This window comes from Bubalus bubalis, chromosome 5 (genome assembly GCF_019923935.1).
Source record: "Bubalus bubalis isolate 160015118507 breed Murrah chromosome 5, NDDB_SH_1, whole genome shotgun sequence".
Taxonomy (NCBI): Eukaryota; Metazoa; Chordata; class Mammalia; order Artiodactyla; family Bovidae; genus Bubalus; species Bubalus bubalis.
In genome coordinates, this window is record NC_059161.1 from 39355022 (window position 1) to 39415369 (window position 60348).

The 60348-nt window shown below is 50.4% G+C and overlaps 2 protein-coding genes across 9 annotated transcripts in view; both read left to right on the forward strand.

Annotated features, from left to right (window-relative positions):
* Positions 1-11593: 11593 nt before the first annotated feature.
* On the forward strand, positions 11594-22248 carry LOC102400961 (migration and invasion inhibitory protein). 7 transcript variants are annotated; one of them, XM_006076778.3, is made up of 11 exons: positions 11594-11748; positions 13800-13983; positions 14192-14306; positions 14427-14527; positions 14966-15047; positions 18274-18382; positions 18470-18522; positions 19223-19352; positions 19504-19600; positions 20698-20832; positions 21130-22248. In XM_006076778.3, exons 2-11 carry the CDS (start codon positions 13870-13872, stop codon positions 21217-21219), a joined length of 1026 nt encoding a protein of 341 aa, XP_006076840.1. In that variant the 5' UTR covers positions 11594-11748; positions 13800-13869; the 3' UTR covers positions 21220-22248. The 7 variants fall into 7 exon arrangements, with proteins under 7 accessions (XP_006076840.1, XP_006076841.1, XP_006076842.1 ...); XM_006076779.3 differs by having other exon boundaries at positions 14451-14527; XM_006076780.3 differs by having other exon boundaries at positions 14454-14527.
* A 24491-nt stretch (positions 22249-46739) lies between these two features.
* Positions 46740-60348, forward strand: part of TNFRSF8 (TNF receptor superfamily member 8) — a 73954-nt gene continuing 60345 nt past the window's right edge. Inside the window, exon 1 of one of the 2 annotated variants that reach the window (XM_025285908.2) lies at positions 46740-47185. In XM_025285908.2, the coding sequence (XP_025141693.1) occupies positions 47123-47185 (63 nt within the window). In that variant the 5' untranslated portion in view covers positions 46740-47122. The remainder of the gene's footprint in view (positions 47186-60348) is intronic. The other variant, XM_006076783.3, reaches the window with a different exon arrangement.

Genomic DNA, 60348 nt, shown 5'->3' on the forward strand with positions numbered 1-60348 from the left:
TAAACCATTCATTTTTCACTTAAAAAGTAATGACTCAGACTGGTCCACCCTAGTTTGTCTTCTGAGAATTTGGTTGTGACCTTTTCTTTCTTTTTTTTTTTCTTTCTTTTTTTTGGAAGGGCTCTCAGCAGTGGCTTGGGCATGACTAGTCAGTTTTGCTGACCCTGCACACCTGTCCCCTGGGCTTTGCTCCACCCACTGCCTGCACAGCTCATCCATGTCAAAGGCCTCCACATGGCAGTGGATGGCATCCTCATCCTTCCAGATTCCCGGGTCACCAACTTGGGGCATGACCCCAGATCACTGGTCACACATGCTGCCTCCAACCTGTCAGTTTCTGTCTTAAAAATAAACCTCGCCCCTGACTCTCTTGTCTGCTCCATCACGGCTCTGAGCCACATTACTGCCTCATTCCCCTGGCTTTCTCACATTTGCTTCAAAGCAGCAGGCCGGTTGACCTTGATGGAGGCTGGAAATAGAACTTAGCTCATGTTTCTTCTTTGCTCAAAATACAACTCTGGCTCCCTGTCCCATCCAGAATCGAGGCCCCAGTCCTTGCGGTGGTCTTTCAGGACCCTAGCTCCGACTGCCCCCTCCCTTCTCTGCTCCCTCTGCTTTGGCTACACTGGTGCTTGCTCTTCCTTGAAACCGCCGTGCACATTCCTCCATAAGGCCTTCACCAGGGCTGACCTTCATCCAGACCCCCACCCCCCAGTTAAGATCCCTGTCCCCCAGGCTCTTCTCTGGCACTTCTGAGTACCCTCCCCCCAGTCATCATCTGAGTAATACTGTTTGTGTCTGCACCTGCTAGAGCAGAAGCCCTAAAACATAAGCAAACTACGAGATTTTTATCTATTGTGTTTATTGATAAGTGCCCAGCATCTAGACCAGTACCTGGCACAGAATTGGAACTCAGTAAATACTTGCTGAATTAGCAAATCCTGTCCTGATAACACAGTCTCACACATTTCTCAACCCTCAGCACTGGGGGACAGAACTAGCATGCTACTGAAAACTTCCTATAGGTAGGCATGACCGCTAGGGGCTTTCATGTGTGTTGTGTGTTTAGCGATGAGCATTTTCAACTCCAGTGTGGAAACTGAGTCTCAGAGAGATAGGGACTAGCTCAGGCCTCAGCAGCTAGAGGGTGATAGAAACTGGGTTGGAGCCCAAGTCCTGATTCCTCAAAGCCTAATGGCTTTTGAACATTTTTTTTACCCTGACGCACTATTAGAAATTCATTGCAACTGAGTACACACATGTGCAAGTGAAACCAAAAGACTTAAAGTCAGTCGTTCCCGCCCCCCAACACTTTTTTTTTTTTTTTTTTTTGCAATACACAGGTATTTTCTCACGGAGAAGTGCTAACCCACTAAATTGCTTACCAGCCGCTCTTGGGTCAAGACCGGTTGTTTGAAAAAAAGGTGTTCGCCCACTTCGCCTCAGTCAGCACCTCCCAGTTCTTTATTCCCAAAGGCCAGACTCATTCCTGTGGTTTCTCAGACTACCTCATCTGACCACTGAGAGTTCTGGGGAATCAAAAGCCTGAGATTTTTGGCCCTTCAGTAACAATGTCCCCGTTTAATCACAGTATATGTAGCCAGGAATGTACCTCTCTGTTCCAAGCACTGAGCCCTGCTCACAGATGTCAGCCAAGTTCATTCTGACCTCCAGGACAGGGTTTCCTGTCTCTGAGTCAGACTCAAGCTTGAGATAGGAACAGCCAACTTTTATGGAGGGCCTGGCATCTCAGACATATTTATGCATAGCATCCAATCCTCTCAAAAAACCTAGTGATCAATTTTCCCCTTTGTACAAATGAAGTTTATTCAGCAAAATATTTGAGTGCCTGCTGTGTGCTGAGCATGGTTCTGGGCACTGGAGACACAGCAGTGAATTTTGTTGTTGTTTAGTTGTGAAATCAGTCCGACTCTTTTGTGGCCCCATGGACTGTAGACCGCCAGGCTCCTCTGTCCACTGATTTCCCAGGCAAGAATACTGGAGTAGATTGGCATTTCCTTCTCCAAGTGAACAGGTGGATGAAAAAGCCCTGCCTTGGTGGAGTTCATATGCCAGTAGGGGAAGGCAGAAAGCAGGCAAAACTGTTGTGTAAAAGACATAGTATATCAGAAGATAAGAGTTACAGGGGAAAGGAAGCAGGGAAGGTCCAGGAGGGTATAACAGGAGTGTGGCTGGGGTAGGCCTCTCTGAGAAGATGATATTTGAAGAAAGACCTGAATGAATTTGGTGGGGAATGAAGCCCTGGGGATACCTGGGACAGGGCGTTCCAGGCAGATGGAGCCACATGTGTAAAGGCCTTGGGGTGCAAGTATGCCCAGTATCTTCAAGGAACAAAAAGAGACTAGTGTGACTGGAGCAGAGTGAGGAAGGTGGAGAGTAGTCGGAGTTAAGTTGGGAAAAGGACCCGGGGGAGCTTGGGGACTTGCCAGACATTGTGAAGACCTTGGCTTACCTGTGAGCAAGGAAGTTGCCGTGGAGTGTTCTGAGCCAAGGTTCTGGGCAGCTGTGGGGAGAGCAGATGGCAGAGAGTGAGGATGGAAGCAGGGGGACTGGTCAGGAGGAAACTGCAGTGTTCCAGGGAAGAGAGGACACTTGTCTTGGACCCGACCATTGTGATGGAGGCTGTGGAAAGTGGTTGTTTCTGGAGACCTTTTTAAAAAATCTTCTTTTAATTTTTTTTTCTTTCTTTCTTTTTGGCTGTACTGGGTCTTCACTGCTCTTTCTCTCCTTGTGATGGGCAGGAGCTATTCTCCGTTGCAGTGTGAGGGTTTCTCATTGCAGTGGCTTCTCTTGCTGCAGAGCACAAGCTTTAGGTGCGAGGGCTTCAGCTGTGGCTCCCGGACTCTAGAACACAGGCTCAGTAATTGTGGTGCATGGGCTTAGTTGCTCCACTGCATGTGGAATCTTCCCTGACCAGGGATCAGATCTGTGTTCCCTGTGCTGGCAGGTGGATTCTTAACCACAGCAGCCCAAGGGAAGTTCTGGAGACCTTTTGAAGACAGAAATGATGAGCTGTGCTGGATGAGTCATGGCTGACTCAAGTTTTGTCCTAGGTACATGGTAGGATGGGGAAGCTTCAGTGGAGCAGGCTTGGGGGAGAAAATCAGGAGTTTCATTTTGTTGAACTTTGGGTCCCTCTCCCATAGTTGCATATGTGAACTCAGAGTTCAAGGCAAGTCTGGCCAGGAGATGCACAGTGGGGAGTCGGCGTGTGATGGTGCCTTGGCTAGGGTCCCCAGGATGCAGAGCCTAATGCAGAGGACCTGTGTACCCTCATCCTAATGTACAGAATGACCCCAGAGAGATGTGGGTTGTGGGGGAGTTGGAAGGAGGGAGAGCCAGCAGAAGTGTGCGTGGTGTGTGTGTGTGTGTGTGTGTGTGTGTGTGTGTGAAGCACTCAGTTGTGTCCAACTCTTTGTGATCCTATGGACTGTAGCCCACCAGGCTCCTCTGTTCATGGAATTCTTCAGGCAAAAACACTGGAGTGGGTAATCATTCCCTTCTCCAGGATATCGAGTCCAGGTCTCGATACCTGGATCGAAACCTGGGCTCCTGCACTGTAGGCAGATTCTTTACAATCTGAGCCACCAGGGAAGCCCTTGGCCACCACCAAATGTGACCCTGAGGAACCATGTGATGAGTCTCAGCACCATTTCTTGGTGGGGAGAAAGGGGCAGAATTTATCTGCCATCTCCCTCTTCCAATTGGTTGAAGATTTGCCCCAGGGGAGACTGACTCTGTGCATTTCTGGGTTGCATATGAAATCACCTGGGCACCAAGCTGGGCCCACAGGAGTGGTGAAGGTGAGAGTGGCAGGGCTCAGGCAGGGAGTATGGTCTAGCAAGTTGTGTTTGCTTCAGATCACTCAGCCCAGGTAGAGTCAGAATAAAAGACAAGCAAGGCCAAAGAGGTCTGAATGGGTCACCCCTCCAACCACTCAGATCTGCTCTTGCCATCCTACCCTTCCCTGAGAGGGGTGGTTTAAGTCCCACCGGACAGAGCCACTTCAAGATGATACAGCCAGTCCCTCATCTGCCCCCATTCCATCATCCTTTACCTTGGCCAAAGCTGCAGCTGGTCTGGTTATCTCCTGGTGGGGTCATCCAGACCTTCATCCCCAAGGGGTCTGAACCTTTGACTCTTTTGCCCTGAGAGGGCTGTGGATGCCACAATTGCAACTTACTGTCATCAGTAAGTGTGGAGACACCGAGACACCCAAGGAGATTCTGAACAAACCCTCTGCCTCATTTGGTACATGCGGTCCTGACTCCTCATCCCGTGCCACCCTGCGTGGCTTCAGTCATCTCTTTGTGACCCCATGGACTGTAGCCCGCTAGGCTCCTCTGTCCACAGGATTCTCCAGGCAAGAACACTGGAGTGGGTTGCCATGCCCTCCTCCAGGGAATCCCCACCCAGGGATCAAACCTGCGTCTTTTATGTCTCCTGCATAGGCAGGTGGGTTCTTTACCACTAGCGCCACCTGGGAGACCTCTGACTCCTCATGGTGATCGAAATCTATCACCCCTGGCAGTATAGAAACTCTCTTTGCCTGCTGGTCCACCAGCAGGGAGGCCTGAAGACCAGGTGATGGTCATGTCTTCAAGTTCATTGGAACCCCAGGTACTCAACTGTATCCCCTGGTGGAAGTTTCCCAGCCCTGGGCACTGGGACCTTCAACCTGTCAGAGTCAATGTTTGCAGGGATAGGAAACACAAATTTTACCAGGGAGTCACTATGAGTAGTAGTAAGTTTGCTTCCCGTCCCCATGTGATCTAGCTTCAGGGGACACAGCTACATATGTCAACATCCTGGAAAACAGAGCTGCAGGGTATGGTCCTTGAATGATATCTCATGCCACTTGGGTGTAGGGGTACCTGGTAAGACCAGTGGATCCTTTTGTCAGATTCCCATTGTCCTACCAGTTTTGCCAAGAAATGGGTCCCTTGGTGAGACAATGTGGTGTGGGGGACCATGTCACTGTATCAGGCAGCCTGAAGCCCTCAGATGTTGGTGCTGGTGATGGTCCCAAAGGCAGGTCAAGCAAGCCCATATCTGGAACAGCATCAATTTCAGTTAAGTACAGATCACTTCCTTCAGAGTCAAAGGTTTCTGATGTACTTGATCTGCCACCAGAGCAGTGGCTGACTGGTCTCTTGGAGATGCAGTATTGAAGGCTCAGCTTTGGTTCTGCAGACCAGGTGTCCAGCAGCAGCAGGACCCAGCCTTTAGGAAAAGGAGCCCAGGTGACTTCACACCTTCATGTTGCCTGCTCTGTCCCTGGGCCTTTGCATCCTCATTGGGGAGGCTGAGCAGAGAGGCTGGCTGACATTTACCAGCCACCTAGTCCCTTCCAGCTGGTTGTGGACCATCTCGCCAGCAGTGGACATTCTCTGACGGACCTGAAATGTGAGACACAAAGATTTAATCCTTTGTGCCCCCACATACTGGCTATCATTGACACATCTTCCATTAAAATTTTTTTTTAAATTTACTTATTCAGCTGTGCCAGATCTTAGTTGCAGCGTGTGAGATTGTCGATCTTCTTTGCAGCATAACATGTGTGCATGCTCAGTTGTGTCTGACTCTTAGCGACCCCACTGACTGTAGCCTGCCAGGCTCCTCTGTCCATAGGATTCCCCAGGCAAGATTACTTGAGTGGGTTGCCATGCCCTCCTCCAGGGGATCATCCTGACCCAGGCATTGAATCAGTGTCTCCTGCATTGGCAGGTGGGTTCTTTATTGCTGAGCCCCTGGAGAAGTACTTCCATTGTACAGATACCACATTTAGTTTGTCCATTTGTGAGTCGATGGACATTTGGATTATTTCCCCCTTTTTTGTGACTGTGATGAATAATGCTGCCAGGAACATTCTTACACAAGGCTTTGCATGGACATATGTTTTAATTTCTCTTGGATAGACACTTAGCACAGGAATTGCTGGGTCTTACAGTCAATTTATATTTAACTTTTTAAGATACTGCCAAACTGTTTTCTAAAGTGGTTGTACCATTTTACAGTCCCACTAGCAGAGCCTGTAGGGTCTATTCTCCATCTTTGCTAACATTGGCATAAAGAGTCTTTGATTTAACATGCCATCATTTTAGACACAGAAAGAGTTATGCAGTGATGTCACATTGTGGTTTATTTTATTGGGTTGGTCAAAAAGTTTGTTTGAGTTTTTCCATAAGATATAACAGAAAAACTTGAATGAACTTTTGGGCCAACCCAATACATCTGTCTGATGAATGGAGCCTAGAACAATAGAAGACTCTAGAAAGCCAGACTGGGATGAAAGCTGGTGCTACAGGTATTCATGGTGGGTAAGGATGCTGTGTGGAGTCTTTGACTAGCCTCAGTAGCAGAGTTCTGGGACGTGGAGCATATTTTATGTGCTTAGTTGCCATCTGTATGCATTTCTTCTTTAGTGAAATGTCTATTCAGTTCTTTTACTCATTTTAAAAATTGGGTTGTTTTTTGGCCCTGAAATGGAAGCAAACTAAGAATCCATCAACAGATGAATGGACAAAGAAGTCCATTTCATACATATATGGAAAAGTGAGTCACTCAGTTGTGTCTGACTCTTTGCAACCACCAGGCTCCTATATATATAGCAATACTACTCGAGATATTGCCATTTGCAGCAATATGGATGGACCTAAAGAATATCACACTAAGTGAAGTGATATCATTTATATGTGCAATCTCAAAAACAATACAAATGGACTTCCCTGGTGGCCCAGTGGCTAAGACTCCATGCTACCAATGCATGGGGCCTGGGTTTGATCCCTGGTCAGGGAACTAGATCCCACATGCCACACTAAGACCCAGTGCAGCCAAATAAATAAACAAGTTAATAAATATTTAAAAATGAAAACTAATACAAATGAATTTATTTATAAGACAGAAACAGATTCATAGACAGAAAACAAACTTACGGTTACCAAAGGGAAGTGTTGGGATGGGGGAGGGATAAATTAGGAGTATGGGATTGATAGATACACATGACTATATATCAAGTAGATAAACAACAAGGATTTACTGTATAGCACAGGGAACTGTATTCAATATCTTATATTAATATATAATGGAAAAGAATCTGAAAAATTATACATGTATAACTGAATCACTGTACAAAAGTAACACAGTATGGTAAATAAAATATACTTCAAATGACTGGGTTGTTTTCCTATGAGTTGTAAGAGTTTTAAAAAATATTTATTTATTTGGTGGTATCAGGTCTTAGTTGCAACATGCTGGATCTTTTGTGGTGGCACACACACTCTCTTGCGGTGGTGTACAGGTTCAGCAATTGTGCTCTGAGGGCTTAATTGCACCATGGCATGTAGGGTCTTGTTTGCCAAACCAGGGATCTAACTCTCCTCCCCAGCAACTCTCCTGCATTCCAAGGTGGATTCTTAACCATTGGACCACCAGGGAAATCCTGAGAGTTCTTTATATAATCTGGATACAAATCTTTATTAGACATGTCATCTGCAAATATTTTCTCCAGTCTTATGGCTTGCATTTCCATCTTCTTAACAATGTCTTTCAAAGTACAGAAGTTATTAATTTTGACAAAGTCCAATTTATCCATTCTTTCTTTTAGGGGTTATACTTTTGGTGTCATATCTAAGAAATTTCTGCTTAATCCAGTATCACAAAGATTTTCTCTGAGGGTTTCTTCTAGAAGTTTTACAGGTTTTACCAATAGATCTATGATTCATTTGAGTTGTTAATTTTTACATATGGTACAAATATGGTACAAAGAGGGTTTTCAGAAATTTGTTTTGTTTTGTGGTGTGTGTGTCTTGGGTGTCTGAGTATCCAGTTGTTCTTGTACCATTTGCTGTAACACCTGTCATTTCTCCACTGAATTGCCTTTGCATCATTATCAAAAATTAATTCATCATTTATGTATGGGACAATTTCTTGACTTTCTATTCTGTTCCATTGATCTATTTGTCTACTTTGATGGCCGATACTGCTCTTTCTTGTTTTCTGTAACTTTTATCATAAGTCTTGAAGCAGGTAGTGTAAGTCATCTGACTTTCTTCTCTGGATATGTTGGTCCTTCACATTTCTGCATGAACTTTAGAAATTATCAATTTCAACAAAGAAATTTATCGGGATTTTGATTGGGATTGCATGAATCTTTTAAGCCATGAACACAGTTTCTCTAATTGTTTAGTCTTTAGTTTTTCTCAACACTGTTTTATAACTTTTAAAGTATATGTGTACTTTTGGGGTCATATTTATTCTTAAATATTTTATTTTTGTAGATGCTATTTTAAATGATATTTTAAAAATTTTAAATTTCTGATTTCTTATAGAAATAGAACTGATTTGTGTATATTCATCTTATATTTTTGACACTTTGCAAAGCTAAGAATTCTAGTAGGTTTTTTTGTAGACACCAGGAGATTTTCTATTATCATGCTGTCTGTGAATAAAGAGTTTTTCTTTTTCCTTCCCATTCTAGATGTCTTTTATTTATTTTTCTTATTGGACTGGCTAGAACTCTAGTGTAATATTGAATTGAAGTGGTGATAACTCTAAACTCCAATGTTTTGGTAATGTTTGGCCTGATTGTATGTCAGGCACATGATTTGCATTTAGTAACATATATAACACACTTTCTGTATCCTTTCATCCACTACTGGACACTTAGATTGTTTTCATATCTTGGCTACTGTAAAGAATGCTTCGATGAATATGGAGGTGCATAAATCAGTGTTCTTGTTTTCCTCAGATGAATACCCAGAAGTGGAATTGCTGGAAAATTGGTAATTTTATTTTTTTTAATAAAAAAAATTTTTTTGGCCACATGCCATGTGGGATCCTAGTTCCCTGACCAAGGATCGAACCTGTGGCCCCTCCATTTGAAGGGTGGTGTTCTAACCACTGGAATGCCAGGGAAGTTTCTATTTTTAATTTACTATTTTCCACAGTGGTTGCATTGATTTTCCACCAACAGTGCATAAGGGTTCCCTTGTCTCCACATCCTTGCAAACACTTATTATTTCTTGTCTTGTTTATAATAGCCAATCTAACACATGTGAGGCAATAACTCACTGTGCTTTTGATTTGCATTTTCCTGATGATTATTGATATTGAGCATCCTCACATGTACCTGTTGGGCATCTGTATGTCTTTGGGAAAATGTCTATTCAGATCCTCTGCCCTTTTTTAAATTATTTGGAAGATTTTTTAAAAAAAAGTCAGACATGAATGTTAGATTTTGTCAAATGCTGGAACACTGCTTTAAGTTACAATATCATAGCACTCTACTTCCAACTACTAAGAAAAAGGGACAGCACTTGGTGGATTTTTCTGAATCTAATGAGATGGCTCTTCTTTCTTTCCTTTCCTTTCCAATGTTAATTGGGAAATTACACCGATTGCTTTTTTTTTTAACTTTTTATTTTGTATTAGGATATAGCCGATTAACAATGTTTTGATAGTTTTAAGTGAATAGCAAAGGGACTCAGCCATACATATATGTGTATCCATTCTCCCCCAAACTCTCCACTCATCCAGGCTGCCACATAACATTGAGCAGAGTTCCTGTGCTATATGAAGTGAGGTGAAGGTGGTAGTCGCTCAGTTGTGTCTGACTCTTTGTGATCCCATGGACCATAGCCCACCAGGGTCCTCTGCTATATGGTAGGTCCTTATTGGTTATCCATTTTGAATATAGCACACTGATTGTTTTTAAAAGTTCTGGACAAGTCACTTCATCTTTCATGGCCTTGTTTTTGTTTTTCTTTTTTTCTTTTTGCCTGTAAAATGGGACAATAATACTCATCTTAAAGCACATTTATGAGGTTGGTTGGAACGTATTGGTATATGGAAAATACCTGTCATAAAGTAGACACGCCATATAAACTTGCCCATATTTTACAGACTAGATCATAGCTATCTGTGTTCATATCTTACCCACGGGCTATCTCTCCCTCCTCCAGGCAGAGACATCTCATAATTCTTTCCTACTTCCAGATGAGCTATTTCAAATCCTAAAAGATGATGCTGTGAAAGTGCCACACTCAATATGCCAGCAAATTTGGATAACTCAGCATTGACCACAGGACTGGAGAAGGTCAGTTTTCATTCCAATCCCAAAGAAAGGCAATGCCAAAGAATGTTCAAACTACTGCACAATTGCACTCATTTCACATGCTAGCAAAGTAATGCTCAAAATTCTCCAAGCGAGGCTTCAACAGTATGTGACCTGAGAACTTCCAGCTGTTCAAGCTGGATTTAGAAAAGGCAGAGAAACCCGAGATCAAATTGCCAAATCTGTTGTATCCTAGAAAAAGCAACAGAATTCCAGAAGAATATCTACTTCTGCTTCATTGATTACTGTAACGCCTTTGACGGTGTGGATCACAACAAACTGTGGAAAATTCTTCAAGAGATGGGAATACCAGACCACATTACCTGCCTCCTGAGAAATCTGTATGCAGGTCAAGAAGCAACAGTTAGAACTGGACATGGAACAACAGACTGGTTCCAAATTGGGAAAGGAGTACCAAAAGGGTGTATATTGTCACCCTGCTTATTTAACTTATATGCAGAGTACATCATGCAAAATGCTGAACTGAATGAAACACAAGCTGGAATCAAGATTGCAAGGAGAAATATAAAAAACCTCAGATATGCAGATGATACCACCCTTATGGTAGAAAGCAAACAGGAACTAAAGAGCCTCTTGATGAAAGTGAAAGAGGAGAGTGAAAAAGCTGGCTTAAAACTCAACGTTCAGAAAGCTAAGACCATGGCATCCAGTCCCATCACTTCATGGCACATAGATGGGGAAACAATGGAAACAGTGAGAGACTTTATTTTCTTGGGTTCCAAAATCACTTCAGATGGTGACTGCAGCCATGAAATTAAAAGATGCTTGCTCTTTGGAAGAAAAGCTATGACCAACCTAGACAGCATATTAAAAAGTAGAGACATTACTATACCAACAAAGGTCCGTCTAGTCAAAGCTATGGTTTTTCCAGTAGTCACGTATGGATGTGAGAGTTGGACTGTGAAGAAAGCTGAGCACCGAAGAATTGATGCTTTTAAACTGTGGTGTTGGAGAAGACTCTTGAGAGTCCCTTGGACTGCAAGGAGATCCAACCAGTCCATCCTAAAGGAGATCAGTCCTGGGTGTTCGTTGGAAGGACTGATGCTGAGGCTGAAACTCCAATACTTTGGCCACCTCATGTGAAGAGTTGACTCATTGGAAAAGACTCTGATGCTGGGAGGGATTGGGGGCAGGAGGAAGAGGGGACGACAGAGGATGAGATGGCTGGATGGCATCACCGACTCGATGGACGTGAGTTTGAGTGAACTCCGGGAGATGGTGATGGACAGGGAGGCCTGGCGTGCTGCAATTCATGGGGTCACAAAGAGTCGGACACGACTGAGCGACTGAGCTGAACTGAACTGAACTGTCCGGACCAATCGGAGCCCGTCTTCTGGGGGCCCGCCCCATTCCGACAATCGTACCAGGTCTCGGAATTGACCAATCAGCGTTGAGCCCCGCCCCAATGTTGAAACTGCAGCTTCTGATGCGAAGTAACGGCTCCCAGGAGCGTCTCGGCTCCGCTCCACGTCTGGCCAATCAGGGCGCCCGGATCAGGCTCCGCCCCCAGTTGGTGAAGCGTTGGGTGGGCCTGGCGGAACTCTCGGCAGCGCTGGCTGCGGCAGGCAGCTTGATTCCCCGACTTCCCAGCGGTGAGTGCGGAAGTGGCAGGCCCCGGGGTTGGAGAGGAGTGGTTCGACGGATTGCTCCACGTGCACTTCCACGGAACGTCCTGGTCCCGTGATGGGAAAGAAGAGGGAGGCCGAATCTCCCATTCCTGGGAGGGGACCTCCCGCCCCTGCGTTCCGCTGCACTGCCGCTGCCCCAATGTGTGTCTCTTCAGAATGTTGCCTTCCCGTCGCCTTGGCGCAGCTATAGCTTTCCAGAGAGCCTCCAGAGCCGGAGGTTTTCTCTCTTTAACGCCGTGCGAAAATGGAGGCCCAAAGTCGTTCAGTTCGATGAGGGCGGGGACCGGAATCAGGCTGTCTTCCCCACTTGTCTGCACCACCCACCACTGTACTCGCATCTCCATTGTCCTCCCTTCCCTGAGTGGGTGTATGTGGGGGGCGGGTCTCTCTGCTTTAGCACTTGCAGCCGGGCCTTGAGGAGGGGGCCCGGATATGGGTGGTCCACAGGTGAGGAGTGTGGGTGGAAGGGCTGGGGTCAGGGCAGGATTTCTGAGAGCAGGGTGTCTGACTGGACCCAGTGTTAGAAAGGGATCGTGTGTACTGGGGGAGACTGAATTTCTAGTTGGAGGAATCGGCTTGGAGCTCAAGAGAGAAGATGAAGCCTCTTCTCCTAATTGGCTGAAGTCTCTTCCAGAGGCATCAGTGTGTCCTTGAGCCCAGATCCCTGGGAGGCCAAAGGCTGGAGAATGAGGAGGTGGCTTCCTAGGCCCCCCCTCCACACTTTGGGGAAAAGTTGTCATAACCATGGACCCTGGAGCCAGATTTGGGTTCAAATCCTGGCTATGCCACTACAAGCAGTGTGACTTGGGGCTAGTATTTTAATTTCTCTGAACTTCTTCATTTGTTAAAAAAGAAGAAGGGAGGGCAGGAGAGAAGGACGAGTCCCTTCAGAAATCTGATTTGTGTTGAATTTGAAAGTTATAATGTTTTACATTTGTAGACTTGCCCTAATTGTCCACTACAAATTAAGGTGGTGGTGTTCAGTCGTTCATTTGTGTCCGACTCTTTGTGACCCCATGGACAGCAGCACGGCAGGTTTTCCTGTCCTTCACCATCTCCCAGAGTTTGCTCAAACTCATGTCCATTGAGTTGGTAATGCCATCCATCCATCTCATCCTTCTCCTGCCTTCAATCTTTCCAAGCATGAGGCTCTTTTCCAGTGAGTCGGCTCTTCGCATCAGGTGGCCAAAATATTGGAGCTTCAGCATCAGTCCTTCCAATGAATATTCAGGGTTGCTGCTGCTGCTGCTGCTAAGTCGCTTCAGTCGTGTCCGACTCAGTGCGACCCCATAGACGGCAGCCCACCAGGCTCCCCCATCCCTGGGATTCTCCAGGCAAGAACACTGGAGTGGGTTGCCATTTCCTTCTCCAATGCATGAAAGTGAAAGTGAAGTCGCTCAGTCGTGTCCGACTCTTAGTGACCCCATGGACTGCAGCCTACCAGGCTCCTCCGTCCATGGGATTTTCCAGGCAAGAGTACTGGAGTGGGGTGCCATCGCCTTCTCCGATATTCAGGGTTGATGTCTACAAATTAAACTAGTCATAATTTCATAGTTAAGTTAAGGTTGTTAGAGGAGAGAGATTAATCTCTTTTGACATGTCAGGAAACATGCTCTGGCTAGTTTAACAATAATAAGCATTTATTGAGCGTTCATTGTGTGTGCCAGGTATTGGACTAAGATTTTCTTTTAATTAAAAAATATTTTGGCGGGTCTGAGTGTGGCATCTTAGTTTTCTGACCAGGGATTGAACCTGTCCATGCCCCTTGCATTGGAAGTGTGGAGTCTTAACCACTGGACCATCAGATATAATATGCATTACCTCCTTTAATCCTTACAACAGATTTATGAGGTTCATGCTGTTATCGTCTGTTTGGCAGATGAGGAAACTGAGGCATAGAGAGGTTAATTAACTTGCCCGAGGTTTCCCAGTTAAGGAATATCAGAGTGGGGATTTGACTCTGGCTCCGAAGGGCAGCCTCCTCAGTGCTGTCATGCTCTCTGTCTTGGCTTCAGGTAGGAGAACCCAGCCCTGAGGGCAGTCTGTGGTCCGGGAGTCGGTGACATCTGTCGTGGAAAGCCCAGGATGGTGGAGACCAGGGACCTAGTGCAGCTGCGGCAGCTCAACCTGGAGCTCCTGCGGCAACTGTGGGTCGGGCAGGATGCCGTGCGGCGGTCCGTGGCCAAGACAGCCTCAGAAGTGAGCACCTTGGCCAAGTCCCAGGGGTGAGAGAGGGGCTGCCTAACCCTCAGGCCAGAATCCAGGCCTTCCAGGTCCTCTTATGCAGTGCACCCATTTTACTGATGATGAGAAAACTGAGTGCCAGCGTGGGAAGGTACAGCCTGGGACACTGCAGAGGCTGAGCCTGTGTGTTCAGCCTCTTGGTGACCAAGCCTCTCTGTTCCAGTCAAGCCTGGACTCGAGCAGCAGCTATGACTCAGAGATGCCATCGTCCCAAGAGATGTCCTCAGTTGCCTCGAGAGCCTCCTGCCCACAAGATGCCCACCCTGATGACCCCTGTGGTAGGTACTGGCCTGGCGAGGCCAGCTCTGGGATGAACTCTCTCCCAATTGCCAAATGCCTACACCGGGAGTCCCTGGGCCCACCGAGGCCCCACTCAGCTCCCTTACTGGCCATCTCAGACTCAAGTGACCCAGAGCTTTCAGCAGAGCTGGACAGTCCAGGAACCCAGGAGGCCCAGGCCCTGAGGTCCATCTTGGCTCGACAGGGCAAGTTGTCCAAGGTAATGTGGGAGAGTGGGGCAGCCATTGATGGGGCTTCCTTGAACCTCAGTTTCCCCTTTGACAGATGCACTCACAGGCAGCCTCCCTTCCAGGGTGAGAGGCTCCTGGGAGGTGCTGTGAGTCATGTCCTGCTCAGCCTGAGTGCTTGATAAGTTGTGGCCATTACTTTTTCAGAGAGCACTTTGGGAAGAAGGTGACCAGCCCCATTGTGCAGATAGGAAGACCGAGGTTCAGAGGACAGACTTGTTCATAGTCACACATGGTGGGGGGAGTGGGGGGTCAAACTCTTATCCTCTAGCCCCCAAGCCCTCAGATGAGCCCTGGGGCCTATGTCAGGGTGTAAGTTAAGACATAGCCCCTTTCCTCCCCTCAAGGTGGGGCCTTCTTTGGGCTGGGCCTGCTGGCACAACCTTGCCCCTCTTTGCCTCCCTCCTCAGCCAAGAGTGACCAACAAGGAGTCTCCAGTGCCTGAGAAGAGCTGGCGCCTGAGACCCTACCTGGGCTATGACTGGATTGCAGGTGTGGCCCTCCCCAGGGCCTGGAGATTGGGGGTGGGGGCCCTAGCTTGCTCATGCACCTGCCTGAGCCCCCACCAGGTGGGAGCATCTTCAGTACCACGTCTCCTGCCTCAGCCCTTGGCACAGTGAAAAGCACAGAGATGGTGTTCACCGAGTGTTTGTTGCATGAATGAGAGCTGCCTTATTTTTTTTGGCATTTATTGTGTGCCAGGCCCTGGGAAACTGTATGGGTATCATCTCTTTACGTTTCCCCCCACTCCCCCAGCAACCTCAGTTGCTTCCTGGCTGAACGCCCTCTGGCCTCTTTCCAACCCCATTATCATCCATTTTTGACTCAACAGCCAGAATGAATTTTGAAACCTAGGAATCAGATCATGTCATTCAGAATACTTAGCACTTAGTGTGTGCGCTAAGTCACTTCAGTTGTGCCTCACTTTTCGCGACCCCATGTAGCCCGCCAGGCTCCTCTGTGCATGGGATTCGCCAGACAAGAATACTGGAATGGGTTGCCATGCCCTCCTCCAGGGGATCTTCCCAACCCAGTGATCAAATCCAGGTGTCTTACATCTCCTGCATTGGGCAGGCGGATTCTTTACCACTAGCACCACCTAGGAAGCTAGCACTTAGAGTAAATCTAAAACCGTTATCTAGACTTCTGAGGTATGATCTGGCCTCTGCTGGCCCAGTGACATAACCTCTAACCATCTATCGTCTGACTCTTTGCTCCAGCCTCGTGGGCCTCCTTGCTGGTCCTTGAACCAGCTGTGTGCTCATGGCCTCCTGCCTTTGCACTTGCTGTTGGCTTTGCTTTGGTGGTGTTGGGCAGCACATGGGATCTTAGTTCCCCGACCAGGGATTGAACCCATGCTCCCTGCATTGGAAGCATGGAGCCTTAACCACTGGACTGCTATGCAAATCCCTCTTCCCTTTGCTTTGAATGCACTTCCCCAGATTCACACCTGCTGGTTCCTTTTCATCACTGAGCACTCAGCTCAAATGGTAGGCGCCTTGCACGAGCACAAGGTTGGAGGACCACTGCCCCTGCATCCTTGCCTGTAAGCATCAGCTACTTTTGTATTCTTCATTCATTCATTCTCAGAAATCATCTTGTTTGCTTGTTTCTGGTCTGGCTTATGAGCTCTGTTGGAGCAGGGGCCTGGCTGTCTTTTTGTTGCTGTGTTCCTTGAGCCTAGAACAGGGCCAGCACACCAACACTGGTTGAAGGAGTGAGTGGACAGCCTTCAGAGCTTGGGCTGTTGGATCCTCACTTTCATGAAGGAGGAAACTGATGCTCAGAGAGGTTGAGTTCCTGCCACAAGGCAGGGGCTCTGTGGGGCTGCTGGGCCCCTGCGGAGGGGACATAGTCCGTGTCTGCCAGCTCACTGCCTTGCTTCCTGTCTCTGAGAAAGCAGAGGCGCCTGCCCCGTTCCTGCCCTGAGTCCGTGTGCACCTCTCTCCTTTCTGAGCTCCTGTCTCCAGCCTGTCTGCATTTGTGAGCTTGGCCCCATTCCTTCTTGATTCCCAAAGCTCTTGCTTCCTGTAATTCTCTCCTGTCCTCCCTCCACCATCATTCTGCTCCATCAGCACATGAACTGGGAAGTATTAATGAGAACTGATTTCACGAAGCGCTTGTCCTGTGCTGGGCCCTGCCCCAAGAGCTTTCCTACCATTAACTTCTTGACTCTTCACAATCATCTGATGAGGTGGATACTATTACTGTCCCCATTGACAGATGAGAAGGCTGAGGGCCAAGAGACTGAAAAGCTTAGCAAAGTCTCACATCTGGTTGGGGTAAATCTGGGAGTATTAATGAGAACTGATTAAGTCTGTGACTTCCCCTCCTGTTTCTAGTTAATACCCATGTTCTCTGCTTTTCGTTATCATGAAACTCTAAAGGCCATCTTGATTCACCATCTCCAGTTTCTCTCCCTGACTTTTTCTTAAAATCAGGCTTTAGTCCCTGACACCACCCCAGGTTAGCTGTGACCACTGTGTTACCAGCTCCCAGCTGAGTTCTCAGTCCACACACTTTTTGGCCCCTGAGTAGCATGGACACAGCGGCCACTCCCTCTTCCCTTCCCAAAGCTCTTTCTTCCCTTGGCTTACAAACCTGGGCACCCCCCTGGCTCTTCCCCACTTCCCTGGTAGCTCCATCCAGTTTCCTCTGCCGGATCTGCTTCCTTGTTCCAACCTCCAAACCCCCTAGGCCCCGTCAGTGTTAAGACTCTCCTCGCCCTCTTCTCACCCACTTAACCCATGCTGCTCCTCCGAATTCCAGACTTGTGTATCTGACTTTCTTCTCTGCCTGGCTCACTAGGTGTCCTAGACTAATCTCAGGTCCAAAATCAAGGTCCTGACTTCCACGGCTCTTGGTCCACCCTCCCGCAGCCTTTCCTATCTCTATTGGCGGCAGCTCTGTTCATGGTGCTAATGGCCATAATCTGGAGATCGGCCTTGATTTTTACTCTCCTTTTCATACATACATCCTGGTAGCCCTGCCTTCAACATATTTCTAGAATTCACCGTCTTGTCTCCACCAGGATGCCTGCAGTAGTCCCCTAACTGGTATGCCTGCTGCTTCTCACCTTGCTGCAGCCAGAAGAGGAGTACTCTAAAAGCACATGGCTGATGTGATCATATCACTCCTTGTCCCCAAACCCATCTGCGGTTTCCCAGTCACATCTCCTCTACTCTCACCGCTCTGCCCATTTCACCTCCTGAGTGTAACTCCAGTGTACCAGCACACACCTGCCCCAGGGCCTTTTCATTTGCTCTTCTGTCTGCCTGGGATGTCCCCATGGCTCCCTCCCTCCCTCATTAGGTCTCTACTCAGGTGTCACATCCTCAGGGAAGCTCCCTCTGGCCCCTCTGCCCTCCAAGCTCAGTTTCCTGACTCTCTTTTCTCTCTTACTTCCTGATAGGTGTCACCTTTCCACTTTGTATCTCAGGTTTCTTTAGCGACTGGCTTGTGGCCACATTAGAATGTAAGCCTCAAAAGGGTAGGGGCTTTGTCTAGGTTGCTCTTCTTTCCCCAGCACGTGAAACAGTGTCTGGCTCGTAGCAAGCGCTCTATAAATACTTTTTGCATAGATGATTGGGTATGCATGTGTCATGTGAGTTGAGGGACCCTTCCAGGTCTGTACACGACTCAGTGGCCTGGATCGCCAGTGCCGAGCACTCCCTGAGTCTTGGCCACACAGTAGCTCCTTTGTGCGTTGTCCCCCCAGGGTCCCTGGACAACACCTTTCCCGTCACCAGCAAGCCTGAGGCCTTCTTCTCGAAGCTGCAGAAGTTCCGGGAAGCCAACAAGGAGGAGTGTATTTGCAGTGGCCCTGAGTGAGCAGGGGCAGGCACAGGGTGGGCAGGGAGGCTCAGGCCTGCTTGCCCTCTTGCTCTGGCCTGCTCACCCTCTCGCCCTCACAGACCCCAGTTCCTAGGCCTGCAGGAGAGTGATGCTGTGGAGGGGGACCACGAATGTGAGTGTAAACACTTGGTTACCCCAGAGCCCAGCCAAGGCCTGGGGGCCTGGGGAGGCAGCTGAGTGTTGAGGACTCAGGGAGGGAGCCTGGTGTCCCGACAGGGGATGGTGAGCCCTGGGTAGGGGGTGGGGGTGAGCTGAGGCCTGGCCTCATGGGGAGTAGGGCCAGCCCTGTGCACTCACTGCCAGCCTCCCCCCTGCCTTGCTTCCAACATGCCCCCCACCCCCTTCCTCTCCTCTCTGCATGTGGGTCATCTGAGGTGGGGAGTCCGACTCAGTCACGTGAGCATCTGAGTCTATGTTGTGGGTTTGTACGTGCAACGTACAGTGTTTGTATCCATGTATGTATATGTGTGTGTGAGGCGTGTTCATGTGGACATATATGTGTGTGCGTAATTACAAGTATAAACACACCGTACATGTTCACAAATGTGACTCCGTGAAGCAGTGCTCTGCGTGTGCACAGATAACATTTGAATGTATGAAGATGCCAGCACGTGTGCACGTGTGTCATGCTTGAGTAGAAAGTGGTGCTCAGTGTCGTGTGTGAGCACGTGTATGTGCGCACGCTCCGTGTGCACGTGGGTGGGCCTGTGAATGTGGCCACTGTGCAGGGGTTGGTGGGCCTGTTGGTTGGGGTCCAGGGGGTCTAGGTTCCCCAGCTGAGGAGGGACTTCTGCTCCTCTCTGGTCTCACAGGCGTGTACTGTTACCGTGTCAACCGGCGCTTGTTTCTGGTGCCTGCAGATCCTGGCACCCCTTGCCGCCTGTGCAGGAAGCCACGGGACCAGCGGGGTGCGGGGACCCTGGCAGAGCCAGCACAGGTCAGGTGAGCGGCCCGAGTGGGCAGGACACCCAGGGAAGTCACAGGGGCAGCGGCAGAGGGGAGCAGCCTGGGGCCCGTGGTCTTGAGGGGGCAGGTCGGGCTATCGAAGCCTGGAGAGACCTGCAGGAGTGCCCCCACTGTCGCCACCCCCCAGGGTGAGCATCCCACTATCCGTCCTGGATCCCCCGCACCGGCACCGCATCCACCGGCGGAAGAGCTTCGACGCCTCCGACACGCTGGCGCTGCCCCGGGTGAGGATGGGGGTAGGGCTGCCCCCTGTCTGGCCCAGTCCTCAGATGTGTCCTGAGGCCCAGAGAGGGCCAGGTACTGTCCCAGAGCCACACAGCGACGCTGGGCTTAAGGACCTCAGTCTGTGGAGTTGAGACTGGGCCACTCACGTCACCTGTGCTGTACCTGTTCCCTGATGAAGGCCAGGCTCCCCACCCACCCGCTGTCTGCCCATGAGCTGGCATAATGCAGAAGGGTCTGATTTCTCATGCTTTTGTGTGCTGTGTGCACAGCCCTCAGGAGGTTTATCTTGTGGGGTCAAGCAACCGAGAGAGCAGCGGTGGCGGTGCAGCCGCTAAGTCGAGCCCGACACTTGTGACCCCGTGCACCACAGCCCGCCGGGCTCCTCTGTCCATGGGATTCTCCAGGCAAGAAGACTGGAGTGGGTTGCCATGTCCTTCTCCAGAGAGTGCAGGTCCTGCTGTTATTCCAGTTTACAGATGAGGAGACTGAGGCAGAGGGGAGGTGCCTTTTCCATGGTCAGCCAGGTGGAACTTGGGGTCTTATACTTCCATGATGCCTCCCCCATAGAGCCACCCTTTGTGTCCCCTGGGTAGGACAGGGGTCAGTGGGGATCCCACTCACTCCCAGTTGAGGCCAGGGATGCTGGAATGGAAGCGAGGAGGAGTACTGAGGAAAGTCAGTTTGCTCATCTGTAAAATGGGTCCAGTGTACTGTCCTCAGGCTTATGGGGTGGGTGGGGGCCAGGTTAGTGAGTCAGTACTTGTTAGGGGCCTGGAGCAGAGCCTGGCACACAGGATGTGCTCCGTCAGCATCCACGGCCTTCCCTCCACCCATCTGTGGTCTGGGTCTGCAGGATAGAAAAGGGAGGCCCGGGGGAACAGTGGTGGACACAGGCCTCTGCCCTGGGGGAGCCTCAGTCATGAGGGACACTGTGATTATTTGCGGGGGGGGGGTCCCTCCACCCTCATGGGGGACACAGCCCTGTCCTAGAGGAGGCTGCCAGTCCCAGAGGAGAGGTGCAGCCCTTCCCTGGGCTTGCCTGGTCAGTGGGGAGCGCCGCCCCCAGCCAGGCACCTTAATCCCTTGCTCTCCACAGCACTGCTTGCTGGGCTGGGACATTATCCCTCCAAAGTCTGAGAAAAGCTCAGCCCCCAAAACCCTGGACCTCTGGTCCAGTGTCTCCTCTGAGGCCCACCATCAGAAGCTGTCAGCCACCGGCTCTCCTCACCTGGTAAGTCCAAGGTGCCCTGGGAGGGGCAGACACCTTGGAGCAGTCTGGGGACTGCAGAGTCTCTGGGGGAAGGATTGGGGGTGGGGGAGGGCAGAACCTGGATACCTCTCTCTGTGGGCTCCCGTCTCCCTGGCCCTGACTCCCAGCACCTCTCCAGTCTCCACTGCTCCCCACTGGCTACCCCACCATGCCCTGGAAGCTGACCCCAACTCTGAGATCCAGAAGGGGATGAGGCTGCATATGGGGGGAACCCATCCCAAAGAGGCCCCCTCTGACACTTTTCTCTTCATTCCCTAGGCTGTGCCAACGCGGGTCCCACCCCCGACCCCAATCTGGTCAGAACCCTCCTCCATGCCTCGGCCCCGCTCCCCTAAGCCGAAGCCCTGAGGAGTGGCCACTTGGAGGTGAAGGTGCTCCTGCTGTCGTTTCAGCTTCTCCCCTCTGGCAGGGGTGCCCACGAGAGGAGAGCCTTGCCCAGTCTTGGCTGGAGGTGGACTCAGGCCCCACCTTCCTTCCTAGGCTGGGGGCCCTGGCCTGTCTCCTTCCTGGGGACACAGAAGGGGACTCTGGGGTTGGGGTGAGGGGATTCTGTGACACGTTTGTGAGTAAAGCTCAGTGCTCCCTGCAGCCCTAGATTCCCACATGTGCTGGGTCTGTCCTGCCGATGCCCTTAGAACCTCGGAGGTGCCCTGGCCTCAGCCTGGCCCTCCTCATCTGGGGAAGGACGCCTCTGACAGCGTGTGCCGGGTGGGGTGGATCCAGCACTGAGTGTGGCTGTTTTGGGGGTGAGGGTCCCCAAAGCAGGCTGGGGTCAAGGTCAGCATTAAAAGGCCCCCTCAGCAAGGGGCTTGGGGTCTCAGGCCGGCCCCTGTAGATGAGGCTGAAGCTGTGACAGTGGGGAGTGAATGAGTCCTTCCCCTCTTGACCCCTGACACCGGGGTTCAGTGATAAAGGAATGCTCTTAAAGTTCCTGGGTCCCCTGGCTCCTTTATTTCCATCTCAAGCCCAACCCTAGAAACCATGGATGATTCAGAGCCCCAGCAGGGACACCTGGGAAACAAAAGGCCAGGAGGGTTCAAGTCAGAGGCAAGTGCTCACCTCTGCCCTCCTGAATTAGTAAGGAGCACCTGTCTTTCCCCCTATATGTTGAATAATATGAACTTTCTAATTTGTAGGATAAAAATGGAATAGCTGGGGAACCTAAGGCCAGGGAAGGCATGTGTTTTTTCTGAGGTTTCTAGCTTAGAGGGGTGGAACTAGAGCTGTGGCCTGTGGCTCCCACCTGGAGCTTGTGAAGCTGAGAAAACCTTTCCCCGCCAGTCACAGCACATGTATTAGGATAAGTGAGGTTATGCCGCAGCAACAAATGAACTCCCGGATTACGGTGGTCTGACATAAAGACTTATTTCTTGCTGACTTGCTCACACTGCCTGTTCATCATGGGTCACGGTGGGGCCTCTATTTTGACATTGTCTTTTGGGGACCCAGGCCAGTGGTGGCTCCACCAGTGGCTTCAGCCCAGGAATGACACAGGTCACTTCCGCTTGTGGTACATTGGACAGAACCAGTCACGTGGAGTCGAGACGTGAAGGGGCGCATGGTATACTGGGTGAGTGTTACTGTCCTCCACGTCCTGACTTCACCAGCTCTATCCCTGCAAGATGGACACACAGACCTCCCAGGCCATTGGCAACAATAACAGGCAATACAAACTCTCGCCTGAGTCTTCCCTCACTCCGTCTGGAGTTCTAACCTACAGTGCTTCCATAGACAGGCAGGTAAGGTGACTGGGAGTGGTAGGCACAGGGCTACCTGGCCAGCACATATCCTTTCCAGAGACTCTCAAGTCCAAATGTGTCTGTGATCATGCATACGTGTCTGTGGGCACTTTGAGCAGCAGGTCATGGTTTGCCACTTGATTCCAGTATCTGAAGAAACGAAGTCTCTTCCACATGTAATTTTTTAAAATTAATTTTTTAAAAATTTATTTTCAGTTGTATAAAATGTAACATAACAGGAACTTCCCTGGTGGTCTGTGTGTGTGTGCTAAGTTGCTTCAGTTGTGTCTGACTTTGCAACCCCATGGACTGTAGCCCGCCAGGCTGCTCTGTCCATGGGATTCTCCAGGCAAGAATACTGGAGTGGGTTGCCATGCCCTCCTCCAGGGGATCCTCCAGACCTGGGGGTCAAACCCACATCCCTTAAGGTCTCTTGCATTGGCAGACAGGTTCTTTACCACTAGCGCCACCTGGGAAGCCCCTCTGGTGGTCTAGTGGATAAGAATCTGCCTGCAAATACAGGGGTCATTGTTCAATCCCTGCTCCTGGAAGATTCCACATGCCCTGGAGCAACTAAATCCATGCACCACAACTACTGAGCCTATACTCTAGAGCCTGGCGCACCATAGAGCCCACGCCCTGCAACAGGAGAAGCCGCTGCGAGGAGGAGCCTGAGCACCGCAGCGAAGAGTAGCCCCCGCTCGCCACATCTAGGGAAAGCCTGCGTGCAGCAGCAAAAATCTACTGCAGCCCAAAAAACCAAAAACACAAGTTTACCACTTTTATACATGCAATTCAGTGGCCCTAAAGTCCATTTATACTTTTTGCAACTTTCACCACCAACCATCCCCAGAATTATTTTTTTCTTGCGAAACTGGAAAGGGAAAGTAAAAGTGTTAGTGGCTCAGTTGTGTCTGACTCTTTGCGACCCCATGGACTGTGGCCTGCCAGGCTCCTCTGTCCATGGAATTCTCCAGGCAAGAATACTGGAGTGGGGTGACATTCCCTTCTCCAGGGGATTTTCCTGACCCAGGCATCGAACCCAGGTCTCCTGCACTGCAGGCAGATTTCTCTACCATCTGAGCAGAGCTCCAATTAAACACTCATTCTCCATCCCGCCTCCCAGCTTCTGGCAACCATCATTCTTTTGCATCTCTATGAATTTGACTAGGTTACCTCATCTGAGTGCAATCGTGCGGTATTTGTCTTTTTGTTCCTTTTTTTGGCTGCTTTTAGCGTAATGTCCTCGAGGTTTATGTTGTAAAGTGTCAGAATTTCCTGCCTTTTTTAAGACTGCAAAGTATTTAGTTGTATGGATGGATCATATCTTGTTTATGCATCCATCTACTGATGTACCTTTGAGTCACTTCCACCGTTTGTTATTGTATATAATGCTGTTGTGAACATGAGTGTACAAATGTCTCTTTGAAGCCCTGCTTTCAATTCTTTAGGGTATAAACCTAGGAGAGGAATTGCTGGATTGTAGGGTCATTCTATGTTTAATCTTTTGAGGACCTGTGATACTGTTTTCAGAGGAGCCGCTGCACCATTTTCTGTTTTCGCTGGCGGTGCATAAGGGTTCCAGTTTCTCCACATCCTTACTAACAGTTATTTTCTGCCTTTTTTTTTTCTTATAATAGCCATCCCAGTGGGTGTGATGTATCTTGTTTATTGTAGTTTTGATTGCATTTCCCTGGTGATGGTCAGTGATGGTGGGCTTAGAGGCCATTTGTCTATCTTATTTGGAGAAATGTCTATTCAAGTCCTTTGCCCAGTTTTGAGTTGGATTGGTTGTTTTTGGTTCTTGTTTTCACACATGTGATTTTAATTCAAGAAAGCCTGTGGGATTTCCGTGGTGGTGGAGAATCTGCTTTGGTCAGAGAACTAAGATCCCACATGCCGAGGACTAACCAAGCCCGACAGCTGCACCTACTGAACCAGAAGGGTGCAATGAAAAGATTCTGCATGATGCAATAAAGATCCTGGGTGCCACGACTAAGACCCAATGCAGCCAAGTAAATAAGCAAATCATAATTTTAAAAAATTAAGCACCAGCTTGGACATTATGCCACCTGGTGAAACCCAGAGTTAGATATTAGAGTGAGGCAAGTAAGGTACTCATCTGGTGCAGAAGTTAAGAAATTCAGTAATCAAAATAATCATTTGAAAAGAATAGAGAGCCTGTGGGAGTCAGCAGTTTTGTTAGAAATTCTTTGGCCAGAGGCAGAAGAGAATCTGGAAACCTGTCAAACAAAATGACAACATAGACAGCTGAGATCACCTTCTAAGTTTAGCCAACCCAGAAGAGCAACAGCTTGAATGAGATAGAAATATTTCTCTCCCATAAAAGTCCAGACTGCAGTGGTAGGCCGTTAAGTCAGCACCAGTGGTTTCTCTGGAAGGACCATTCCTTTGAACATTTAGAAGGTTTCTGGCTTCTGTCTTGCCCACACAGCCGCTCCAGATCCACTCTGAATGAGCAGGCTGGGGAACAGGCTTTTTCAAACCTGAGGGACCCCAAGGATGAAGATCACAGGGAGAGAGGCCCTGCACAGAGCATCATGTCTCCAGCTCTGCCTCACTCACCTGCACCCCATCATGGTCACTTCTGCCCTCCCACGAACAGGCAAGCCATTCCTGATTCTCCCAGGCTGTCCCTCCCTCCCTAGGGGATGTCCAGATCTCTTCTTGCCCCGCTTCCTCCACCCCTTCCAGGTGTGCATCTCAGCTGGAGAGTCTCTTCTTTCACGAGGGCCTTCCCTGAATCCCTGGACCCCTCAGATGCATCTGCCCCATCACACACTGCACTTCCCTGAACTCCTCCATCCCAGCCCGTGTGTGTTTTCCTTTAAAAAAATTTTTTTTGGCCATTCCGTGCTGTACAGTATGCAGGATTTTAGTTCCCCGACTAGGGGTCGAACTCATGCCCCCTGCCATGGAAGCATGAACCCCTGGACTGCCAAGGAAGTCCCCTTTATATGTTATTAAATTACTACCCATGAGGTTCATTGCTTTAGTGTCTCCCTCTCCCCTGCTAGAATTTAAGCAGAGGTGGTATTTTTCTCTTAGTTGGAACTTTTTTTTTTTCCTCCTGTTTTCTCAAAAATAGTGACTACACTGTATTTCAGGATTTGGCTTTTCCCTCTAGCCTGAGCTCCCACGTGCATCATGAAGGTGATGGGAGAGGAGAGGAGTTGTGTACTCAGTTGTGTCTGATTCTTTGTGACCCCATGGACTGTAGCTGCCAGGATCTTCTGTCCATGGGATTTCCCAGGCAGGAATACTGCAGTGGGTTGCCATTTCCTTCTCCAAGGGATCTTCCAGGACACCCAGGGATCAAACCCAGGTGTCCTGGATTGGCAGGCGGATTCTTTACCACTGAGCCACATGGAAAGTCCCTAAAAGCAATGGGAAGGATGCTTTCATTTCTCCAAACCAAAGGACTCTTGTGGTTGGACACCTTACATGCTTAATAATAGTGTCATTGTTTGTTGGCATAAATCCCAAAAGAAAAAAGCAAGATCATCTTTTTTGTTGTTGTTTAGTTGCTCAGTAGTGTCCAACTCTCTGTGACCCCATGGACTGCAGCACTCCAGGCTTCCCTGTCCTTCACTGTCTCTTGGACTTTGCTCAGACCATTGAGTCGATAATGCTGTTGTGAAGGTTCTAGGCCCCACATCGGATTTCAAAGTCACACTCCCTGTTGAGTCCCAGTCCCTTCGATGGGTCTCCAGGTTGGGAAGTCTGAAGATCACTGGCATCTTCCAAAATTGATGTCAGTCATTTAGAAATAGAAACAAGGGAGTCTGGCTGTGTCACAGCAGAAACACAGACTCTCACTGGCCATTGGTTCATTCGTTCTCTCATTAATTCACTCACCACACATACATCAAGCTCCTGTGCTAGGCGCTATGCCAGGCTCTGAGGACATAGTGGTGAACCAGACAACAGGTCACTTCCCACGGAGCCCCCCTCCCTGTGCTGGGACTGCAAAGAGCCCGCACATGGAAGAAGTGCTGGGAAGAAAGCTGGAGCCAGGCCTGACCTCTGCTTCCTTCTTCTCTGGCCCACATCCCTCCCATGTGAGGCTCCAGCCCTGCTGAAGCTTTTTTTCTGGCTCTTAAACCTGTTGGCTTCTCCTGGGCCTTCATCCACCCTGTTCTGTTCCCTCTGCTCAGAGTTCTCTCTATCCCCCAAACTCCTACTCAGGCCTCAGCTTCCAGGTCCACTCCTCAGAGCCCTTCCCTGAGCCCACGGGATTGGCCGAGGCACCTGAGTCAGGTCCCACCTCTGTGTCCCCACCCTATCCCATTACACTCAACTGTAAAGTTCCTCGAGGGCAGGAGCAGGGCCTGCCTTGTTTTCAGCTCTCTCCTAGCTTGGTATGTGCCATATGATGGGCATGCAATAAATAGGTATTTGATGAATGAGTGAATGAGTCCCCGGGTCTTAGGAAAATGGAGACCATGCAGCACAGGGATGTGGAAAGTGTCCTAAGAACGTGGCACCAGAGGTGCTCGGTAGCTTCTGTAACTGCTCCTGGTTTTCTGTACACCATGTTGTCCTGTGTCCCAGGCAGACTGTCATAGGTCTTGCTTAGCAACTGCTCCCTCACCCCTGTCGGGTACCTGGCCTCCTGAATGGGAAGTAGGGAGTGACTGGGAACAACTGTGACATATTCCTCAACCACCAGCAGCCGTGGGTCCCAGGCCCTTGGTGAGAAGATTAGGGAGTGTGTGGAGACAAACGAGCCCCAGCTGGCTCCCCAAGGGACCCTTCCAACTTCCCAAAGAACAGAAACATCTCCTGGTTGCCTTGTAGGAGATGGTTCTCCTTGATGGGATGAGAGACCACTTCTGCTTCTCCAGCCTTGTGGAGGTGGACCTTTCATGGCCCAAGAAACACAAAGCACAGGATTTTCCAGGATCATTTCTCCAGGTGCCTTTTGAGCATAGCATCCTGACGTTCTGAGGATGTACATTTTATTGCAACCAAAGTTCCTACTTGGCTTGCCCCAGTCTTGTGGGTCAGACCTGTCCAACTGGGGAGCTGCATTGAAAGACTGACCTGGAGAGGGGCACAGAGCATGGGCTTCAGACAGCCCCTCCAACTCCCATTTGGGGCATCTGAGTTGGAAAGGAAAAAGTAAAACCGTCTCTATTTGCAGATTTATAGAATATATATAGAAAACCCTTAAGCCTCTACAAAAAGGCTGTTTGAACTATGAACAAATTCAATATAGCTGCAGGATAGAAAATCCTGCTTCCAAACTGTGTGAAAAACCTAGACAGCATATTACAAAGCAGAGACGTCACTTTGCCAACAAAGGTCCATCTAGTCACTGCTATGGTTTTTCCAGTAGTCATGTGCACATGTGAGAGCTGGACCATAAAGAAAGCTGAGTGCCGAAGAATTGATGCTTTTGAACTGTGGTGTTGGAGAAGGCTCTTGAGAGTCCCTTGGACTGCAAGGACATCCAACCAGTCCATCCTAAAGGAGATCAGTCCTGGGTGTTCATTGGAAGGACTGATGTTGAAGCTGAAACTCTAATACTTTGGCCACCTGATGCGAAGAACTGACTCATTGGAAAAGACCCTGATGCTGGGAAAGATTGAAGGCAGGAGAAGGGGATGACAGAGGATGAGATGATTGGATGGCATCACCAACTCAATGGACATGAGTTTGAGCAAGCTCTGGGACTTGGGGATGGACAGGGAAGCCTGGCGTGCTGCAGTCCATGGTGTCACCAAGAGTCAGATGTGACTGAGTGACTGAACAACAAGCGTGTGACTTTGGGCACTTCACCTCACCTCTGGCTCATTTTGGCATGTGTACAGGGTGATAGTCCTAGGGAGAGAGAGGGACAGGAGATTAGACAGGCGGAGGGCTGCCCATGGGCTGGCCCGAGAAGAAGGTGATAAGACTCATGATTGTCATCAGCTCTTCCTGTCCCCCACCCCACCCTGTCATGAGACCAACGTCATTCTAACGGGCACAGGGGCCTGCCCTCTCTGAATTCACTCTGTCGGGCTCACCCCTTCCCCTGGGAGGTTAGAAGGAACCAGGAATAAAATATCAAGTTGGTTGATTGAAAGACTGGCTCTTCCCTCTGCTTCTTCCTTCTGGGCTCAGAGCACGTGCAGCGAATGTGCCGGTGGTCAGCTCTCCAGGTTGAGGGTTTTGCCCACAGGGAGGCGGAGGGCTTAAGTCAGCCATGGGGCTGTGGCGACCAGCACCCTGCCCGTGGCTGACGTCTCAGGGTGTGACGGTGGTGGGCTGTGACTGTGCAGGAAGTCAGGAGGGGAAGCCTGGGCCCCAAGGGACCATGTTGTGGCTGGTGGGGGTGGCATGAGGTTGGTCCCAGTGATGAATATAGGTGCCTGCCAGTGGCTTAGGTGGTCTTTGGGGACATCCCCCTGTTGTGGCACCAGGCTGAGCCCTTACCACAAGGTATTCTCCCTCAGGTCCTCACTGTCTGTGGCCAGAGGCCACGAGGCTTCTCCCTCCCTCCCTAGAAGCGCCCCCTCACACAGCCCCTGAAACTCAAGAGATCCCCAGGCCCCACTGTGTGGTAAGACGCTGGAAGGACCCAGCTCTCGAGGTGACAAGACTGTTCTGGGAGCCATGACATCTCAGCAGGAGAGAAGGGGAATCAGGGAGCTTTGAGAATTTTCCAGGTCCCAGATCTGGTGCAGAGCAGGGGGTGGGGGGGGATCCTTCCTGGGAGACCCAGCTGCCCATCCTTCCCACTCCCAAGGAACTCGGATAAACTTCCCTGGCTCCTCTCGCCAAAGTCTACCTGCAGCATGGAGGAGCACTCTCCTGGGTCTGTGTGGAATCAGTGCCGGCTGCATGGACAGAGCACTGGACCTGAAGCTGAGGCCTGGAGTTCAGGGCAAGCCAGTGAGCCTCTCTGAGCCTCGTCTGTACAATGGAAGTTGTAGGGTTTCCCTGGTGGCTCCGTGATAAAGAATCTGCTGGGTGATGCAGGAGACATGGATTCGATTCCTGGTCCAGGAAGATCCCACATGCCTCAGAGCAACTAAGCCCGTGCACCGCAACCACTGAACCTGTGCTCTAGAGCCCACAAACAGCAACTACTGAGCCCACATGCATCAACGACTGAGGCCTGGGCGCCCTAGAGCCCGTGTTCCACAACAAGAGATGCAACTGCAATGGGAAGCCCATGCCCCGCGGCAAAGAGCAGCCCCTACTTGCTGCAACTGGAGGGATGCCTTCGCAGCAATGAATACCCAGCACAGCCAAAAATAAATAAATAAATAAATAAAATATATATATATGGTTGTAATGCTACCTACATTACAGGGGTGTGTAGAGGAGTAAATGAGACAGTGGGGTAATGAAATGCTCAGCACAGTAACCGGCACTTAGTAAGTGCTTCATAAATATGAGATAGTATTATATGAAACAAGGGCTCATTGTATACTGTGAAATAGGAGTCCTGTTTTGGGGGCAGTCTGCTTCACCTGGCCTGAAACACAGAATTTAGAGAGGGTGAGAGGGGAAATTCTAGGGACTTCTTCAGTGAATGACTGATGAAGATCTCTGCCCGAGTGTCCCTGCTGGCGTGGGCTCCTGTAGGCCTGCAGGTCCGGGACAGTTGGGTGGGTGGTGGGTGAGAATGCTTCTGCAGAAGACTCAGCAGCCTAGAAACCATTAAGGCTTCCAGGAATCCTTGGGTTCAAAGTCTAGGGGCGTGGGATGGTATGGGACACAGCCTGGAAGATAGTCTCTGTGGGCGTGGGGTTTACACAAGCCTCCATCTGCCTCCTCCTTCAGGGATTATTGCCCAAACTTGACTTGTCCTTGGCCTCCCTGCCTGGCCATGGGCTCTCCCTGACCTTTAACCACCCCTGGAAACCAGCTTTCAGGGAGCCAGCTTCGGCCTGAACCTTCCTGTGCCTCTCAATGAGGCCCTGCTGGGCTCATTGGATCTTCTCGCCTTGCTGGGCTGGGGGCCTGATGAAGGGCAGGAATCTTCCATCTGCAAGCCCAGGAGAAAGGCCTGATAAGGACCCAACCTCGCTGACACACCTCGGACTTCCAGCCCCCTGGACTGTGAGATAATATGTTTCTGTTGTTTAGGCTGCTCAGTCTGTAAGCCTTTGTTATGGCGGTCCAAGGAGACCAAGACACCCTTTGTGCCAGGAAACTCCTTGCCAGGCTTGGGGAGGTGGAAGGGAGCTGAGGTACCTGTCTAGCCCCCACCTGTGAGCTCTGCATCCCAGAGCTGTTCTTGCTTGGGCTTCATTTTTTAAAAATAAATTTTATTTATTTATTTTTGGCTATGCCGGGTCTTCATGGCTGCATGGGTTTTCTCTAGCTGTGGAGAGTGGGGGCTACTCTTTGTTGTGGTGTGTTGGCTTATTGCGGTGGCTGCTCTTGTTGATGAGCACGGGCTCTAGGGCGAGAGGGCTTCAGTAGTTGTGTCTCCTGGGCTCTAGAACTTAGGCTCAGTAGTCATGGCACATGGGCTTAGTTGGCCCAAGACATATGGAATCTTCTTGAACCAGAGATCAACCCGTGTCCTCTACATAGGCAGATGGATTCTTATCCACTGTACCACCAGGGAGGTCTATTGTTCAGTCGCTCAGTCGTGTCCCACTCTTTGCAACCGTGACCTCATTTTTCTGCCTGGAAATTCAGGTCACCTTCCCAGACAAAAGGGCCTCTCTCAGGCGATGTGTGGAGGAGAGGAGGAAAGATGGGGACTTGGGGAGTGAGCAAGCAGAAAGCCCTCGAGACAAGGCTCCCCACATACCTCTGCCTCAGTCACCATCACACTGAGACCCAGCCTGGCCCACTCTTAGTTTCCAGTCATTCCAGCCCCTGATACATCTGTGAATTTTATAATTCTGAGAGTCACCTGTCTGCAGAGCTTATTAAATGCAGGAGCTTGTTGCTATGATACAAGCTGGAATCAAGATTGTTGGGAGAAATATCAGTAACCTCAGATATGCAGATGACACCACCCTTATGGCAGAAAGTGAAGAACTAAAGAGCCTCTTGATGAAAGTGAAAGAGGAGAGTGAAAAAGTTGGCTTAAAACTCAACATTGAAAAAATGAAGATCATGGCATCTGGTTCCATCACTTCATGGCAAATAGATGGGGAAACAATGGAAACAGTGGCAGACTTTATTTTCTTAGGCTCCAAAATCACTGTAGATGGTGACTGCAGCCATGAAATTAAAAGATGCTTGCTTCTTGGAAGAAAAGCTATGACCAACCTAGACAGCATATTAAAAAGCAGAGACATCACTTTGCCAACAAAGGTCTGTCTGGTCAAAGCTATGGTTTTTCCAGTAGTCATGTATGGGTGTGAGAGTTGGACCATAAAGAAAGCTGAGCACCGAAGAATTGATGCTTTTGAATTGTGGTGTTGGAGAAAACTCTTGAGAGTCCCTTGGACTGCAAGGAGATCAAACCAGTCAATCAGTCCTGAATATTCACTGGAAGGACTGATGCTGAAGCTGAAGCTCCAATACTTTGGCCACCTGATGCGAAGAGCCGACTCACTGGAAAAGACCCTGATGCTGAGAAAGATCGAGGGCAGAAGGAGAAGAGGGAGACAAAGGATGAGATAGTTGGATGGCATCATTGACTTGATGGACATAAGTTTGAGTAAGCTTCGGGAGTTGGTGATGGACAAGGAGACCTGGTGTGCTGCAGTCCATGGGGTAGCAAAGAGTCAAACACGACTGAGCAACTGAACTGAATTGATTGCTATGATATTAAAAGAAAGATTTCTGTAGCATTTGTTGTATGCCAGATGCTATTCTAAGAGCTCTGCATCTCAACCCTTTGAGTTCTTACCACCTTATGAGTTAAGGTTATTGTTCCCATTTATGGGTGGAGACGTTGAGGTACAGAGAGGATAAGTGACATTCCTAAGGCCACACAGCTAGCACATGACCAAGTGGAGATTTGAACTCAGACCATCGTGAACTCCAGAGTCCATGCATCTAACCTGTACCATGCCTCCCACGGGGACAAACATCCTGTGTATCTTGCCTCCAGGGGGCTGGCTTTGGGATGGACTCTAGTTTTCCTTGAGAGGCAGCTCAGTAGGGAGCAGTGTCTAAGCTTGGGTTCTGAGTGTGGTCCCCAGGCTGGGGAACATGCGCAAGTGACCTCCTTGCCCTGAGTTTCACCTTCCTCCCTGGGTGATGGGGGTGTCTCTGCCGGGGCTGCTGTGCAGCTGGAGAGGATCCTTAATGTTCTGCTGACTGTACGCCCCTCACATACCTTTACTCACCCAGCCTTGAACACACACTCTCATGCCCTCCCACATACTCTGTGTCCACACACCTCACACATCCATGTACATACACATAATCTTTTTTTTTTATCATATGATATTACTATTTTTATTTGTTTTGAGGAGCCTTCATACTGGTTTCCGTAGAGGCTGCACTAATTCACACTCCCACCAATAATGCACACGGATTTCCTTTACTCCACTCCACATCCTCCCCACACTTGTTACCTCTGTCTTTTTTTTTTAATTAAAATTTTTCATTCTTATACAATTTTACTTTCCATTTGTAGTTACTTTGCACTATTGGCTCTATTCCTTGTGCTGCACAATAACATATCCCTGTGATGCTGAAGCTGAAGCACCAATATTCTGGCCACCTGATGGGAAGAGCCAACTCATTGAAAAAGACCCTCATGCTGGGAAAGATTGAAGGCAGGAGGAGAAGAGGGAGACAAAGGATGAGATGGTTGGATGGCATCAGCGACTCGATGGACATGAATTTGAGCAATTTCCGGGAGTTGGTGATGGACAGGGAAGCCTGGCATGCTGCAGTCCATGGGGTTGCAAAGAGTCGGACATGACTGAGTGACTGAACAACAAAAGCCTATCTTAAACTCCCCCAGATAGCGTCCCTCCCCCCACTGGTAATCACTAATTTGTTCTCTGTGCCTATGCACACGCGTAATCTTCTGGGCGCACAGCCTCACGCACACACCCTCACACACACGCACACACACACACGTGCTGCAGGAGGCCCCATCCATGTCACTGTGGCCCCAGCACTTAGTCATTTAACAACCCACTGTGCCGAGTTCCTTTCATGGAAGCCGACGTTTGGCTTTCCGTTTGCAGAGATCTTCTCATTCAGTTTCTCTCAGTCTCACTTTTCATTCTGACTGGGAAGGAGTTTTTTTTCAATCTCTCTTGTGGTTTTGACAGCCAGTGCCTGTGGCTCATGCCCCATAACTCCTCAGAGGCGTTGGGCCTCTCCAACGTGTCCACTCTGGGGTCAGGCCCTGGACTGCCGTGTCATGACCCCACCACTGCCCAGCCATTGGGGGAGTGGTGGGTGGTAGTGGGGGGGCCGGCTGGGGAAGAGAGAGGTGATGTCATGGGATTCCTGGGATGCAGACGGACCCCAAGAGCTCAGGCCCGTCATCCCACCTCCTCAGCTGTGAGTTTCTGTGAGAAGTTCTCGGGGAAAGGGAGTTCCGAGGTTGTCGCTGGGGTCACCAGCTGATCGTAGAGCTCTCCTGGGGTTGCTGACACCTGCCTGCCGCACGTGTGCTGCCTATCTCCCAGCCATCACACTTGGGGGTCCCTGAGCTGGCCTCCCACACTTCCTGCATTCCAGTCTGCTTTGCCAATGCTGGCAGAGGAAGTCTGGGCCAGGCACTCATGCCCCCACTGCCTCGGACCTGGCAAGTACAGGAAGTCTAGAACAGTCTCTGGGAGAAGTCAGCCTTTTCCTGCTTTGAGATTTTCAGACCCCAAATTCCCTGACTCTTTCTTCAGAGTTATTTGAATCTGGGGGTAGGGAGGAGCACGGAGAAGTGTTATTCACTCCACCAACAGGAAATTGTGTTTTCCTGACGTGTTGTTGGACACTCACTTCTTAACTCAATTTCTTTCTTTTTTTAAACATAAATTTCTGTTCTATTTTTTTTAATTATGTATTTTTGACCGTGATGGGTCTTCACTGCTGTGCTTGGGTTTTCTCTAGTTGTGGTGAGCGGGGGTTATTCTTGGTTGTGATATGTGCACCTCTCATTGTGGTGGCTTCTTTTGTTGCAGAGCACAGACTCTAGGCATGTGGGCTTCAGTAGTCATGGCGCATGGGCTATAGTTGCTCTGTGGCATCCATATGGCATCCATTCCTAGTCCAGGAATCTTCTTGGACTAGGGCTCAAACCTGTGTCCCCTGCATTGGCAGGTAGAATTCCTATCCACTGTACCATGAGCGAAGTCCTCAACTCAATTTCCTATCTATAAATTTGCTATTATAATGCCTATCTTGTGAATACAAGAGAGAATAAATGAGCTCATGCAGGTAAACATGACTGAGTTGTGTTCCCCTCAAATCCATATATTGAAGTCCTAACCCCCAGTGTTACTCTATTTGGAGACAGGCCTTTTAAAGAGGTCAATTAAGGTTAAATGAGGTCATAGGGTGAGGCCCATATTCAGTAGGACTGGTGTCCTGAAAAGAAGAGGAGACGGGCGGTTTCCTGGTGGCCTACTGGTTAGGATTTCGGCTTTTACTGCCAAGACTCAGGTTCAGTCCCTTGTCGGGGAACTAAGATCCTGCAAGCCTTTGTTGTTGTTCAGTTGCTCAGGTGTGTCCGACTCTTTGTGACACCATGAAGTGCAGCATGACAGGTTTCCCTGTCCTTCACTATCCCCCAGAGTTTGCTCAAACTCATGTCCATTGAGTCAGTGATGCCACTCAGCCTTATTGCGTGGCAAAAAAACAGGAATGGACTCCAGGGATGTGCACACATACAGAAAAGGTCATATGAGGACATGGTGAGAAGGTGGCTGACTGCAAGCCAAGGAGAGAGGCCTCAGGAGCAGCCAAAGTTGCCGACACTTTGATCTGGGTCTTCCAGAACTGTGAGGAATAAATTCCTATTGTTTAAGTCACCCAGTCTGTGCTATTTTGTTGCAGCTGCAATAGGGAGCGAATCCAAGGGCCAGTCTGGTGAGCTCTGACATACACATAGTGATTGCTCAGTAGACGGTAGTCAGTATTATTGTTGGGAGATATTAATAGTTCTCTCTGGCGTTTCTGCATGTTTCATGTCAGCTTCTGACCTGGACAATCTTCTTAAGGACATTTGCACAGAGATGGTGTCTTCTAGCCGAGGTCCTGAGAAGCCAGGGCCAGTGCTCCAGTGTTGAGGCCCAGGGGACTGGGGGGCCTTTGGGGAGAACAATGGCCCCATCAGTTCATGTGGTTGGGGCCTGATTAGGTGGCCACATATTTAGAAGAGATCCCTGTCTTTGTAGTAGTTGGGCAATGAGTATTCAAGAGCTTCCTGTGTGCCCAGCTCTGTGCTAAGATTTATCGTCTCCTTTAATCTTTGCACAACCCTATGAAGTGGGTGAAACAGAGGCCTCAGGAGGTTAACCAACTTGTTCCAGGCCGCTCAGCTGTGGCTGTAACAGAGGTGGGATGGGAACTCGGCCTTGTCTGACTTTTCGAAATACTTAAAAACAAAACAAACAAACAAACATCTGAGTACTTCCAATTGTATTTTATTTGTACAAGGATTTTCTTTCTATCCTTTTTTTTTTTAATGTGAACCACTGGTGGTCTGAGAAGGGTTTTCTGTGTGCTCTCCATTTTGATCTGAGTCCCAAGGATGGTGATAGGGACCCAGTTCTTGCAAGAAGAGCTGCCTCACCGCCTGGGGTTTTGCAGGGGTGAGCTCCCGGCAAAGGGGGCCCTAGGGGCTCAGCTCTGCCTGACCTGGTCATTCTGAAATCAGGGGCCCCTCCCGGGAAGGATGCAGGCTGGGGAGAGCTGCAAAGCGGGTTCAGAATTGGGGCTTGAGATGACTCATCTGTGGCTATTTATTACCCATTTCCATTTCTCGGTCTGATTGGGCTGCTCGAAGGCCAAGCCTCCTTTCTTCTGGGTGCTGAGTAAGCAGCCTGGCCAGTCCTGCCCACCTCTGGCCTCATCTGGAGCTCGCTCTCCTCACCCTTGGCAACACTCAGGCCCCTTGGGGCTGCTGAAAGTTCCCCCTAACTGCCCTCATCGAGGCCTTCCCAGCAGCACCACTCTCTGCCGGTCCACCCCAGCCTATTTGTTCTTCCTTCAGGTCATAGCTTAAATGTCACTTCCCCCAGGAAGCCCTCTCTGACCACCATGCCCACCACATCACAGTCTGGTTACGTGGCCCTTGCCATGTGCTCCTGCAGCACTCGCCTTCCCTCCTAAGTCACCGGTGGGTGACTAATTTTCCCATTCTCCCATCTTAGCGAAAGGCAATTCCATCCTTCCGGTTTCCCAGATTCCCATGCGTTGTCTTCAGTGCCTCCGTCAGCAAATCCTGTCCATTCTCCCTTCCGAAACTGGCCCCCTTTCGGCTCTCCCACTGCTCCCTCCTGGTCTAAGCCTCTACCACCTCTCCCCTGAAGGCTGTGGTTGGCCTCTTCCATGGTCTTCCTGCTTCCATTCCTTCACCCACCCCCTGACCCTATTTCCAACAATGGTAGTCAGAGAGAGACCCCAGAAGAACCCAAGTCAAAGTCATACTTCTCCCCTGGTCAAAGTTCCTGAGTAGCCCCCGTCTGAGTAAGGGTGCAAACCAAAGTCCTTACAGTGACCACAGGCCCTGAAAACCTTGTATTGTGCCTCTGACCACACCCCACCAGCCGCTGGGGCTATCTCACCCTTACCTCAGGGCCTTTGCACTGGCTTCTCTGTGTCAACCACCCCCTACCCCCACCCCATCTGCCTGGCTCCCTCCCTCTCAATCTTTCTTCATGCCTTTGCTCAAAAGTCAATTTCTCTGTGAGGCCTTTCTTGATCACTTGATTTAAATGTGTACTTCTCCACCCCAGCATACTCGCTTTTCGTCCTTTCCCCTTACTTTTCTCTATAGCACGTCTCCCCTTCAAAAATCCCATGTGCTTTACTGATTTATTTTATGTGTTGTCTGCCTTCCCCTCACTAGAATGGAAACTCTTCAAAGGCAGGACGTTTTGACTGTGTTCGTTGCTGTATCCCCAGCACCTAGCCTAGAGGCATACTACCCACGCGCCTGTAGCGTTTGTTGAATGAATGAATGACAGTTCCCATCACTCACCCCCTCAAACAAGCAGAAATGTGTTGCTTTCATCCAAACATTTCTGTTCCTGCAGGCGTTAGGTCTGCGGTGCTGGTCGGTCCCATGGGAGGTGGGCCTGGGGCAGTTCCAGGTCTCAGTGGGCATCCAGCTCTCCTTGACATGCCCCACAGGCCTGGATGGCCAAGCTCTGGCCCCTAGAGCACAGCGTGGAAGGGGCCTCAGGGGACTGGGAACACAGTGATGGTCATTGGTACCTGTAGGTGCTGACAGTTTCTTCACATGGCTCAGTTCAGTGGCTCCTACAGAGCTGGAAGGCCATGGCTCAGGAAAGTCCTCTGACCATCTAGTAGGGTCCCTCCTGGTGAGGGCAGTAGCTGCTCTCACTGCTTCTAAGCATGAGGGTGGGTGCTGGCAAGTGGCTGGACTTTAGGCCTCAAGGAACACAGGACAGGCTGCCTCCTTTGGGCTACCGCAGCCAAGCCGTGGGCATTTGAAATGCAGTGTCAGCTCACCAACACACAGGCCCCTGGGTAGTGGGCAGGGGGCAGGCAACATTCCCCCTTCTTATCCTTGGCATGGGGCTTATTTCCCCAGCACCAATTTGGACAGACACCAGGACCACTTCCGGATGGCAGATGGCTCAGCTTCTAAGGTGTCTGGGATGGTGGGTGTGCCAGCGAGGGTGTGTCAGGTGTGCATTAGTGGCTGCAGCATTCTAACAGGCCGACAGTCCCCCAGCCTCTGATACTCCAGCAATTTCTGCAGGCATCAGACTCCCTGCCTGCCTCCTTTGCCAGGATTGAAACGCTGGGGTCAAGACATTGCTCCCAGATGGCAGGCCTGGAGAAGGCAGATGACACAAAGCAGCAAAGAAACACGACAAGGCAGGTGATGGTGAAGGTGGGAGATTAGAAGGCTGGGTCTAGGGGCTGTCCCTGCACTGACTTGCTGCATGATTTTGGCCTCAAGGTCAGTGTAAATGAGTTAGAGGAGGGACTCTTACTCTCCAGATCTCCTGTTTCTCACACCTTGGACCAGCTTCTTATGCAAACTAGAAACTAGTTCATGATGAGTAGCTGGGGGTGTGGATGACAACTGTTGGTTTTCCGTAACACAGAACACGTCCCAGTCTCCAGCAGGAAGCCCATGAGTTCCAGACCTAACAGGCCTGAGTCAGGGCCAGGCCTTAGTTTCCCCAGATCTCTGGGATTTCGTATCTGGTGAGCCCCAAGCCCCACCAGGCCTTAAGGCCTCATAGCTCCTATTTGGAGAGAGGGAAGGGCCTGGGGGGGCCAACCCTCCCCCAGTGGTGTGGACGGACTGATGAGGAAAACCCCAGAGGGTTTTCTGAATGAACTCTGCACACCCATGGGCCGCTCCTGCTGGGAACAGGGTCCCTCCTTTCAGGGAGTGTGGCCCACCGCCTGCCTGCAGTGACTACATGGATGATGATGCGGACTCAAGAGCAGAGGCTCTGTTCCGGGTTTCACTTTCAGAGCAGAGTCTGTCCTTCTCAGCTTCCATGCCGCGGGAGCCTGGGGAGGCAGAGCAGATGCCCGCCATCTTCCCAGGGCCCCAGGCCTTGGCCATTGAGTTCTCCGGAAAATACTCATTAAACCAAGTCCTTCTTTCACATCAGATAGTCTCTGAGCCTATGAGCACTCATCCTAGGCGGAAAGTCAGGCCACTGGCAAATACACCATTTCAGATGGTGGTGTGATCCGTCCCTGGAAGGGAATAAACAGAGTGAGGGGACACAGAGCGGCAGTATCAGCTTGTGTGGTCAGGGAAGTCTTCTTTGTAGAGTCTTTGTCTCAGCCAAGACCTGAAGGGTGAGAAGGGGCAGCATAAAAAAATTATTGTTTTATTAAAGTGTAACTGACACATGATAAACTTTACCTGTTTAAGGTGGTGGTGGTGTTTAGTCACCCAGTCACGTCCAGTGCTTTGTGACCCCATGAACTGTGGTCCTGCCAGGCTCCTCTGTCTATGGGATTTTCCAGGCAAGAATACTGCAGTGGATTCCCATTTCCTTCTGCAGAGGATCTTCCTGATCCAGGGACTGAACCCACATCTCCTGAATTGCAGGTGGATTCTTTACCACTGAGCCACTGGGGAAGCCTTGATAAATTTTGGCATCTGTATTCATCTATCACTACAACCAAGATATGAACATATCCATCACCCTGAAAGTTTCCTGGACAGGTCAAAGAGCTAGGGGAGGAGGGATTCAGGCAGAGGAACTGGCAAGTATAAAGATCCTATGGCAGGGATAAGCCTGGTGGCCCCAGGAACAGAAAGGAGGCCAGTAGGGAACGTGACAGAGGATAAGATCAGGGGGGCAGGAGCCCTTTTGGGGTCCCTTTTTGGCCGTGCTAAGCTGGAGTCTGAATCAGAGCTTCCTCAGACTGCTGAGTGAGCAGCACATTATACTTGGCCATCAGACCCTCTGGCCCTGTTCTCCTCCCAGGATCTTCTGAGAAACCAGCCCATGTTGGGTGGTGACACCGTTAATGACTTACCGAGTGGCTTCCCCAAGAATGATTTACATTTTCACTAGGGACTTCAGTCAGATCAGATCAGATCATTCGCTCAGTCGTGTCCGACTCTTTGCGACCCCATGAATCACAGCACGCCAGGCCTCCCTGTCCATCACCAACTCCCGGAGTTCACTCAAACTCACGTCCATTCAGTCAGTGATGCCATCCAGCCATCTCATCCTCTGTCGTCCCCTTCTCCTCCTGCCCCCAATCCCTCCCAGCATCAGAGTCTTTTTCAATGAGTCAACTCTTCGCATGAGGTGGCCAAAGTACTGGAGTTTCAGCTTTAGCATACCTTAGCCCAAAGGAGTGAGTAATTGTAGAATTTCAGGCTGAGGGGCAAGCAGTGGATAGAGCCTTGGTCAGTCCCTCCTTGGGTCTCTAAGTTCTCAGCCTTCAGGAAAGTGAAGCTGGCTTCTGGAACCTTCTGTGTTGTAAGTCCCAGTTGGAGGATGGTGTGCCTTTGGCCCCCTCAAGTCCAGGCCCTGGAGAGTCTTCCTCAGCCTGACTACCAGAGACCTGGCCCCTGTGGGGAAGGAGAGGGGTGACAGGAAACCGAAGGCCAATTCCTGTGGAGCAAATTCCTTTATGATATACACCCCTGGGAGCCAAAAGCAGATCCAGGGTGATGAGGGGGAGCAGGCTGACCATTGGCCTCCAGGACAACAAGATGTAGAAGTACAAGTTACAGCAAGGAAAACCACCACCCTAGAGAGGGGCCTCACGGACTGGGGTTTGAATCATGGCTCTAGAACTTACTAACTGGCTGACTTGAGTAAACAACTTCTCTGAGCATCTTTTTTCCCATGGAATTTTTTTTTAATTGTCATTTTGCAGGGCTGCCGTACTGAGTATCTGGTAATCACCTTTGATTCATTCGGTCTGCCTTGTGTGCTGATGACAGGCACTGAATTTTATGACAAAAATCCCTGCCCCAGGAGATTCTTTTCCTCCCAAGAAGCCAAAAGACCCTGGCCTCAATGTTTCCTCCTGTACGGTGGGGATGGTGCTTCTGAAGGGAGTATGGCTTATTGGGATAAGAATGGCCCGGTGAGGTGTGGTCCTCTCCTCCTTGGGCCTTCTGGTCGGGGTGCACGGGTCTGGGGACCTCCATGTGGGTGTGCGCTCATGAGTACACACTCTTCACCTGCGCCTTCTCCTGAGCCGCCACTACCATCCGTTGCTTCTGTTTCCTTCTTGTACCCGATGTCTCTGATTCCGTGATTAATATTGGACTGGGTTTGGTTTCCTGAGAGTCTAAATGACTCACCCCCATTCACAACGGCCTCCCTGAGCAGGAAGGTCTGGGGAAGACGGGGACTCTGTGATGGACAGTCTCTGCCAGGTCATCCCCGACATGCTGTGGCTCTTGGCCAAATCTCTTTCTCTCTCTGGTCTTAGCTTCCTTCTCCATCTCTTTGGAAGTTAGAAGGAAATGGTACAAAACAGGAAGTCCTCCCCATCTACCAGTCCCAGGAGTTCATGAGAAGTAATGGCCACGAGGCTGCGGATGAATGAGAGGTGCCTGAGCCTAGAGGCTAGACTGTCACTGAGGACAGATGCCCCTCCTGGGCTGGGAGAGCAGAGATTCCTCTTGGTGCCATTCGCCTTAACCTGTTTAATCCTCACTTCAGCTCTTCTGGGCTTCCCTGGTGGCTCAGTGGTAGAGAATCCAGCTACCAATGCAGGAGATATGGGTTTGATCCCTACATCATGAAGATCCCCTGAAGGAGGAAATGGCAACCCACTCCAGTATTCTTGCCTGGAAAATTCCATGGACAGAGGAGACTGGTGGGCTACAATGCATGGGGTCACAAAAGAGTCAGACACAACTTAGTGACTAAACAGCTGAAACAGCACTTTACAGTAGACATTGTCATTCTCATACTACTGAGGAAGGATCTGAAGTTCCAAGAGGATGAAAAACTTGGCCAAATATACACAGTTAGTAAGTGGCAGAGGTGGAATTTGGCCAGGCTGTCTGGTTCCAAGGCTTGAGGCCAGCTTACAAGAACAGAGCTGGAAACATCCTCCAGGAGCCCTCAGGCCCAGAGGGGGATCCAGATCTCCTATTTCTCTTACTCCCCCTGAAGCCTTAGAACAAGGGGCCTTTAAAGCCAGTCATCACATCCCAGCCCCTCACTTCACAGATCACAGTGCAGAAGCCCAGTGAGAAGTCTTGAGGCTGGAGTCAGGCCTGGGCTCTTGACTCTCCGTGTAGTCTTCTCACAGCAGAGCTGATACCTATCAAACTGGAGCCATAACTGAGGCCATCCCTGGGTGCCAGGGGCCTAGGGAAGTATCCCTACGGTGCCTGTGTGACTAGCTGGCTGGCCTGTTCTGAGGCAGCCACTTGGCATCACCTGAGAGGTGGGAAAGACCTCTGACCCCTAAGGTCCTTGCGGTGGGCCTCTGCCTGAGTCACCTCTTGGCTGGAATGGTGAATGCCACAACTAACTCACCCCTAGGGAAGGGGAACCCCAGGCCATGGGCCTTTCCGCTGTGATCCAGAATGGAGAGGTCTGGGGCCTCAGCACGGCCCTAGGTACCCGGTGGGGGTAGCGAAAGGACAGTGAAGCCTTACATTTCTCCCCTCTAATTCAAAGCGCTTTCAATGTCCGTTTTTTTTTTCAGGGCTCCTTGCAACCCTTAGAAGGTTGCCTGGTAGCACTCAAATCCACATCTGGCAGAGAAGGAAACTTGCCCAGATGATTCCCGCCTGCCTACAGGTCCTCCCGCCCCTGTGCAGACCCTGCACACCTTGAGGAGAGCCAGGCTTGCAGTCATCAAAACGCTATGGGGATGGTGAAGTGTGATTTCTGAGGCTCCATCATAAAAGACAATGTGGCTTCCATCTTGTTCCCTTGGAACCACTTGCTCTGGAGGAGGCCGGCCGCCATGTTGGGAAGACACCCAAGCAGCCCTGTGCGGCTGAGGCTCCTGCCCACAGCCATGTGAGTGGCTCATCTTGGAAGCCTTAGTCAAGCTTTTCAGATGACTACAGCCCCAGTTGACATTTGATGTTAGAAAGTCACCCTGTCCAGTCTTTCCCAAATTGCTGCTCCCCAGAAAGAGTGGGATGCAACGTTTGTTATTTTCAGCTCCTAAGGTCTGTGGTACACAGAGATAGATAACTATAGAGAAAAGAACAGCATGCCCACAGTCACATGGGCAGGTTAGGACTCCCGTTACCAGTGCTCTTTCTCCTGGAGAAACAGGGGCCTAGAGAGAGAACAGAGGGCAGCAGAGCCTTGAAAGGGGACTGGAGCCAACTTTCAGCCCTGCCAATCTCAAGCTGTGTGACCTCAGGCAAGTTACTGAACGACTCTGTGTTTGTTCATCTGTGAAGTGGAGATAGCAATATTGACTTGAATAAAACCTTGCTGCCAGGCTTAAATGTCTGGCCAAGGGCCTGGGTATCCTGCCTGTGGGTATGTGTTGCTGGGGTTCCCCTAGCCAGCTGGGAGCCCCTACTATTTTCTCCCAACACCGAGGCCTGAACTCCGCCACTTCTTACCACCCTCTAAGGGGCTGGAGCTGAGCCCCCAGGGTCTAGCTAGTTCTGGGCCTTTAGGACGGCAGAGCTCTGGGGGCTTGAGTTCAAGCAAGGCAGCTTGACATGAAGGTCCCGCCAGAGAAGCCCCCAAATGAAGCCCCACCTTCACCACTGCTCTCAAGAAAGGGACTCAGAAGTACCTGTGCCAGTCAAAGAAAGGCCCAGACTTTCTACCTCTCCCTTGGCCCCAACTTTCAGCCTTCTACCTGCCTGCTGCCGCCTGCGACAGAAAGAATCCCTTCATCTGCTGAGGGTATTTTGGGGCCATTTGGGGCTGGGGTTCCCAGCTGTTGGGGAAGTCCCTGAGTTTCCTGAACCGAGTCGGAACCTTGTGTCTTGCTCAGCATCCCTTTGGTGACACAGGTTCCCGGTCCCTTGCAGAGAGCTTCCTGCTGCACCTGCCTCCCACCCCCTTCCTCTGAGATGAGATGGTCCTGGCAGCGCTGTGCACCTTCCTGCCTCCTGCAGGCCTAGGGGCCTGGCTTCCACAGCTCGATCTGGTGGGGCCGCCCCCCAGCCCTCCCCGCGATCCCACAACAGGACCCGCTGTTATGCCTCGCCTGGGCCCTCGGGACTTCCCCTCCTGCTCTTCAAAGCACTTTCACACGCGTTCATGGGTTCGCGAACCGTCTAAAACCTACAGAGGACAGGGACTCAGGTCTGGCCAATGCCTGCTCACCAGAGTCCCCCAAGTTGCCATTTTCCTAGGGGGCTGCAATTTCTCCCCTGACCCCCCACTCCACCCTCTCCTGGTACCCAGCCTATTACCTGGCCACAGATTGTGCCATTCCCTGGGCTGGCTGGTCATTGGCTGGCGGCCCTGAGCTTGGCTCTGTATTAGGTTTCCCAGGACATCCTGGTGCTCTGGGAGCCCCCAGTTTCCTGGGTCAGATGGATACTCGAATCAGTCATTACAGTCATGACACAGTGAGATCAGTTCTAGAATTGAGATACCAAAAAAACGACAGAAACCGCCTTTGTGACTGGGAAGATGGCTGGGGGAGGGGAGGGATCAGTGCCAGGAAAGCTACTAAGAGAGGGTGGTGGCACTGGAGCAGGTTCTGAAGACAGACATGAGTCTCACGGAGGTGTGTCCCAAACCTTAGGACCAAGTCAGTTGGGGCAGGGAACCCTGGCTTCATGGATTCACTGCTCTTGTCTCAGTTTCTCACCCGCAGAATGGGCACAAACATTGAATCTTCATGAAGTTTCCCTGAGGATTCAAGGAACAGTCTGAAAACTCTTAGCAAAAAGTAGTGCTCAAAGACAGCTATTATTATTACAATAAGTAAATGACGCAATTTGAGAAGCACCCCTCCCACTCCGAGGAGGAGACTTGATTAAGGGTCCCTTTCTCTCCAAGGAGGGGAAGGACTGGAGGGAAAGACATGCTTCCACAGCATCACTATAATTATCATTTTTGATGGACTTGTCTTTTTGCTCGGGCTTACAGTTTTTTTGATGGGTGTGTAGTATTCCATTAAATGTGTAGACCACAGTTTCCTTAACTATTCCCTGTTGTGATTACTAGGGTATTTCCAAGATTTACAAATAATGGTTTAAGAAAAGTGACCGTGTTTATAGTTTTTTTATTTTTATAGTTCAACTATTTTCTTAGTCTTTCTTTACTAGAATTAAATTACTGAGCCAGAAGTTGTAAACTTTTTTGGGGGAGGGTGGCTTTTGTTAAAGCATTGCCATATTGCTTTCTGAAAGAGGTTGTAGCATTTACTAGCAGAATATGAATGTGTATTCTGGTTTCACCACAACTTTGGGGTTGGACTTTACCAAAGTTGTTTTTATAAAGGAGAAAAAAAAAACCCGGATGACTTAATAAGTCTAAAAAAGTATCCAAATTTGCTTTAATTTGCATCTCTCCAATTGCTAGAAAGGTGGAATTTTCAAGCTTGTAATTAACGTTCATTTGTGTTTCCCTGAATGTCAGCCGTTTTGATGTTATTATTTGTGCATGTGTGTTTAACAAGTATTTATTTATGCAGAGCACCAGCTCTTCTACATAGCGAGCTCTGGACTGGGGAGTAGGCGTCCTGGGCTGCTCTTGCACTTGCCTGGTTCTGTGAATGTCATGGGGTCACTTTCATAATTTCTTACTTAATCGTTTAACACAATCCCAACTCAAACATCCCAGGACACTGGGCCCATTGTGTCTGGGGAGAGCCCAGAAGTGGGTCTCCAGGGAGGGCGCACAGTATAGGCATTCCTATCCCCTTTTTTAAGGGGAATCCAGGAGTTCAAGGAGGGTTGTGGGGACTTTGTTGGGAGAGTCCTGATGGGAGATGACTGTTGGTGGGCCAAGGAGATGGAGGTATTTCTGGAAGACAGGGCCTTATGCCTTGCAACACAGAAGCTCTGGAAGGGAAAATCAACTGCCGCAAATGAGAACTTATTGGAATGAGGTTTGCACATTGTCTTTCTTTTAGGGAAGAGTGTTAGGCTCCTCCTCTAGGCAGAAAACTTTCAGGGGGCAGGGAAACACCTGTGGTTTGATAACTGAATGTCTATTCTTTTCTCCATCAGTCCCTCCAACCGTCAGTCTGTCTAAATAGCCATCTATACACCCACAACCCACCCTCCCACTCAGCCATGCATCCACCCTCCTCCCACCCACGCATCCGCCCCTCCATCTTTTTACTGATTCATTTCCCAGCGAACATTTATGAATGGTGGTGAACGGTTAACGGTGGCTTTCTGTGCAGATTCCAGGGCTCCTTTCCAAAGAATTCCCAGGTCAGGAGAGAAGGTCTGGGTTGATTAGAGTGTCCAGAGCAGGAGCCTACTCGGTTTCGCCCTTCTCTGGGACGCTTGAGACCCACTGGAGTCTCCCAATCTCCTGAGTCCCTACCCCCACCCCCCAGCCAGGGGCGGGAGCCGCTCTCCCCGCCCCTCAGCCCAGCTGGGCTGGGCAACACCCCCTACCCTGAAGCAGCAGGACGCCCCGGGTCTGTCAAATCCGGGGCGGGCCATTCAAACAGCAAAAGGCGAGTGTGGCTTTCCTGAGTCATCTCTGCACGTGTGTTCTCCCATTTGTCTTGACCGCTAAGTAGCTGCGTTCCTGGAAACAGGAACTGGGTACCTAGTGCGCCTCGGGTGGTGGTGGAAGGGAAAGGTTAAGGCTGAAACTTCGGAGAAGGAGCGTCCTCTTTTGAAGTGACTTCGCAGCGTGCGGTTGGGGCCTGCGAGGTGCGCCGAGGGTCTGCGAGGTCCGCCCGCGCTTGCGCGGCTCCTGGTCTCTGGCACCACACGTGGGCGCAGCGCGCCACCCAGGCTGAGCTGGTGGGCGCGGGCTGCGAGCCCAGTCCTCCGCCCCGGCCCCGGGATGCGCGCCCTCCGCGCTGTGCTTGGTCTGTTGCTCCTGGGGGCGCTCCGAGCCTTCCCGCAGGTAAGAGGGTGACAGGATCCTGGAGAGACGCCAATGAGCGACCCGGAGCCCCTTTCTTGCCATCGCTGCCCTGAGTCCGGACAGTGTAGGGCTGGTGGGACGAAGGGGGAGAACAGGGGCGCGCCACACCTCATTCCCTGACCAGGCGGAGTGAGGGGCCACAGGTGATAATGGGGGTGCGGCGGGGGGTCCCGAATCTGCAAGTATTCATAGGTGAGCGGTTAGCTGACAGGCTAGTGGGGGCGTTTTCTCCCACCCTTCCAGGGTGCTAGGATGGTTCATTCATTCATTCATTTAATATAAATGAGCAGAGGAGGCTGCCTGCAGGAGATGGGTTGTTTGTGAGTGGGGGTCCTGGGTAGATCAAGTGAGGCCTGTGCTTGTCTGGGCAGGACAGGTAGGGGTCTCCTTTGACCAGAAGAGGTTGGTATTCAGTCTCTTTATGGGTCTAGAAAGGGAGGGAGAGTTGGGTGTGAGTGAGAAGCAGGGGGAGGGGGTCAGACCAGCCAGATCAGCTTTTCCTGCACTTGTCCAGCCAACCAACTCACGTGGATTTCTTGCTCTGGAGCATGTGGTGGGTGTCCATCCCTGGAAAAAGGTCAGAAGTGGAGTGACCGTCTGTTGTGGGAAGCCCCAGTACTGAATCTGGGGACTGCTTTAGGAAAATTGAGCACTTACCAGTGGCCAGCACCCAGAGAGGCACGAGGTGGGGGAGAACTCAGATTAATCAGACATGGTCTGCCGCCTAAGCACTGAGTGCAGGGTTTGAAGATGAGACAGAGGTCCTAGTGGACTTCTGCATAGAACACAGTAGGTGTTGGTGAGTGCATGCTGTATATTGGTACAGAGGGCAGAGGCAGAAGCAACAACAGTGTGTTGGGGGAGGGGCGAGCCCCCACTTTAATCCTACAGGAGGAGGGATGTGGAGTGGGCATCAGGCTGAAGGAGGGAACGTGTAGGTGGGAAAGTGCACAAGCAGCTGCCCCCTTCGATCTTCAATAGGGCAATGTGAAACATTTCCCCTCCGCCACATACACACACACACACACACACACACACACACATCAGAGGGCAGGCGCATGCAGCTGACAGCATTATACGTTATGCTAGCCAGAGGCCCTGGCTAGAGAACCCCCTCCCAGCCCTCCAAGTCCTCTGCTGATAACCTGGGGGAGGGTGAAAGTCTGGAGCGTTAAGGTCTTGGCGAGGTTAAAGGGAAGGAAGGACTGTGAGAAGGGCTGGGGGAGGTTGCTAGCCATTTGTGGCTGGCACTCATGTCTTCCCTTTCTATAAAGTGAAATGACCCTTTAAATTAAAAAATAATAGGTTTATTATTTACTTATTAATTACACAAGGGATAAATGAATATATCCTCAATGCAAAAAAAAAAGCATACTGTTCATGGGGTACTCTTGGCAAGAATACTGGAGTGGTTTGCCATTTTCTCCTGCAGCGGACTGTGTTTTGTCAGAACTCTTCACTATGACCCGTCCATCTTGGGTAGCCCTGCAAGGCATGGCTCATAGTTTCATTGAGTTGCACAAGCCCCTTTGCCATGACAAGGCTGTGATCCATGAAGGGAAAATCTTACAGATAAAGCTAAATTATTGGGCGTCTCTTTATCCTGATTCCTTTGAAGATGTAGCCACCATTATGGCTTTGGTGTTTCCTCTGCGAGCTGTGTATGCATGCTAAGTCACTTCGGTCATGTCCAACTCTTTGTGACTCCATGGACTGTAGCTGGCCAGGCTCCTCTGTCGATGGGATTCTCTAGGCAAGAGAATCTACTCAATACTGAAATGGGTTGCCATGTCCTCCTCCAGGGGATCTTCCTGACCCAGGGATTAAACTCAAGTCTCTTAGGTCTCCTGCATTGCCAGGTGGGTTCTTTACCACTAATGCCACCAGAGCTTTATAAATGCATGTCCCCATTATATCTATTTTATAAAAAATATCAGGTTTCCCATATACTATACCATATGGAACATTTAGCTCTTTCTTCATTTGGCTTTTACCATGTCTGCAGTATATGTCTTGGAGAGCTTTCCACGTGAATACTTACAGATCCTCCACTTATCTTTCAAAATGCCATCTAGTATTCTACCAAAAGGGTAGGGGGCTCCATAGTTTATTAACGTCTGTCCCTGATGGATGGGTAGTAAGGTTTCCATCATTGTTTTTTGTTTGTTTGCTTGCTGTTGCAACATACAGCCCCATGTGGATGCTTTGGGGAACATGCGTGCTTCTTACTCAGAGAAGAAGCTGAGAAGAGTGGATTGAGGCGCAGGGTGAAAATGCATTCAAATGAAAAGATACCACAGAATTGCCTCCCAGGGCGACTAGACACTTTGGTCTCCCGCCAGCAGGGTTTGAGAGTAGATTAGTGACTTCCCCACATCCCAACCGACTTTTGATCTTATCAGAGTTTTTATTTCTGTCACTGTGACCGATGGAGAGGGCCATATCCTTGCTGTGTTTATTTGCATTTCCCGCCGACCCAGGAGGCTGAGTGTCCCTGGTCTGTCGGGCACTCAGACATGGGTCATTTCTGGGCAGGATTTGGGGTGCCACTGGGGGCAGAGCTGCCTGCCCATCTCAGTACTCCCCCCACCTTCTAGCCTTCTTCCACCTCTATTGCCCCAATAAAAACTTGGAAAGTTCATTATTTAAAAGGGCTTGAATCAGGGCTCGAACATTAAAGTCCTTTTTTTCTTTGCCCTCTGGTTTAGACCCCATCATTTTGTGGTTGAATCTCTGAAGCAAGAAGGCTTTCTTGCTGTGTGTCACCTTCTGAGAAAAAGATTTAGCCTCCGATGCTTCACCCTAAGGCCTCCCCACATGCGATTTTGTAATGTGATCCAGGATTATTCTGGTGAGAGTACAATTCATTACCCGGAAAGCCTCCCCAACTTCTCTATCCTTTCATCGAGGTGTCAGGGGAGGGGGGCCAGGGGCAGGAAGGTCCAAGGCCTTTTCAGGAGCTCTGCCTCCCCCATCCTCCTCCAGGCCAGCGCTGAGGCTACAGCCAGCCTCCCTCCCAGACCTGTACCTCACCATCCCAGCTCCTTCGGACCTCTGCGCTGACTTAGCCATCCTGCTGAGGCAGGTTCTCACGCCTCCCACTGGGGTCTCCAGAGTTCAGCTCGGACCCCATAGAGGGGGTGCTGACCCGGGTGTACCAGCAGGAGGGGGGTGCAGGACAGACTTTCTGGTTTTGTCTTGGCAAGGGCTGTACCAGTTCTGCCTGGGGGGCAGAAATCCACTCTCTACCAGGAGGAGGGGAACCGGAGAGGGGCCCCTGATGTGAAAAAGTGGAAGGAGATGCCAGCTGGTCTTCCTCAGAAGGAGGCCTGGGCTGACAGGAGATGGCGGGGGAGCTTTACTCAGCTCGAGAGCCGTCAGTGCTGGGAGAAGGAGAGCGTTTACTGTAAGTTTCTGCTTCTGCTCCCACTCATATCTGACCTCGCCTCGTTTCTTGAGTTGTGATTCATGCTTAGACTTATAAACACCTTCCTCAACCCTCCCTTCACCTCCAGGAACATTATTAGAAGGAAAATGAAGCCAAGGGATGTCTTAGGGGAGCCCCGGGAGGCTTGAGGGTCCTTGGCACGGTTGGTTAGTTAAGTCCAGCTTGGACCGCATGTGGTCTTCTTCAGTCCTGGGCGCCCTGACCCTGCTGGTGGCTTGTCTGGGACCACGGTCCCCATTTTCCAAACAAGGATGTGGAGGCTCAGAGGCAGGGGAGGGTCTTGCCCACCGTTTCAGGACTGGTCAAGTCAAAGTAGGACCAGAGACCCTGACGCTATGGGCAGACAGTCCAAAAAGGCAGCTCCAGGCAAAGCTGGTCCTCCAGCTTCACTCTCTCTTCCCCTTCCTGCCAGGGGCTGTTGGGATGAGGGGAGGAGCTTCGTTCTAGAGTCTTCGCTGCCTAGGGTCGAGAACCTAGGCATTCTCAGTGGCCTTGCTGGTGGAGAGGGTCTTTAATATGCCAATCAGTCCAACTGCCCAATAAGTGCCTAACTCTTCAGGCCCATCCAAGTATTCACTCATTCAGAAAAATCTTAAAGGAGCAGCTGCTTGGTGCCAGGCCTGGCTCCAGGGCTTTTGTCCCAGGCTGTTCCCGGTAATCACTCAGCTTCTCATAGGCCTCTGGGGACAGGGTGCTCCCTTCCTTCCTCCCCAGGCACCTTATGCCACCCTGCGTCACTCTGGCATCGAGAAGTTCTCTAGGATAAGCTGAAGTCTATCTCTTCAAAGTGTTTGCCCATCGATCCTGGTTCTGGAAACTGGGGCTATGTAACCAAGATGTGTCCACCTTTCTCAGAAATTTCTTCCAGTGAGATGAAGACTGCGACCCTGGCCTCTGAGGTCTCCTGGTCAGTCACTCCACCCAGGGTCTCCAACATGTATTTCTCACATGGTATGGGCCCCAAGCCCGCTTTTAGCAATTCATCCATCCCACTAATATTTATAGTCAATCCTAAAAGAAATCAACCCTGAATATTCATTGAAAGGACTGATGCTGAAGCTCCAATAATTTGGTCACCTGATGCGAAGAGCCGATTCGCTGGAAGAGACCCTGATGCTGGGAAAGACTGAAGGCAAAAGGAGAAGGGGGCAGCAGAGGATAGAATGGTTAGATAGCATCACCAACTCAACGGACATGAATCTGAGCAAACTCCGGGAGACAGTGAAGGACAGGGAAGCACGGTGTGCTGCAGCCTGTGGGGTCACAAAGAGTCGGACACGGCTTAGCGACTGAACAACTGTACGCCAGGGAGTGTTCTGGATGCTGTAGCTGCCTCCGGGTCAGCTCCGCAGGTCTCTGCCTCGTGAAACTAACATTCCACCAGACTGACAGACAGTGACCAGACGGTGCCCCTTGCAGTGGAGAGAATTCTAACCTTAGAGTGAGAATGGCAGCTACCCCAGGTGGGGAAAGCAGGACGGTCTCTCCCTAGGAGGTGGGGTCACATAGAGGAGTGAAAGTTGGAGGAACAGGAAGGAGGCCACGTGTGTGGCAGGGGATGGCATGGGAGGGTGGTGGGGAAGTAGAGGATAACACACACTTCTGTGGCTGGAGGGTTTTGCGAGGTGGAGGAATGACATTGCATACATTTTAAAGTTCCTTCTGGCTGCTGGGGGAGGAACAGGAGCCAGGCTGTTGCTGTGGTCCAGGGGAGATGTGAAAACAGAAATGTACTTTGGAGCTAGAATCCATAGGAACCACAGATGGATTGGGTGTGAGTGCAGAGGGCAAGATGGGAATGGGGAGTTCTGTCCAGATTTGCAGGCTCCATCCCTGGTTGAGTGGCGGTATCATTTATGGAGGTGGGAAAACTGGACGTGGATAGAGAAGAGTGTTTTGGAGAGAAGCAGGAGTTCTGTTTTGCCCACATCCGAGCGTCAAATGGGAGTTGAGGGTTGGAATCAGGAGCTCTGCAGAGCTCAGGCCCCTGATCTGGGGCTCTGGCACCAGAGATGACTTCACAGTTCCCGCTGTTGCCTGGGCTCAGGGGGACCTGGGAGCATCAACCCTCCTTCCGTGGAGCCGCCCTGCTTCTCTACTGATGTGGGCTAAGACCCCACATCTTTTGGGGGCCACTATGTTGCCCTGTTGATTCATCCCAACCCAAAGGTAGGGTCTTCCGTTTGTCTTGTTAGCTGCTCAGTCTCTTTTGTGACCCCTGTGGACTGTAGCCTGCCAGGCTACTCTGTCCATGGGATTCTCCAGGCAAGAATACTGGAGTGGATTGCCATTTCCTCCTCCAGGGGATCTTTCCCACCCAGGGATTCAACCCAGGTCTCTTGTAGGGCAGGCAGATTCTTTACTTTCTGAGCTACCAGGGAAGCCCATTCATTTGGTTACACTTTATTTTTTTGACTGCTCTGTGTGGCATCTGGAATCTTAGTTCCCCTACCAGGGATCAAACTTGGCACCTCCTGCAGTGGAAGCGATGGACATTTAAGTTGTTGGAGGACATGGACATTTTTGAAGATCATTATTTCACCTACCGCATCCTTCATGTTGTCTTTTTAAAAATTGAAGTATAGTTGGCATACTATATTTTATTAGTTCCAGGTATACGACATAGTGAGGGCTTCCCTGATAACTCAGTTGGTAAAGAGAGCACCTGCAATGCAGGAGAGACCCTGGTTCAATTCCTGGCTCAGGAAGATCCGTTGGAGAAGGGATAGGCTACCCATTCCAATATTCTTGGGCTTCGCTTGTGGCTCAGCTGGTAAACAACCCATCTGCAATGCGGGAGACCTTGGTTCAATCTCTGGGTTGGAAAGATCTTCTGGAGAAGGGAAAGCTACCCACTCCAGTATTCAGGCCTGGAGAATTCCATGGACTACATAGTCCATGGGGTCACAAAGAGTCGGACATGACTGAGTGACTTTCACTTTACTTCGTACAACATAGTGATTTGACATTTATATACTTAATGAATCAAGCATCACAATATCTAGTAACCATCTGTTACCAATATTACAATATTATTGACAAATATTGACAATATAGTCCCTATGCTGTACATTACATCCACATGGCTTATTAATTTTATAACTGGAAGTTTGTACTTTTTAATCCCCTTCACCTATTTTACTAAAACTCCTAATCTGTCAAGTCTTTTTTGAGAGGCAATAGAGCATCATGTTTGGGCTTCCCTGATGGCTCAGTGGGTAGAGAATCCACCTGCAATGCAGGAGACCGAGGAGACGCAGGTTCGATCCCTGGGTCAGGAAGATTCCTTGGAAAAGGAAATGGCAACCCACTCCAGTGTTCTTGCCTGGAAAATCCCATGGACAGAAGAACATGGCGGGCTACAGTCCATGGGGTCACAAAGAGTCAGACATGACTGAGTGACTGCACACACACACACACACACACACACAGCATCATGGCTAAGGGTCAGCCTGCCAAGTTTATATTCTGCTTCTGACACTTACCACGTGATGCTCTTGGGCAGGGTAAGTCACTCATCTGGGCCTCAACTTCCCTATCCGTAGAATTGGGATGATCATAGTAGCTATCTTATAAGACTGTTGGAAGATTATACGGGATAGTAGAGGAGAGGTGCTGAGAGCAGCTCCTGGAATGTGGTGAGGCCTTGTGAGAGGTAAGCCGTTATTAAGTTCCTGTTGTATGCTAGGCATCATGGAAGCAGGATGAAGGTGAACCAGTTACAGTCCCTGCCCTCCGGGGTGGCAGCGTGGGAAGTGGGACATGGGGCGGGGGAATGCCATCAGTACTGTGTGAAGAACTGTCCAGGTTTGCGAGAGCCCACAGGGGCCCATCCTCACCTCCACCTGGATTGATGGGGAAAAGCTTTTGGAGGGAGGGAGGAGGTGGCCAGGCCGCAGAGCCTGGGACAACAGGTTCTGCCCCATGGATGATGTCAATGTCCTCACAAACATCCAGGTCAGATGGCATGGCAGCATGGGTGTTCGGGGTGGGCCCAGGGCTTGCTTTTGAAGCTCCATCAGCAGGTTTCATGTGGGGGCCTTTGAACCCCTGGGGGCTGAGGACTCCCAAAGGCATCATCCACGGCCTCATTTCACTACCTTCTGCAAACCCCATGTGGTTCAGGGGAGGGCATGGTCCCCTGAGATGGTTCCAATCCTGCAGCTCCATGAAACCCATAAACCAAACCTTCACTTTCCACCCAGGACATGTGCTGTCTCTACTGCTGAGTCAGGTCAGGGGCGCCAAGGGTTCTCTCTATCCCAACAGTCAGTGGAGGCTGGCACTGGCCTCCCCCACATGTAAGCTGGTAGGAAGCAGAAGGGCAAGGAAACCTGCTGGCCCCTTCTAGGCAGGTAGGCTGATGCCAGGGTAGGGCACCTCCAAGAAGGGGAAGAAAGCCAAAGTACCCCATCTTTGACCCTCACCACCATCACATCCTTCCTCATTAACACCATCGAAGTTTCCTTGGTACTGCCGGTGCCGCTTGGTGGCTGGTGCTTCTGGGGACTGTTATTCCAGGGCTGAGGTGGATCTTATCATGTCTTAGGTACAGCCGAGTGTGCATCTCAGACACTTGCTGCAGACCCAGAACTTTCAGGAAGGCTCTCATCTGAGCAACAGGCTCACCTGGCTGGCCTGGGGCTTCACTTGGGCAGGAGGAGCATCAATAGGAAGTGAAGAGTAAGACGTTGCAGAATTGGGACTCCAGGCCAGATCTTGGTTATGTTACTTGCCTCTGCCCTGTCCATCACCTTGCGTATTAGCTGCTCTGCAACCTTCAGTGGCTCCCTATTGCCCCAAGGCCACATTTCCCAAAGTCACTTCCAGAGAATAGTCGTCCCATGAGGCCAGGGTTCTCTAGCCAACTGAGTTTGGGAAACAGTTTGTCTCTCTGCACCCGTCTCTCCCCACCCCCGTTCCCAACCTTTCCTTGGAGAATCAGAGAGCAAGTCAGGAGATAAAAGGCTTGGAGAAACATCTCAAATGGAATGCAGTGATTCTCTGCATTTTGGTTTTGATTTTTCTTGTACCCTGCTGACATCCCGTGGAAACAGTGTTTGCTGGAACGCAATGTGGGAAAGGAAGAGTTCAGTGCAGATATCTGGTCCTGAGTTCCGGGCCTCCCGTCCTTCTGCTCCCACTGTCCAGCCCATCGAATCACTGAGTGCCCCACAGCTCTGCTCCTTCCAGCCTTGGTACTTTTGCTTCTGTGAAGCCTTTTACTTAGGATGCCCGCCTGTCAAGAATCCTTTAAAAAAAAAAGTAAAACCCAAAACTAAAAATGGAAGTTCTCCTCTTCCAAAAAGTCATCATGGGGACTTACTTGATTGTCCAGTGACCACAACACCACACTCCCAGTGCAGCTATGGGGCCAGGATGCATGGAGCCATACACACTCCCCCTCAGCTCCCTGGAGACCAGAGGTAGGAACCGGATCTTGTTCTTAGATGTGACAGCTGTGAGGAATAGTGCCAGGGCCAGGGCAGGGCCAGACTGTGGGTGTGTTTGAGGTCCGGGAGGAGGATGACTGCAGTTTCACGTGGTCTCTTGGTCTGGACCTCACATGAACCTTCAGGGTCGAGGGAAGGGTTTAGGGCACCCAGGATTGTTGTTTTTCAGTCACTAAGTTGTGTCCGACTCTTTGTGACCCTATGGACTGCAGCACGCCAGGCTCCCCTGTCCTTCACGATCTCCTGGAGTTTGCTCAAACTCATGTCCATTGAGTCGGTGACGCTATCTAACCATCTCATCCTCGGACGTCCCCTTCTCCTTTTGCCTTCAATATTTCCTATTATCAGAGTCTTTCTCAATGAGGAGTCGGCTCTTCGCCCCCAGGACTAGCAGACTTACAAAGCTCAACCTGTTGGCAGAATAGCCTAGTGGGTTACTTAGGAGCAGGGCTGTGGTCAGAACATCTGTAACCTAATCCCTGGAACCTTATATAGCAAAAGACACCCGTGTTCAACCCCTGGGTCAGGAAGATGCCCTGAAGGAGGGCATGGCAACCCACTCCAGTTTTTTTGCCTGGAGAATTCCATGGACAGAGGAGCCTGGCAGGCTACAGTCTGTGGGGTCACAAAGAGTCAGACACGACTGAGAGACTAACAGATGGCAAAGAGAACTTTGGAGATGTGATTAAGGGGACAGACCTTGAGATGGGGATTTTCCAGGTGGGCCCAGTGTCCTCACATGCGTCCTTAAACGCAGAGGAACTTTCCTGGCTGCATTAGAGGGAGATGACACAGAAGGAGAGGCGTATGTTACAGGAGAAGGACTTGACCTAGCATTGTGCACTTTGCAGATGTAGGAAGGGGGCCATGAACCAAGGAATCCAGCAGCCTTTAGAGGCTGGGAACGACCTTAGTTGAAAGTGTGCAAAGAGACAAGTCCTCGGTCTTTAAACAAATTTTTTTAATTTTGGCTGAGTCAGGTCTTAGTTTTAGCATTCTGGATCTTTGTTGCATCATGCAGGACCTTTAGCTGTGGTGCACGGACTCTCTAGTTGTGGCACATGGGCTCAATAGCTCAATGGCATATGGGATCTTAGTTTCCCGACCAGGGATCAAACCCACTTCCCCTGCATTGCAAGGCAGATTCTCAACCACTGAACCACCAGAGAAATCTTGGGCCCTCAGTCTTAACTATTAACACAAGGAAATGGATTCTCCCCTAAAGCCTCCAGCAAGGACACAGACTTGCCCACATCTTGTTCTAGCCTGCAGAGACCTGGCCTGGATGGGGGTGATCAGGGAGGGGGTCCTCTGGGAAGAGGTATGCATGCGTGAAATCTGAAGGAAGAGTTGAGGTGTGCTGGACCCAGGGGAACAACATGTACAAGGCTGCTAGAAAGATGGAGGGAGTAAGAGCGTACACAGGCCAGATGGCCAGGGCTGGTCCAGCAGTGTCTCTTGGGCCCCTGTCAGGACTCTGGGCTTTATCCATAGTTTAGTTGGAAGCTTTCTACTCATCTTCAACAGGGTGTAAGGGAGAAGACCAGATCTGTGTTTGGAAAACATCGCTCTGGCCTCTGCACTATGAGTGGGGGTTGAGGGATGGGGTGGATGTAAGGAGACCCTGGCCTGCCATTCGCAAGTCCAGATGGGGAGGAGGTGAGGAAGAGCTGGGGTACTGAGGGTAGAGCTGGAGGTTAAACAAACAGGACTCGGGATGCAGAGCCTGGTGGATAAGAGCCTGTGCCAGATGGCCAAATTCTGGCTCTAATACTGCCTAGCTGTGTGACTTGAGGCAAGGTGCTTAACCACTCTGTGCCTCAGTTTCCCCATCTGTAAAATGGGATAGATGGTAGGTCTAGGTGAGGCCTGGGATTCTGCATTTCAAGCAAATTCCCAAGTGGTGCCCATGCTGCTGGGGTCAGGCACCTCACTTTGAGTAACAGAGGTGGAGAGCTCTGGGGTGGGGGTGGGGCACATCTCCCAGCTCTGCCCTGCTCCGGCCCTGTGGGTATTTTGCATCTGATCTGACTCCTCCACCTCCCATCCCTCCCGCCTGCCGCCCAGCTGTGGACTCTTGGCTCCTACAGGTGTGGCCTGCCTCTTGTAACTGCAGCTGTGACCAGGTGGGGCTTTCTGAAAGTGAAATTTACCAGGTTTTGTAGGGAAAACCAAACCAACCTGAAAATAGATCTAGAAATGGGAAGGTTTCAGGCCACTCTTTATCTTGATGCCACTAAGCCTGAGCCACACGACTCTGGTTACACAGCTCATCACTCTGTGGACATCTTGCCCTGCCTCAAACCTGCCGGGGAACCCCACCCAAAAGCCCCCCTCCCAGGCCTTGGGCTTCCCCCTCCCACTCTCCCCTTTCTGACAACCCCTTCCCTCCCAGAGCACGGCCTGGCTGTCGCTCCCCCCTTCCCTGGGGGGCAGCAGGAGCCGATGGGCCATCCAGGGTCTGGGCCTGTGGCCAGCTGAAACTGGCAGCCTCTCAGAATTCAGAGACTGCCATAGATGACAAGGCTGGTGTGTTCTGTGTTCTATGCCAGGAGGTGGTATGGGTGGAGGGCCCAAGTGAGTGGGTGGTGGGAAATGACTGGGGTGGGGGGCAGTGTGGCAATGGGGAGATGGCAGAGGGGGCAATGAATGGGGCCAGAGGGTGAGGACTGAGACTAGGGCGCGAGACAGGGCCAACTTTGGCGGGGGGGTGGGGGGGCTCAAGGACAGCTCTGCAAAGGCAAAGCTCGGGGCTTCGATTCCACCCCTTTCTAGTTTCTGGGCTGGGAACACCCTGGGAAGATGGGGTTGCCTCTTGCACAGAAGCGCCAGCCCTGGAGGGCGTCCTGGCGCTCGTCAGCCCTCCAGCACAAGGTGGGTTTCTGGGGTAGCCCTGGAGTTGCCAAGTCAGCTGACTAGACTCAGGGCCTGGGCAGGCTCTTCACTTCTCACAGATGGAGTTCTGTGGTAAGAGGCTTTCACAGGGCCCTTGGGTTGCCAGTGTTGTTGTTTCTTCTGCAACAGCATGTGTACCTTGCACTGACCCATTTTCTCGGTGCTTGTAAAACCATTACATCATAGGCACAAAAAGTCCCCAGTATCTTTTCCAGAGAAGGCCAGCCACAGGGGCCTGGGGACGTTTAGGGTGAAGGCTAGGGGACAGGGTTGATCTATGCCGCATCCTGGACTCCACCTGTCTCTGGCAAGGGCTGAGGGGAGTGGGGATCACCCCTCCATGGGGTTGAGGGGTTCAGCGCCTTCCCGCATAAGCCCCACATGGGGAACAGAGGCCCCCAAGTCCTCTGCTGTCTTGAAGGGACTCTGATCGCTCCAGCTGGAAATCCTGGCTGAAATCCCACCACCCCTGGGGATGGCGAGAAGATAGCACCCCCTGGTGGCAAGCTGTGTATTTACACAGATTTCCTTGTTGAAAAGAGGGCCTTCCTAGATATGGCTCAGTCGTAAGGAATCTGCCTGCTGATGCAGAAGACCTGGGTTCGATCCCTGGGTTGGGAAGATCCCCTGTGGCAACCCACTTCAGTATTCTTGCCTGAAAAATCCTGTGGACAGAGAAGCCTGGAGGGCTACAGCCCATGGGGTCATGAAGAGCCAGACTCAACTGAGTAACTGAGTACCCATGCACGCACGTTCCTTCCTGAGCACTTAGAACCCTAGAGGTGCTATTATTTACACATGCTGTTTTGTACAATTGCTTTAGTTTTGTCTCTCTTTATGTATATATGTATTATGATGACGATGATGGTCATCATTTTTTACTGTTTGCTAGTTAATTGCAGACATTTTGATCCTTCACTCCTAAATATTTCAGCATGTTTCTTCTATAACAAGGACAACTGTTACAGAAACAAGCTTTTGGGAATTCAACATCGATAGAACATAATCAGATAAAAAGCCTGTATTCAAATTTCACCAGCTATCTCAATCTTCTTTACAGCAATGTCCCCCTTCCCAGCCTGATTCAGGATCCAATTCAGACATTGCATTCAGTTCTCTTATCTCTTTAATGTTCTTCTTTTTTTTTCTGAAACATTCCACAGTTCTTCCTCATCTTTCATACACTGGCATTTTAAAGAGTTAAGGCCAGCAGGTTTGTAGAATGTCCCTCAGTTTGGGTTTGTCTAATGTATGTCTGGGTTTGTCTCATGATATGATTCAGACTATGGACTTTTGGTAGAAAGACCACAGATGTGATGTGATGTCCTTTTTAGCACATTGGACCT

Excerpts from the sequence above, each read along its gene's own strand:
- LOC102400961 (XM_006076776.3), top strand. The coding sequence starts at position 13,870 with ATGGTGGAGACCAGGGACCTAGTGCAGCTGCGGCAGCTCAACCTGGAG. Across the intron at positions 18,523-19,222 it reads TGTGGAGGGGGACCACGAAT|GCGTGTACTGTTACCGTGTC; the intron begins GTGAGTGTAAAC and ends CTGGTCTCACAG. Across the intron at positions 20,833-21,129 it reads CCACCGGCTCTCCTCACCTG|GCTGTGCCAACGCGGGTCCC; the intron begins GTAAGTCCAAGG and ends TTCATTCCCTAG.